The sequence below is a fragment of the Castor canadensis genome, chromosome 14 (genome assembly GCF_047511655.1).
Source record: "Castor canadensis chromosome 14, mCasCan1.hap1v2, whole genome shotgun sequence".
Taxonomy (NCBI): domain Eukaryota; kingdom Metazoa; phylum Chordata; class Mammalia; order Rodentia; family Castoridae; genus Castor; species Castor canadensis.
In genome coordinates, this window is record NC_133399.1 from 7,031,226 (window position 1) to 7,103,314 (window position 72,089).

At 35.7% G+C, this 72,089-nt stretch overlaps 2 protein-coding genes across 2 annotated transcripts; one reads left to right on the forward strand and one right to left on the reverse strand.

Moving 5' to 3' along the window:
- The first annotated feature begins 34,564 nt into the window (after positions 1-34,564).
- Positions 34,565-35,527, forward strand: LOC109676361 (olfactory receptor 7A17-like). Its single transcript, XM_020152796.2, has one exon. It carries the CDS (start codon positions 34,565-34,567, stop codon positions 35,525-35,527), a length of 963 nt encoding a protein of 320 aa, XP_020008385.1.
- Positions 35,528-66,456: 30,929 nt separating this feature from the next.
- LOC109676359 (olfactory receptor 7A17-like) lies at positions 66,457-67,419 on the reverse strand. The gene has a single exon (XM_020152791.1). The coding sequence runs from the start codon at positions 67,417-67,419 to the stop codon at positions 66,457-66,459; it is 963 nt and encodes a 320-aa protein (XP_020008380.1).
- Positions 67,420-72,089: the final 4,670 nt, after the last annotated feature.

A 72,089-nucleotide genomic window follows, 5' to 3' on the forward strand; every position in this document is an offset into this window, starting at 1 on the left:
TTGATTTTGGGAGAGTTGTTTTTTGAGTTCCCTGTATATTCTGGTTATCAGTCCTTTGACTGATGTGTAGCTGGCAAATATGTTCTCCCACTCAGTGGGTGGTCTCTTCAGTTTAGAGACCATTTCTTTTGTTGTGCAGAAGCATTTAAATTTTATGAAGTCCCATTTGTCCATCTTTTCTCTTAGTTGCTGGGCTGCTGGGGTTCTGTTGAGGAAATCTTTGCCTATACCTATTAGTTCCAGAGTGTTTCCTGCTCCTTCCTGTACTAACTTCAGAGTTTTGGGTCTCATATTAAGGTCCTTGATCAATTTTGAGTTTATACTAGTACAGGGTGATAGACATGGATCTAGTTTTAATTTCTTGCAGATGGATAACCACTTTTCTCAGCAACATTTGTTGAAGAGGCTGTCTTTTCTCCATCATATATTTTTGGCCCCTTTGTCAAAAATAAGGTGGGTATAGTTGTGTGGATTCTTATCTGGATCTTCTATTCTGTTCCACTGGTCTTCATGTCTGTTTTTGTGCCAGTACCATGCTGCTTTTATTGCTATTGCTTTGTAATATAGTTTGAAGTTGGGTTTTGTGATACCACCAGCATTGCTCTTTGTTATGAGTATTGCCTTGGCTATTTGTGGTCTCTTGTGTTTTCAAATGAACTTAACGGTAGATTTTTCAATCTCTGTGATGAAAGTAATTGGGATTTTGATGGGAATTGCATTAAACATTTAGATTGCTTTTGGTAGTATAGACATGTTTACTATGTTGATTCATCCAATCCATGAGCACAGGAGAACTTTCCATCTTCTGTAGACTTCCTCGATCTCTTTTTTCAGGGGTTTGTAGTTCTCCTTGTAGAGGTCATTCACATCTTTTGTTAAGTTTACTCCTAGGTATTTCTCTTTTTTTTGAGGCTATTGTAAATGGAATTTTTTCCATGTATTCCTTCTCAGTTTGTTCATTGTTGAGGTATACAAAAGCTAATAATTTTTGTAAGGTGATTTTATATCTTGCCACCTTGCTATACTGTTTATGATGTCTAAGAGTGTTTGGGTAGAGTTTTTTGGGTCTTTAAGGTATAGGATCATATCATCTGCAAATAAGGATATTTTGACAGTTTCTTTACCTATATGTATTCCTTTTATTTCTTCTTCTTGCTTAATTGCTCTGGCTAAATTCCAGTACTATGTTGAAAAGGAGTGGGGATAGTGAGCACCCTTTGTCTCATTCCTGATTTTAGGGGAAATGGTTTCAGTTTTTCACTGTTAGATATGATGTTGGATGTAGGTTTGTCATATACAGCCTTTACAATGTTGAGGTACATTCCTTCGATTCCTAGTTTTCTTAGAGCTTTTATCATGAAGTGGTGTTGGATCTTGCTGAAGGCTTTTTCTACATCTTTTGAGATAATAATCTCTTCTATTAATGTGCTGTATTACATTTATAGATTTGCATATGTTGAACAACCCCTGCATCCTGGGGTGAAGTTGACTTGAATTATTATGACATTTTAATCCCTAATTGGCTTTCATTTCTTCTGCATGATTGGACACCAGTGTTATATATGAATTAAGAAGCAAGGATTTTCTGTCTTAATGCTTGGACACACTTCATCATAGAATGATGCATCTCTTTTAGCTGCACAGCTTTCTAAAGAGCATCAAGTTTAACAATGCTACTTGAGACAAATGATTTTGGATGATGAAAAGAAAATTAGAGGCAGAGTATGCCATTCTGAGCTTTTTGAATTTTTCAGAAGTTCTTGGACTTAAGGTAAAAATAGGAGTTTCTCCATATGGTCCACATGGGCAACAATTTCCTTTATCTGAAGATATGGTAGAATAAACCACAGGATTTATAGAGGTTGATCATATTTATTCATAATTCCAGAACTCCTTATAAATAAACAAAATTTTATTATCATTTTATGCCTCTTATGCTCATTAAGGGCACACTTAGGAACTTCCAATTTGATGAATTTTCTTACTAACTTAGTGATGAATAGAAAAGGAGCACATTTTTTACTAGTATATCTTTGAAATGTTCACATATTGCATATCACACAATATAAATGACATTTGTGTTAGTTTAGTATCATTGTCACAAAATTTCTTAGAGAACCAAGTATAAGGTAGAAAGGTTTATTTTGTTCACAGTTTGGATGACTTTGTCCCTTGTCAGTAGAATTGTTGCTTTTGGATGTATGTTGGGACAGGGTCATGTGTAGGAGGCAGATGTTCACATAATGGCAAGTGGGAATTGGTCAAAAATATACAATGGGATTGCCATAGCAATGTCCCCTATCAAGTGGTATTTGTGCTTTAGAGCATGAGTTTAAATTTCAGTGATTGTTTTTCTTATCCTACTCTACACTATTTTTTAATACATGAGAAGGAGAGCCAAAATATGGTTACATAAATTCAAGACAGTGTCATATTATTTACCTCCTATTACCTAATTCCCTAACTCTTAAAGGTCCACAACCTCCCCATAGCACCATGCACTGGGAGTCAAGGCTTGAACATGGACCTTTAGAGTCATGTCATATTTGCACTACAATAGCATGCAGTCAAATGATTGCATTTGGGTGTGTAGAAATTATGATTCTTAATAATCCACTTCTCTAAAACAGAAAACTTTTGAAGTGTTAGATAAAAGTCTGAACAATTACCAACACATGTCTGATTTTGTTCAGACTCCTCACTCTTTTTGCAGTGAGAGTTGGGACCCTAAATTCAGGAAATCCCCTCAGGAGGGAAAGGCTGCCTGCTGCTTTGATTGCACCCCTTGCCCAGAAAGTGAGTTTTCTAATAGAACAGGTAAGTTTATAACCTCTGAACAAATTCTGTGTATATCCTTACTTTTTCCAAATCCATCCAAGACAATGTAAGAGATCCGTAATAGGACTGCAGGAACAAAAGAAATAATATTACTAACTTCAGAAAAACATACAATCACATTCAATACTCATTTATGACTTGCAAAGGAACAACAAAAATAAATGTTATCAAATTTGGAACTGTTATAAACTACCTTAATTCTTTAATAGGTATTTTCAGAACCTCAAAGCAAGAATTACATGTCTTGTTGAAGGCACAATTAAAGAAAAAATATTCCATATTTCTACTTCAAGTACATTATATTCCGACCAATACAATATTGTCAGCAAAACAAAAAAAAGGATGCATTTATTAGAAAGAAAAAAATAAAACCAATATGTTCACATGACATTGGGAAAGTATAGCACCTGGGTAATTGAATTAATCTTTCAGTTTACTGGTGAATAAATCAAGGTAAATTTGCAAAAACTGATTTATTTCTACATAAATGTCAAAAGGTATTCACTAATGAACTTTAAAAATTGGCACATTAATATTAAATTTAAAATTCCTGCAGGTAAGAGTAATGATTTTTTTTTCAAAAATTCTACAGAGACTGTACAATAAAACTAGTACAAAATTAAAAACAGACTCAAATGAGTGTAGGTTTAAAGCAGTTTTCTGACTAGAAGAACTCATATTGGAAAAATGTCCATATCCTACAAATACATGTAGTGATTCAGTGCAACTGCTGTCAAATTACAATAGGTTTGTGGTGAAATTTAAAACTTGTTATAGGATGGAAAAACTTATCCAGGTAAACCGTATTGTTCTTTCCTACTTACTGATAAGTTGTCAATTTATCACTTTCATAATACATGTGCTTTCCTATATAAGTATGCTATATTTTAGTTATAAGCACAGGCAATAGTGCATAGAGATTTAATGTAGTGATATAGGTATATCCTTTTGAATTTTTAAGAATGGAGAATTTTAACAGATAAATCAGGAGAAGAAACAATAGCTTAAATTATGACATTATAAAGAACAAAGGCAGTATTTATTTGGAATTTGTCACTATATAACTGTTTTATTAATCTGACAAAATGAATTGTTTTAGGATTGTACTGCAGAGGAAGGGAAATACTGAACAAGCTCTAATGATAGTTCACTCCCCTCAGCAGGTGTACAGATTATCAGTATGTCTCTTGAAAGCTGTGTGATTTCTGCTTTATGAAGATCTCTTGGGAATGATGCTGGCTTGTAAGGCTATGTGTTTTTTCTATGCTCACACCTGGTGTCCTTGGAATTAATGTGAAGTACCAAGGCACCCCATTGTCAAAGCCAACAGCCAGACTCTCAGCTTTGTCTTGCTCAGCTCCCTACCCTACTGTTTTCTCTGCTCCTTGCTGTTCATTGGACATCCCAATACAGCCACCTGCATCTTCCAGCACACCATATTTGGAGTTGTGTTACTGTGGCTGTTTCCTCTGTCTTTGCAAAAACTCTTGTGAGGCAGTTTCCGGTTTCAGGAGGACCTAACTTCATCATCCCCACATGCTCCCTGATACAAGTAACTCTCTGTGGAACCTGGCTGGGAACTTCTCCTCCCTTTATTGACACAGATGCACACTCTGAACATGGTCACATGATCATGTGTCCACACAAATTTTTGAGGCTACTTTCTTCAGCCAAAGAAAACATGACCTTAATTTCTAGCTTCCTTAATATGTTTATAAAGATGTTATCAAATTATTTCTTAGTTATTATTGGAGTTATTGCTATTTCTTCCTTCTTCACTTTAGAATATTCATTAATACTATTAAATTCTTATTATTGAGTAAAACACTGTTCATTTTGTGATGCTCTTTTATGAGACTATTGGAATTTTTCATTGTACTATGTGTTGATCTCAGAGCCTCATGCTTGCTAGACAAGTAATTTATCACTTTAATGATCTCTAGGCCCTCTTACTTTGGAAATTTTTGAGATAGAGTTTTACTTTATAACTATACCAAAGTGGACTGTGATGATCCTGTTTTTGCTTCCCTGCATAACTGGGATAACATGTGTGCACCACCATGCCCTGCTTTCATTGTTTGAGATGGGTTGTTGTGAACATTTTGCTGGGGCTGACCTTGACCTGAGATCCTCCTGATGTCTGCCTCCCAAGTATCTATGATTATGGATTGAGTCACCATGCCTGGCCATGAGGCTATTTGAATTTAGTACATATGCATCTATTGTTTGAAAACTGACAGAAAGTATTCCCTTGTACTTCCACCCTAATTAGATTTTAAGTGTAATTACACAACTTTTTTTCTTAAATGAAGACATGAAAAGAATGAGTGCATTGATAGATAGATGGGTGGAAGGGAGGATGCACAGAAAGGAGAGAGAGAGAAGGCTAATTACACAAAGCACAGGAGCATGTCATTGATCAGTGGATGGACATAGAGGGGAAGGAGAGGAAGGGATGAAACTAGAATAATGTAACATTCAGAAATTTTAAAATTCGGGGAGGTGGGATAAGAAAGAGTAATTGAGGAGTGAGTTTGATCAAGTATGTATTATGCGTATCTAGAGATATTATAATGAAACCCCTTTGTGCAACTAATGTATGCTAAGAGAAAGGGGAAACTAGAATAAACAATAGGCTTAAAAATTAATAAGCATAAAGATGGAAAAATAATACTTTACCTTTCCTCTCTCTAGCCCAAACCTACTTAAGTACTAGTGCCCTCCTTGTGCTTATATCATCTAGCAGTGCCCTCTCCCCAGCAGTATGTCCCAATGACTGCTAAGCTGAAATAAATTCTTCACCTTGAAAATGCACTTCCTCTCACTTACTTTTCTCTATTTTCTGTGTATGTGATCCCTTAACTCTATTTCAGTTACAAATTTGAATATTTAATTGATGTTCCCCTATAAATACTAAAAGGTAAAAGCCACCCATCATCCTGGTAAAGACAGTTTCATTAAGTCCTGGAGCTGATTATTATAAATATTGGGATGTTGAATGTTTCTGGAACATTTTGTAACAGATGAGGTACTAGAGAGTCTGGGGAAACTTATAAGGACCTCAGATTCATGGAAATATCTTATGTACACTAGGAGATTGAGGAAAAGAGGAGAAACTTAACATCTGATGACAACAGATGTGATTTTTAGAAGAAACATTAGGTAATTTCTTATCTGGGAATTGATGGTCAACAACTCCTCGTCCACATATATCTTCTGTGATCTCACTGAGAGGTATTGTGAGCATTAGGCAGGCAGAGCTCAGCGAGGAGAAAGAGTTCACAGCACCCAGCCTTCTCCACTATTTCCAGTTGTATTAGCGAGGACTCAATGAAACGTCTTCTATGAGTGACTCCTCAAGCCCAAGACATGTGCACTTCACAGTGCTCTATGAAGCAAGGGCAGTGCTTATCTATCCTAAGATCAAAATTCAGGCTTTGGCTATTGGTGCTCACAAAGAATATGTCCAGATGTACATTACGTATGTGAGCCCATGAAATTTATATGTTTAAAAATTTTGTACAGTCTTTTATATTTTGGTAGTACTGTTGCTTGAACTCAGCTTTTCCCTGGCTAGGAATGTCCTCTACCACTTAAGCAATGCCTCCAGTCCAAAGTTATAGTTTTATATGTCATTATCTTTGACAGTCATATGTATTATTCACTAAGCCTCCTGATGCAAAATTCTAGGGTGACTGAACATATTTCAAATACAGACACTTATCTCCAAGTTGAAGAATTAGTTCTCTATATTCCTTAGAACTTGTTACTCTGATTTAGCACCCATTCATTTCTTTTCCCATTAGAATCCATCCTAGAATTTTGTACCTTAACATACTCCCTGTGCTTTTCAGATTCATGACCTTTGGAGGACAATGTACTTAGATATTTGGTTCCTCAAGGAGAGGTAAATACACAGAAATATTTCCTCAGTCCTGACTTCTGCCTCTTTCCCTGTAGTCTGTATATGAAATTCTCTCCCAAATTCTGTAGAATCTATTTAGTGTAAGATAGAACATATTTGTGGATTCAGTAATTCCCTCAAGTCAAATATAGCTCTAAAATATCTTGTAAAAATGTCATAGATATACATGTATCACAATGCCAATATCTATCCCACAACCTTGAATGGTAGCAAGGATAAAAGATTATCCTTATAAATGATTTTCAGGGAATTTACTTGGCCACATAGGATATTCTGATGAAATAGTGGCTAAAATCCTTTCCCAATATAAATCATTGGGAGCAGTAATATTCTACATGACTTAATTCTGAATTGAGGAATTTTAAATTATACTTCTATATTGTATACTATTAATTATTTAATACACAATATGGGTAAATGATCTTGTGTCATAATAAGGAGTAATTTAACTCAACTGTTTTTATTCTAAAGTGCCAGAAAAAAAACAATAATCAGACTTAAGTTTGTGTTGATTGATGTTATGCTCATGGGCTTTCACTTGTATTGACTTATTTCCCTCAGTGTGAAGTTACTATTTAGGGATTAGTTACCCAACTCTGAATGAGGATGACTTCAGTTCCCAAAGTTTAATAATATACTACAATGTCATAAATATAATGATGTTAGCTATAATTTGAACTTAGGTCTACCTCATTAATTATCTTACATTATTAAACATGTTTATTTTCAGAGATACACTTTGACCTTAATTTTATGTGGAATGTTACCTTCTAGATAATTCACACAGTTACTGCACATGACTCATTAATCTTATGGTAATTAAACTCCTCATCTGTGTTGTTTCTTCCTGTCAACTATCAGCCCCAAATACTCCTCACTTGTATTTCAGTGTTCATTCCAGTTATTCATTTTATCAGATAATTAGAGATAGGAATGGTAGTGCACACATGTAACCTCAGCTACTTGAGAGGTAGAATTATGAAGTTCATCAGTTTGAGGCTAGCCTGGGTGAAATTGAGGATATTGTGTCTGAAAATCAAAGTAAACTACTAAAGGCAAGATGTGTAGCTGAAGTGGAAATCACTTGCCAAGCAAGTGTGATAATTTGGGGTTTAACCTGAGTGGAAAGAAAGAGAGGAAAGAAGAAAAGAAAGAGGGAGCAGGAGAAAGAGGGAGAGAGAGGGAGAGGGAGATGGAGAGGGAGGGGAGTGCAGGGGAGTGGAGGGGAGAAGAGAAAGAAAGAAAGAGAGAGGGAGAGAGAGAGGGGGAGAGAGAGAAGGAAGGAAGGAAGGAAGAAAGAAAGGAAGGAAGGAAGGAAGGAAGGAAGGAAGGAAGGAAGGAAAGAAAAGAGAGAATGAAAGAAAAGAATTAACAAAAGAAAGATATGAAAGAAAGAAGGAAAGAAAGGTATAAGGGAGGGTTGGGTGGGTAGGAAGAAAGAAAGGGAGGAAGAATTCTACCCAGTGGCTCCAAATGTGTAAATATCTTATGACCTCATATAGAAGAAAGCATGACTATGTCATTTAGCCAGTTTGAATTAGAGTCACTACTTACTAAGTGACTTTAAATGTATATGGAAATATTACCATTGTGAATTATAACACCGTACAGTGCTCCATTAATATATCAAACTTACTTCCATGAATGTAGAATTTATACATTTTCATGTTGCCATTCAGTTTCTGACACAGATGGAATCCATAATTTGACAACATATGTCTGCTCATCCATAAAACTTCCAGATTTTCTCAGGTTCATTCTCAGTTTTATATCTTTATAAAATCACATCTTTATTATATCACAATGTTCATACCAACCATAGATAACTATTTTATATATTTAAATCTTTGTTCTTTTTCCTGTAACTTCTCAGCACACATATTTCTAATTACAAATTAAGTTCCATTATCATGACCTTCATCATTCTCCAGATATTCTCTCCTAATTTAAATTCATATAAAAATCTTTGAACTTAAATATTAATCTGCTTTAGACTTAATTTTAAAGCTCCAGTATCATCTCTTTCTTTCCCATCATTATCCAATAAGGTTACCATTACCTAACCGCCCTAAAATTTTGACTTACAAGGATCACCAGTGGTTTCTTCATTAACATGAGTTATTTCCATATTAATGGTTACTAATAAATATAATACAACTAAAAAATAAAACCATTGAAAATTTCTATCTTCATCTTCCTCAGTATGAAAGAAAGATTGATCCATGTCTATTTTATGTGATCATTTAGGAATAATAATTTTTCTAAGCCATCATTGATATCTTAGGACCCTGTTGTTTCAAATTCATCTTTGCCAGATTCTCCTTAACTAATAGCATTGAAACAGCTCAAGATTCAATCTTACATGGTTCTGCACTGTCTTAGAATTTTCATGCATTTATTTAATTGCTTCAATTCTTTCTACTTTTATCTCTTTGATGGCAATGTCTGGAAACCCAAGTGTAATTTCCTTTCTGAAGAAATTAATTTCTGACAAAACTTCTGAGACTTACAAAAACATAATGAAAGCTTGTGTATTTTGCTACCCTGAGCTCTAGTACCACACTTATTTCCACCCTGATGTCCACACACATATTCCTACTCCAAAGTTACTTGCTTAAATCAGTTTAAACACCAACTATTCAGAGATCCCTGTCTTTAAACATCTACACAATAACTGTTCTTTACTCTCCTCCTTGATTTTTTAGGGTATCATTCCATTTCTCTACTGTCTCACTACACACTTATCTATCTGATTGCTCAACTTTATTGATCCTTTTATTACCAGGATCCCCCCTACATTAATTACATGAACCTTAAATCCTCAAATACAAGGATATTTTCCTTGTTAATGGAGTTGTGAATTACACCCACAACAACTCCATAAAAACAATAAAATAACCCATTATCAATAACCTGATACCAATACCAGAAATCAGATTATGCAATCACTGTCAGGTTAGAAAGTACTGGACATACAAAGGGAAATAATACCTTCCTGGGGAAATTTGTCTCCAGTACTCATGAGAACCCAAAGAGATGCAAAAGTTATGGGACTGAACTATTTTTTATTTTATTAGGGACACAATATAGGAGTTCAGAGATTCATTTCATTTCCAGAAGCAGATACTATGCACAGTTTTTGTTTTCCTTTAGTATGAAGTTTATAACCATGTCAAAATTATAATTGAAAGGATGGTCCCTGTCTAACATAGATATCAATGAAAATAAATGTAAGAAATTTATGGTATCTTTAACAGACATTTCCCTCAGTTTTTAAAATTGTCTAGATCATTTGAAGAAGCAGAGTGAATCCCTCAATCTTGTTAAATATCTAAAGGGCCATGATACTAAAAACCATCTGTTTACACAGATGCTACTCTGCTTTGTTGATTTCGGCTTTTTGTGCTAGGTACCGCAGACAACTTTTTCAGCTACCAGTATTCTCCCAGTCTGTATATTTCAATGTGACTCCATATAAAATGTGGGTATGATAGAGGGGATGAGTCTAATTAATGTATGTTGTAAACACATATGTAAATATCACAGTGTATCCCCCTGTACAACTACCATATGCTAGTAAAAAGAATTTTTTAAAAGAAGTAGTTATCACTTAATTTATCAACCAAATAATCTACAATATCCATTTGTCTTTAGTGTTCAATGTACTAGTGAAAAGAAACTTTGCTAACCACTACAGTTTCCTTTAAGTCTCAGGAATTCATAGAAAAGGCAAAGGCAAATCTTAGTGGAAAGACCTTCGCAAATTTCATTAATATTCTGGAACTAAAGAGACAAATAAGAAGTCAGATTACACTGACTGGAAATCACTTTACTTTAGAAGACATAATATAACACTGAGAAAAATGCTTTGGGTACATATTCCTGAAGATGGTGGAGATAGAAAGAGCTACACAGATAGAACAGATATTATAGCTGAAATCTTAAAGACTGACTATGAAATTTCATTGGTATGGACATTGGTTGCATGGACTGAGGAAGCACTGGTAAATGTCCCAAGACAAATAAGAGCCTTCTAGATTTGAGGACTAGAGAATGTGAGAGGCTGGAGAACTTTCAGTCTGAGTTGCCAGCACTAGAACCCTTAAACTAAAGCCAATGGGAAACCACCTACAGCATTGTATCAGAGAGTGGCATGATATTTGTTGGGGCAAATGTGCCCTCTATATGTTGGATGATTTGACTCACTGAAGAGCATATATGTAGAAAACTATCTTGACCTCTAAGTATCCAAAAGGATTTCTGAAAGCCAATTGTCCTCAGAAAGGGTGTTTCCATTATGGGAACGAGTCAGGAATAATTGGATCCTATCTTGTAGGATACATCTATTACAAGTGCAGAGACTTACTAAGACCTAAGTTAGTCATTTGGCAGGGCATCAAATTGTTCAAATCTAAAACAATTTGAGCAGCATATTGCATAATACCACATTACAACTTGTTAAAAAATAATAATCCACCAATTTATTATTATAAAATAAATAGATGAACAGATCAATGCTTTTTTATGATGCAAAGGCAAAATATACACAAAGGAGTGACAGGAAATCAACATTTGTTAGAAATAATGAAGAGGTAGCTGAATAAGATCAATTAATAGCAAGATTGTGAGTCAAGTTGTGATGGAAACTAGGAAGGATATTCACATTAGCATATAGAATAGCTCTTGATCAAAATCCACCATTGCAAAAGGGAAAAGGAAAATTTGTGGAGAAACCTGGCAGAAGTTGCAGTCAGACATGATGTCAGCAGTGAAAGTGCAGGTGGAGAACTGAGGAAAGTAAAGAATTGGGCTGGGTCTTCCTGCCTAAAATATAGGACCTGATTCTAGTCTGAAAGTGATAGTGGGCAGAATTACCTGGGACTAACTGCTTTTTCATTGTGTATGTTGGTTAAGGTTATAAAAAATAAGGTGAGTTGCTGAGAAATAAGAATAAACCATAATGAGAAAAAGAAAAGTTATTAGCCCATCTGTGGGAGGTTTGTAACTATGTAGTGGTTCTGTGAACAGGGCTATAGTGCTCAGTCCTTATTGGTTTCTTATTGGTGCTAATTTGCTCAAGTGAAGGACTGAGTTCCTGGCATACAGGAATACTTCAGAAAGGGAAAAATGGTAAAAGGATAACAAGGGAATCACAAATGAGGATGAATACAGGCACCCAGAATTTTTGTACTACTGTTGCAATTTTATTATGAGTTTTAAATTATTTCAAATACATTTCTGTTAAAAAATGTCCTAAGACGGCTGTCAGGTAGGCTCATCTTGATTAAAGCAAGGATGTATAGTGGGGTTGCTGCCTGATGTTCTAAAAGGAATGTATGACAAGTAAAATTCAAGAAAAGAAGCCACACTAGAGAAGTTTTGGCTTAATTTATAGAAAGACAAAGCAACTGGGCCACTGGTAAAACTGAAATCTTTGATTCCCCAAGAAATTGACTAAAAATCAAACCAGAGGCAAATGCAAAGGCATATTAAATTCTTTGTATGAAATTCACTTAAATACAAATGAAAATTTTCAAGAATTTCATAAAAACCTTCAGAACAGGAAACTCAACCTTGGGGAAATAGAGAAAAAAGAGAAATATCCATAAAAGTATTACTAAGAAACTTAAAATATTTAATTAATTAATTAATTAATTTTATTATTGTCATTATTGTTGTGCTGGGGGTACATTGTGACATTTTAAAAAATTCTTACAATATATCATAGCTGAATTCAACCCCTCCATCATTCTTCTTTATCCTCCCTACTTCCTTCTTGGAATAGCTTCAGTAGGTCTTATCATTCCATTTTCATATGTAAGTACATAATATTTCCATCATATAAAACCTGTGAAATACACACTTCATAGATTGTCCATCTCCAACATTATAAATCCCCAACTAGAGCCCACACTCACTGCATGGATTAAATTAACCTGTTGCATAGAATGTGGCCACTCTTCTTTACAGAGCCACAAAAGCTAATGTCAGAAGGGATCAGGAGACAGCACTGTGTGCATGTGTGTATGCTGAGCAACAGATGCAAAGATGATGCCAACGACTGCATTTTTTATTGGGTGTGGGGAAGCAGTTCTTTTGACTTGGATACATAACTTTTCACAATACATAGAATCTTTGAATTTTTCTCACATAGTTATGTATGACACAATGAGTTTGAGATATGCCGTGAATGCGTTTGAGAGTTATTGATGATTATATTTAATTTTATATGCCTTCTAGTGGCACGATGTGTTGTATGCTTTTCATTGCATATTCAGTGTCTTCCTGGGTTGTGGTGGAATGTGTTGTAATTTTTGTGGAGTTTGCGGCTATGTAAAGGAGGGATGTGGATAAAGCATGTAAAAATGGGCAGTGTTTGTGCATCACTGACTTTGGACAGATGTGTGTTTTAGTATTTAAAGAGAGATTGAGTTTTGTATAAAGGTATATATGAGGCATGTATACATTTTCTTCCCTGTGTGAGGTGAGGCATATTCAGATGCATACACATTGTAGTTATACATGAACACGAAATAGTTAATTTGAAGAATTTGGACATGGGTTCTTAGTGTTACTGGTGGAATATTTTTGTGGATATAGTAAAACATTTTAGATGAAATCTCCCTGTTATTTTGACTTCATGTTATCCATAATGTTCAAGTTTTTTGACTTCTACATCCATTATTAAAAGAAAATCTGTTCCACCACACTCATATAGAGATCACCACACACAATAATGTCCATTTCCCAATTAAAGCATTGCATAGCCTTCCATTAATATCAAGTGATTAAGTCAGACATCTATGAATGGGAGAACAGGAACCATTGCAAGTTGAGCTTTGAGCATGTATTGTAGTGCTCTAGTAGCCAGCAGGTGGTGATGGAGACAGCCTTGCAGTGTAGTGTGCAAGCATAAGTATTCCACCCAATGACAGGGAAGACTGGTACCTGTCTTCTTCTGACAGGTCTGAGGCAACTCTATGATGTGTTGAGAACAAGTCCACAAGCAGTACAAAGCTCCTGTTCTTCTTATAAAGGCCAACGAGGGACATTGCCATGACTCCTCCACTTTTATTTTTTTCAATAGCCAGTAGAGCAAGTCATTTTCTGGGATGTTCCCAGATGGTTTCTGATTAACTTATACACATAATAATTTAGAAATATTTATTTTTAAAGTGTCAATCATTGAGTAGATTAGTGGGTAGAAATCACATGCTGTAATGTTATCACAGTAATTTGCAGTGAGATATTCTGACACAGTTTCAGACAAGGGTGGACCCACATATAGCATGAAAGAATACACAGATGAAATGTAAATTGAGTTTGCAGCCAATCTTTGTGGAAAGACCAGTGCTTGCTGATCCATGTTGTAAACTGAGGCAAAAGGGAGGATGTGCACAAGGCATGGTAGTATACACATGTAATACCAGCATTTGAAGGCTGAGTCCAGAGGATCATGAGTTCCATCACAGCACTGGGTACACAGTGATACCCTGTCTCACATACAAAAATAAAATGGAAAATGTGTTACCTACGTACATGCTGATCTTATATTGTGCAACATAAATATAAATACCCAATATTTTAATTGTTAAAATACTTACACGTCTCCAAAATCAAGTATATCAATCAGGGTGTGGTAGTGCACACATGTAACCACAGTACTAGGAAAGTTGAGGTAGGAGTTTCATGTCTTTCTGTCCAACCGAGAGTACATAGTGAGTTTGAGGCCAGCTGTCTGCAGACACAGATAATGGTTCAAAAAAAGTGTAGCAAAACACCAAATGTTATTTCAGATTTAAATGTGTTATTTGTGCTCAACCACTTTATTTTTAGTATTCAAGATTTAATGGAAGAAAACTTTGTAAATTATTTTAACACTGCTTATATTATTTATATATGAGAGAATTGCTATACATAGCTTAGCATCTTGATCAAACATAGACAGTCTTCTGTGCACCTGGCAGAGGAAAAGATCCTGTTCTAAGAAGTGAACTTCAAAAAATCATGTAGCTACCAAAGCATCCCTTAATTATTCAGAACACAAAAGGAACTACAAATATTTACATAATAGTCCCAACATATCCTTGATAAAACTCAAAGTCTGAGTAGTTCCCTATATCTGAATAGGATTTAGTAGGGCTTAGTCAATATGATAAATCAAACAGATGGAAAGTAAAATAGATTTTACACCATAGATACTTTCAAATAAAATCCTATATCTTTCTACATGTATATCTAGATTTTTTACATTCTACAGAATGTTTCACTTCACTTACTTTAGGATTATGAATTTCTTAGAAAAAGTTTCCAAAGAGTTTGTAGTCATTTACCATGTGTGTGCTTATTTTTCTATTAGGTTTATGACATATTTGACAGTAGAAGGGACCAATGAACTTTTGTAAATGTCACAATGATACGCTTAAAAGAAACAAAAATTATGACTGATTATAATATGAGCAAAAAATCTTAAGTTGAATTTAGAAAATGCTCAGAAGGAAAGGAAATTAAATGGATAGAAGCAAATGAAAAACAGAAGAGATAGGGGAATGAAGAGAAATATCAAACTATTTGATACATTTGCACAAAAAAATTGGCTTACCTCCACAAATCTTTGGGATAAAGCCAACAGTAATATAAGTAATAACTTATTTAATTCCCCTTCTTCTTCACTGCAGCTCAGGCTGATTAGTCTGATTTCCATTATCTACACAGACCATAGTCTTTCTCACCAGAGTTCTGCATGAAGTAATAGTGCAAATATTGTTCCTTCCTTTGGGTCTTAACTCACTCTCATTTTTTTCTGATGAACTTAATTCTTCCAATGTTCCATATTCTGCAACAACTTGTTACACATTTTATGGCAGAGTGTAATTTTCCTTTAAAGTATTTATCTAAATTTGAAATTTTAGTCAATGTATATATTGGTACATTCATAATGCCTATCATAATTTATTATCTTTTTTAAAATCAATGTATTCATCAATGTATAAACAGATGCTAAATCTATGTCAGAGATAGAAAGGAATTTAGATGTCACTTGTTGAACAGCAAATAAGTGAATGTGTTCTATGATTTCTGGTAAATCTCAATTGGTGGGTATGCACAGACTGATGTACACTGCTCTGTATTCCAAACATGGCCATGATCACACCCCCAACCCAAAAGAATTTTAGAACTTGACCACACTCCCATAATATGGAGGAGTCAATTTCCCAAATGCTTGTATCTGGTTGTGCTTCTAACTCCATTCAACTGAGTAGAACATGATAGAATTGACTCCACAGGACTTTGAGGCTATTTTTGAACACACAGTATCTCTCTTCTGACATGTGGCTTTGATGCAATCCAGTTACAAAATCCCAAATGACTTGTGACAACAGTTTCATGACACAAGCTTTGGACCAAATCTAACAAAGAGGATTTCATCCAGGGGTTTTTACTATCTGGAGTTTTGGATGAAATTATAGGCCATAGGGTTATGGATGAGGATGTTATACAGAGGAGGATGATCAAACATGTTTTTCAACTTATATTTCTCACCTGGATTCAGGACCTCAGATGCAGACTCCCAGGACAGAGAGTGTTTCTCATTCCTCTAGAGGAGTGAAGGAGACAGGTCTGAAAGCAGTTGAGGGGTTCAAGTTGACATCAAACCAATAAAATGACACACACAAATATGTGCTATATGCATTTATGTGTCTGGCAATGCAGGCTCTAAAACTGCCAGAATTTTGGCTTTGCGCTCACATCTTTGATGTTCTCTTTCATTTTTATATTCTTTCTCTTTCAGCTTCTGTGTGGAGGTATGAAGGTTGCCTGATTTTTCCCCCTTTATACTTTGGGGAAAAGTCTCAATAATAGTGATCAGTCCAGGATGAAGACAGGATGCAGTAAGTGATTTTTCATTTTCTGTTTGATTATCAGGCTGGCAAATGCCTGGGATGCATACATCATTGTTCTCTGTGTCTTCTACTTTTCCTTCTCATCCCTTGCTTTTCAAGAAACATACCCATTTTAATTGTATTTTCTTTTGATTATTTTTATAACTTCAGAGTGGAAGAGAGTTTTCTGTTTTTCTTCCATTTAGCTTCCCTTTTTCAGGGCTGAAATCTCACCATTACTCCATTATCACTATAACTCCTTCAGCTTGAGAACTTATTGCCAAGGATCAATCGATATTACCTAGAAACACAATCCATTGGTATGCATTATGTATAAGAATCGACAGCAAAATTTCCTTCCTCATAGGTCAAGGGTCTGAGAAGATTTCTTTTCTTTTTTTAAAATTTTATTTATTTATTTATTTATTCATATGTGTATACAATTTTGGGTCATTTCTCCCCCCTTCTCCTCCACTCCCTGCCCCTCCCTTACACCCCCTTACCCCTTGCTACCCAGAACACACTATTTTGCCCTTATCTCTAATTTTGTAGAAGAAAGAGTATAAGCAATAATAGCAAGGACCGAGGGTTTTTGCTAGTTGAGATAAGACTAGCTATACAGGGAGTTGACCTGCATTGCTTTCCTGTACATATGTGTTACCTTCTAAGTTAATTCTTCTTGAAATAACCTTTTCTCTAGTTCCTGGTCCCCTTCTATTGGCCTCTGTCACTTTAAAGTATCTGCTTTAGTTTCTCTGCGTTGAGGGCAACAAATGCTGTCTAGTTTTTTAGGTGTCTTACTTACCCTCATACCTCCCTTGTGTGCTCTCGCTTTATCATGTGATCAAAGTCCAATCCCCTTGTTGTGTTTGTCCTCAATCTAATGTCCACATATGAGGGAGAACATACGAGTTTTGGTCTTTTGGGCCAGGCTAACCTCACTCAGAATGATGTTCTCCAATTCCATCCATTTACCAGCGAATGATAACATTTTGTTCTTCTTCATGGCTGCATAAATACCATTGTGTATAAATACCACATTTTCTTAATCCATTCGTCAGTGGTGGGGCATCTTGGCAGTTTCCATAACTTGGCTATTGTGAATAGTGCTGCAATAAACATGGGTGTGCAGGTGCCTCTGGAATAACCTGTGTCACAGTCTTTTGCATATATCGCCAAGAGTGGTATTGCTGGATCAAATGGTAGATCAATGTCTAGCTTTTTAAGTAGCCTCCAAATTTTTTTCCAGAGTGGTTGTACTAGTTTACATTCCCACCAGCAGTGTAAGAGGGTTCCTTTTTCCCTGCATCCTCATCAACACCTGTTGTTAGTGGTGTTGCTAATGATGGCTATTCTAACAGGGGTGAAGTGGAATCCTAGTATGGTTTTAATTTGCATTTCCTTTATGGCTAGAGATGGTGAGCATTTTTTCATGTGTTTTTTAGCTATTTGAATTTCTTCTTTTGAGAAAGTTCTGTTTCGTTTACTTGCTCATTTCTTTATTGGTTCATTAATTTTGGGAGAATTTAGTTTTTTAAGTTCCCTACATATTCTGTTTATCAGTCCTTTGTCTGATGTGTAGCTGGCAAATATTTTCTCCCACTCTGTGGGTGGTCTCTTCAGTTTAGAGACTATTTCTTTTGTTGAGCAGAGGCTTTTAGTTTTATGAGGTACCATTTACCTATGCTATCTCTTAGTTGCTGAGCTGCTGGGGTTCCAATGAGAAAGTTCTTGCCTATACTTATTAATTCCAGAGTATTTCCTACTCTTTCCTGTATCAGCTTTAGAGTTTGGAGTCCGATATTAAGATCCTTGATCCATTTTGAGTTAATATTGATATAGGGTGATAAACATGGATCTAGTTTCAGTTTTTTGCAGATTACTAACCAGTTTTCCCAGCAGTTTTTGTTGAAGAGGCTGCCAATTCTCCATCGTATATTTTTAGTTCCTTTGTCAAAGACAAGTTGGTTATAGTTGTGTGGCTTCATATCTGGGTCCTCTATTCTGTTCCACTGGTCTTCATGTCTGTTCTTATGGCAGTACCATGCTGTTTTTATTGTTATTGCTTTGTAATATAGTTTGAAGTCAGGTATTGTGATACCTCCTGCATTGTTCTTTTGACTGAGTATTGCCTTGGCTATTCGTGGCCTCTTGTGTTTCCATATAAATTTCACAGTAGATTTTTCAATCTCTTTAATGAATGTCATTGGAATTTTGATGGGAATTGCATTAAACATGTAGATTACTTTTGGGAGTATCGACATTTTTACTATGTTGATTCTACCAATCCATGAGCATGGGAGATCTCTCCACTTTCTATAGTCTTCCTCAATCTCTTTCTTCAGAAGTGTATAGTTTTCCTTGTAGAGGTCTTTCACATCTTTTGTTAGGTTTACACCTAGGTATTTGATTTTGTTTGAGGCTATTGTAAATGGAATTGTTTTCATACATTCTTTTTCCGTTTGCTCATTGTTAGTGCATAGAAATGCTAATGATTTTTCTATGTTGATTTTATATACTGCTACTTTGCTATAGCTATTGATGATGTCTAGAAGCTTCTGAGTAGAGTTTTTTGGGTCTTTAAGGTATAGGATCATGTCATCTGCAAATAGGGATATTTTGACAGTTTCTTTACCTATTTGTATTCCTTTTATTCCTTCTTCTTGCCTAATTGCTCTGGCTAGGAATTCAAGTACTATGTTGAATAGGAGTGGAGATAGTGGGCATCCTTGTCTGGTTCCTGATTTTAGAGGGAATGGTTTTAATTTTTCTCCATTAAGTATAATGCTGGCTGTAGGTTTGTCATATATAGCTATTATAATGTTGTGGTGCTTTCCTTCTATTCCTAGTTTTCGTAGAGCTTTTAGCATAAAATGGTGTTGGATCTTATCAAAGGCTTTTTCTGCATCTATTGAGATGATCAAGTGGTTTTTGTCTTTCTTTCTGTTAATGAAATTTATTACATTTATTGATTTTCGTATTTTGAACCAACCTTGCATCCCTGGGATGAAGCCTACTTGCTCGTGGTGAATAATCTTTTTGATGTGTTGTTGAATTCGGTTTGCCATTATTTTGTTGAGGATTTTTGCGTCAATGCTCATTAAGGAGATTGGCCTATAGTTCTCCTTTTTGGAGGTGTCTTTGCCTGGTTTTGGGATAAGTGTAATACTGGCTTCATAAAATGTGTTCAGCAGTTTTCCTTCCCTTTCTATTTCGTGGAACAGTTTAAGGAGGGTGGGTATCAGTTCTTCTTTAAAGGTCTGACAGAATTCAGCAGAGAATCCATCAGGTCCTGGACTTTTCTTTTTGGGGAGACTCTTGATTGCTGCTTCAATTTCATTTTGTGTTATACATTGATTCAGGTGATTAATTTCCTCTTGGCTCAGTTTTGGATGATCATATGTATCTAGAAATCTGTCCATTTCTTTTAGATTTTCAAATTTATTTGAGTATAGGTTCTCAAAGTAGTCTCTGAGGATTTCCTGGACTTCCATGGAGTTTGTTGTTATCTGCCTTTTGAATTCCTGATTCTACTAGTTTGGGTTTTTTCTCTCCTCATTTTAGTCAGATTTGCCATGGGTCTATCGATCTTGTTTATTTTTTCAAAGAACCAACTTTTTGTTTCATTAATTCTTTGTATGGTTTTTTTTGGTTTTTATTTCATTGATTTCAGCTCTTATTTGTATTATTTCTCTCCTTCTATTCGTTTTGGGATTTGCTTGTTCTTGTTTTTCTAGGAGTTTGAGATATATCATTAGGTCATTGATTTGGGATCTTTCAATCTTTTTAATACATGCACTCATGGCTATAAACTTTCCTCTCAGGACTGCCTTAGCTGTGTCCCATAGGTTCTGGTAGGTTGTGTTTTCATTTTCATTGTCTTCCAAGAACTTTTTAGTTTCCTCTTTTATTTCATTGATGATCCATTCTTCATTAAATAATGAGTTATTTAGTTTCCAGCTGTTTGCATGTTTTTTTCTTTACCTTTGTTGTTGAGTTCTACTTTTACTGCATTGTGATCAGATAGTATGCAACGTATTATTTCTATTTTCTTATAAATGCTGAGGCTTGCTTTGTGCCCTATGACATGGTCTATTTTGGAGAAGGTTCCATGGGCTGCTGAGAAGAATGTATATTGTGTAGAAGTTGGATGAAATGTTCTGTAGACATCAATTAGGTCCATTTGATCTATTGCATATTTTAGATCTTGAATTTCTTTATTGATTTCTTGTTTGGATGACCTATCTATTGATGATAATGGGGTCTTAAAGTCTCCCACAACCACTGTGTTTGCATTTATATATGCTTTTAGGTCTTTCAGGGTATGTTTGATGAAATTGGGTGCATTGACATTGGGTGCATACAGATTGATGATTATTATTTCCTTTTGGTCTATTTCCCATTTTATTAGTATGGAATGTCCTTCTTTATCTCGTTTGATCAATGTAGGTTTGAAGTCTACTTTGTCAGAGATAAGTATTGCTACTCCTGCCTGTTTTTGGGGGCCATTGGTTTGGTAAATCTGCTTCTAGCCTTTCATCCTAAGCATATGCTTATTTCTGTTGGTGAGATGGATCACCTGTAAGCAACAAATTGTTGGATCTTCCTTTTTAATCCATTTTGTCATGCGGTGCCATTTGATGGGGGAATTAAGTGCGTTAACATTAAGCGTTAGTACTGATAGGTATGTGTTGTTTCCTGCCATTAATGTCTTAGTTGTTTGAAGGTTTAATTGTGTGTACCTAAGTTGAGGTTACTCTCTACTGTCTTGCTTTTTCTTTTCCTGTGGTTTGGTGCTGCCTGTCTTTTCATGATTAAGTTGGGTTTCACTTTCTGTGTGCAGAATCCCTTGCAGAATCTTTTGTAGTGGTGGCTTTGTGGTCACATATTGTTTTAGTTTCTGCTTATCATGGAAGACTTTTACTGCTCCATCTATTTTGAGTGATAGTTTTGTTGGATAGAGTATCCTGGGGTTGCAGTTATTATCATTCAATGCCTGGAAGATCTCACCCCACGCTCTTCTTTCTTTTAATGTTTCTGTTGTGAAGTCTGTTGTGATTTTGATGGGTTTACCTTTGTATGTTACTTGTTTTTTCTCTCTTATAGCCTTCAATATTCTTTCCTTAGTTTCTGAACTTGTTGTTTTAATGATGATATGTCGTGGAGTAGTTCTATTTTGATCTGGTCTGTTTGGTGTCCTGGAGGTCTCTTGCATCTGTATGGGAGTATCTTTCTCTAGATTTGGGAAATTTTCCATTATTATTTTGTTGAATATATTACGCATTCCCTTCGCTTGCACCTCTTCTCCTTCTTCGATGCCCGTGATTCTCAAGTTTGGTCTATTGATGGAGACAGTGATTTCTTGCATTTTCTTTTCACAGGTCTTGAGTTGTTTAATTAATTGTTCTTCAGTTTTTCCTTTAATTACCATTTCATCTTCAAGTTCTGAGATTCTGTCTTCTGTTTGTTCTATTCTGCTGGATTGGCCTTCTGTTTTGTTTTGCAGTTCTGTTTCATTCTTTTTTCTGAGATTTTCCATATCCTGGGTGGTTTCCTTTTTAATGTTGTCTATTTTTGTCCTGAGTTCATTTATCCATTTATTCATTGTGTTCTCTCTTTCACTTTGGTGTTAATACAGTGCTTCTATGGTTTCCTTTATTTCTTCTTTTGCTTTTTCAAATTCTCTATTTTTGTTGTCTTGGAATTTCTTGAGTGTCTCCTGTACATTGTGGTTGACACTATCCAGTATCATCTCTATAAAATTCCTTGAGTACTTGTAGTATGTCTTCTTTTAAATTATTCTTGTGGGCTTCATTGGGTCCTTTGGCATAGTTTATCTTCATTTTGTTGGAGTCTGGATCTGAGTTTCTGTTCTCTTCATTCCCCTCTTGTTCCTGTACTAATTTTTTGCTGTGGGGAAACTGGTTTCCCTGTTTTTGCTGTCATCCCGTCATTGTCTTTGGTGTTGTTACTGTCCCCGTACTGTGTGCAATTAAGTATTTTCTAGCTTGTAATAATAATAATGGTAATATTTAGAATGGAAGAGTGAGCTGAGATGGAAAGCAAGAAGTTAATGAAAAAGGGAAAACAAATACACAGACAAGAGTGAGAAAGCAGAACAAGGTTTCAAACAAGAAAGTTTCAAAGGTATAAACAGGGAGCATTAGTGTTGGCTTGCAGGTGTAATTCGGTTGTGCTCTCATCAAAGGTTGGGAGAAAAAGAAAAAAAAGAATCTGGAGACAGTTCTGAGAATGGTATCTGCAACTGTGGCTTGCCTGCCTGCTGCTGTCAACCTGTTGTTGCTGGAGGCATTATTTATGCAGATCTCAGGGGTGAGCTTAGCACTCACCTGGCCCTGCAGGCTTTGTTTGTTCAGAGTTCTCCTGTGTGGGAGCCTCTTCTACAGGCTTTCCCTTTTCCAAGCACTGTGAAAAGTGACACTGTACCTGCGTTGTCAGGCCTGCGTGTTTATTTACAGTTCATGTGGGAGGTGGGTCTTCCCCCTCTCTGTACAGTTTTCCTCCCACTGCCACTTTCACAAGCTTTCCTGCTCCTGATTACTGGGCAGTGCTGCTGCTCCTGCTAGCCACCATGTTTGTTTACAGTTCACATGGGAAGTGGGTCTTCCCTCCTCTCCTGTGGAGTTTTCCTCCCTTTGCCACTCTCACAAGCTTTCCCGCTCCTGGTTGCTGGGCGCACACCCCACCTCTGCCACAGGTTCTCTGGCCCATCTGGCTTGTTTATTTACAGTCCCGGGAAGAATTTCCTTCCCCCAATCTTCAGTGCTCAGGGCACCCCAGCTTCTTTCCTGCGTGTCTTTATTGTTCTTATTGCTTATTACTCAGTTTCTCTTTTTCATCCAGGTATATGTTGGTCTGTCCAGGGGGCTTTGCTGCTCTGGCCCAGGCTTTGTCTGTAGGAGTACCGTGGTACCGCAAAGCTCACCTGGTCCCCTTCTTCCCATGCCATCTTGGAGCTGGCCACTGGCTGCCCAGGGACCCTCCTCGTTTCTCTGTTTAATGTGAGGTGGAGATTCTCTGCTCCATCTGGAGGTGTGGAGGGGTCAAAGTTATGCCTTTTCTCAGTGATTATGCCTGCAAAATGTGTCTCCAGCGTCTCTCCAAGATTTCACTATTGGAGGCTCGCTTTCTGCTTCCTCTCTCTATCTGCCATCTTGGAATCCCATCCACCATGTTTGCTTTATCCCTTCATCCTATGATGGCACTTGGGTGGACTATAGATCTCAGATATTGTGAAAATTGCCACAGTGAGCATTGCTGGGCAGGTGTTTCATGGTCATGTGAATTCATTTCATTGTTTCCTGTGTTATCATCCAAGGTGTGACTTTGCTGGGTTGTTTTTTTTTTTTTCCTTGTAGATGATGGATAAAGGGCACATAAGTCACTCTCTGTCATTCTTACTCCTCTGTATTAATCTACTTTTTCTCAAGCTAAAAAATGTACAATTAAAAGTTCTAAAAATATTCATTTGAAACTATTAGAGCAAGGTGTTTTTGTGCTGTTTTGATTTGGATATTTTAACTTTTCTTGGCCTCAGAGTTCGTTTTCTCTTTGTCCAACATGAGTTTTTGCTCTATTGTATATAGTTTGCTTAAAATTACCACGAAATGTTTTTGTCCTTATAAGAACCAGTATATAAAAACAGCAAATTCTAGAAATCAATAAAAAATGAGTTAAAAGGCATCATGAGGTCAGGAGCAAGATGGCAGAAGGGTAGATGCTGTCTCCATCTTACCTGGTGAATTAGCGTTTGAATAATGAAAAGAGACTACTTATAGAAATGCCAAAAAAAGAAAGTACACAGAGAAACACAAAACAGTAACAGGATATCTGAAAAACACAGCAAATCAAAAAGGAAACAGACTGAATCAAGAAACAATTTGCACCTTCAGTCCAAGTTCCAAACCCAGCTTCCCCAGGTGGAGAAGCAGAAGCCTCCACCTCAAGGAAAGTAAGTCAACAGCTCTCACAGACTGGCAGACTTAGATCTGGAACATAGCTACACACCTACAATCTCCTTCCCCAATGCAGAGATATGACAGGACAGGCATGTCCCCTGTGTGACTGAGCAGCTTCATACAAGGCAAACCCTCATTGCTCATACCACCCAGAGCACTGGTAAGACATCATCTGAACAGAGGATATCTTGATCATTCCTGAGGTACTTGTGGATCCTGAAAATGATGAGCAATTAATCCTCAGGACATCTTCAGAACCTTGAGAAAGAGAGGCTTTGACTTGCAGCAAGCTGAGAAGTTAAAGGGAGCTGGGTTAGGGAAATGACCACTCAGTCCAACTGCTTGCATAAAACTTGCTAAACAAGGCACCTCTGCTGGCAAAGCACTTAGGTATCTGAAGCTCCTTGTAAGTAGGTGAGTTTTGACACCGAGAAAATCAGGAGACTTGAAAAAAATCAGAACCTATAGAGTTCTTGGACACCCCGCCACAGTGTCAATGAGGGAATCTGTTACCAGAAGCAAACTTAGTGATAGAGATGGTGTGACAGAGAAATCTCAGGGCTCCTGGAAAGAAAACAGCAAAAACATCCCAAGAAAGACAGACCTATCCAGTACTTCCACAATGGTTTCATCAAATACGGTCAGTTAAAAAACAAAACAAAACACCAAGCCCCCACTTCTGAGAGCTCAGGTTAGACCAGCTACTCGACAGCAAACAAGTAGAAGAAATGAGCTTCTAATTCAGTCAACTCATAGATTTTAAAGGTCACAGACTGGGGAGTTCCAGGACTTGGAACCACTGTGTCTTTGTGGGGTACTACCACCAGAAGGAGACAGAGAGAGAAAGTGATATTTTGACTGGGGCAATTTGAGAAACAGGAAAATCACAGAGGTTGGTGGTCCTGTCTTTTCAAACTACCTGTACCTAACTCGTAAAATGAGCAGCGCTGCCTGCTCAGATCTATCCACATTTCAACAAGAATTCTCACCACCTCCTATCTTCAGAGGCTACATAGAACAAAAGCAAGTCAGAAGGCAAAGCTCTTTAAGAGAATTGGTCTGGAATATGTCAATCACTCCATCTCAACTGCTCTACCGTAAGACCCCTGCTACACCCTATGCTACATGTGCAACTCCAACCTCCTGGAGCTTTTCCGATTAACAATCAAAGCAAGAAAGACTAACGTTGACAAATGCTAGGGATTACAACAACACTTCTCTCCAACAAGAACCAAAAGAAGTTTTTGATTGTTGTTTGTTTTTGTGTGTGTGTGGCAGGAGGTGGGCAGATGTTTCCTTGTCTTCTTTTTCCTATTATCTGATTTGTTTTCATTTGTCTTTTTCTCTCCTCTTTCTTTCCTTTTCCTTTTACACATTCTATCTTTTCTTTTGTTAATTTGCTTTCTAATTGTTGAAATTTTTTATTCCTTTTTCTTGTTTTTCTCCTTATTCCCCAAACAACTGTCTATATATATATATATATATATATAGAGAGAGAGAGAGAGAGAGAGAGAGAGAGAGAGAGAGACCTCTCATAGTATTATCTCCTACCTCACTTTTTTTCCATTGGTCCCAATCCCTTCTCTTCCCTGTGTCCAAACCCTGTAATACTCCATTTCCAGTCTTTCTCCTTTTCAACTTGGGTTAAGCCTCAAATCATCACCCTACAAACAACAGTTTTGCTCTCATGCAACCTTAGTGGTAAGAAAGATAAGGGTTCCAACTGTTTCTTACTCATATAAACACTTCATTTATTGCTGAATTTTTAACCTTGATTTTTGCAGTAAGTTATCTGCATAAACAAGGAAGCAAAAGGAAACTTAGACCAACAGGTGAGTAAACCACAGCAGAGAAATTTAAGTCTGAAATACTAAGGCAATTTCTCACCTCTAAACTACCACCACAACAACTCAACTTCAGAATCCTAGGGTAAAGAAAGGACCAAACAATGTCTGAGAGAGAATTCATAAACCTACTGCTAAAATGTTGAGTGATCTTGTCCATAAGGATTCTAATAGAAAAATGAAAATAGGAAATTAGCTTTCAGAGTGGCTCAAGTGGTAAAGAGTCTGCATAGCAAACACTGGACCCCAAAATCAAATCCCAGTGCCACCAAAAAAAGAAGCTAAAAAATCAATTCAAGACCTAGATAAGAATGTCAGAAACATGTAAGGGAAATTCAGCAAGTAAATGGAAATAACTAAGTAGAAATTTACAAATGAATACTGCAGTAAATCAATACAAAACACAGTACATAATATTATCAGCAGACAAAATCAAGTAGAATTGAAAATATCAGAGATAGAAGACAAGATTAAGGTGTTATTGCATGCACAGGAATAATCACAAAAAATGAATGTGCAGAAATATAACATACACCAAATCTGGTAAATAATCCAAAGGCCATACATAAAAAAATCACAGGATGGAAGAATTAGCCAAAATACAAACTACAGACATAGAAAAAGTATTCAATGAAATCACAGCAGAAACTTGTACTTATCTATGTAACAATGCAGATGTGAGTGAACAGGAGGCATTTTGAACAACAAATAGACCTGACCAGAAAAGAACACTATATCATGTAATAATTAAAATGCCAAAATTTCAGAACAAAGGAAGGATACTGAAGACTACAAGAGACTAATGCCAGCTTACATACAAAGGTAAAAACATAAAAATCACCCCAGATCTTTCTGCACAAACCCTAAAGAAAGGAAAAATGTCACAATATAATTCAAGCTTTGAAAGAGAATAACGCTGAACAAGAGTAAAATATCCAGCAAAGAAGTCCTTTAATCTTGATGGAAAAATAAGGAATTTCCAAGGTAAGGATAATCTAATGTGCTTCATGTCCACCAAACCTGCATTAAAAAAAGTTATTGGAATAATTCACATATAAGATGGTCAAAAGTAATCACAAACACAAAAGGGTAGGAAAGAATAAAATTCAAAAAGGGAATTAATGAACCTATGAGAGTTAGGAAAGTAACAAGTATGATCACCTCAGGAGACCAGTTAAACCCAAAGATGAGCAAAGCCAAAAGTAAAGAATAAACAACTCAAAACTCAATGGGAAAAAAAAGCAACAGAAACACAGGAATCAGTAAACACCTCTCAATCATAGCCATAAATATAAATGGACTTAACTCTCCAATCACAAGACACAGTTTGTCTAATTGATCAAAGATCAAGATCCAACAGCCTGTTGTCTACAAGAAACACACCTCACAGCCAAAACACACACAAACTAAACGTTAAAGGTTGGGAAAAAATTACCAGACATGTAGAAACCAAAACCATGCAGAAGTACAATGCAGATTTTTCTCAAAATCAGTCAGAAGAGATAAAGACAGTCACTACATATAAAGGGTACAATTCAGAAAGAAGATATTACAATTTTAAAGATACATGCACTAAACACCAGTGCTCGCACATTCATAAAACAAACAGTTCTGAGCTTAAAGGAACAGATAGGTCCAGACAGAAAAATAGTGAGTGATCTTAACACCTCACTCTCATCAACAGACAGAATATTCAGACACAAAATTAAGAAACATATCTTAGAATTGAACAATAACATGAATGAACAGGGATTTCTAGAATATTCCATCCAACAGCAGAGTATTACACACATTTTTCTCAGAAGCCCCTGGAACCTTCCCCAAAATAGATCACAAGCATCCAAGGTCATAAAGAAAATCTCAAAAAATACAAAATAATCAAAATAATCCCCTATATTCTAACAGACAAGAATGGAATAAAATTAGAAATTAATAGAAGGAAAATCATGAAAACCATTCATATTAATGGAGATTGAACAGCACTCTTTGGAACAATCAATGGGAAATTTCAGAAATTAGGAAAGAAATCCCAATATTCAAAGGGAAATGAAAACACAAACTACCAGAACCTATGTGATGCAGCAAAGGTAGTGCTAAGGGGAAAGTTTATATTTATGAGTGCCTGCACTGAAATCACAAAGAAATCTCAGATAAGTGACCTGATACTACATTCTCAAGGTCCTATTTAAAAAAACCAAAAACAAGCTAAATGCAAACTAGCATAAGCAGAAGATACGATAATAATTGGGGTAAAAATTAATGAAATAGAGAACCAAAAAAGAAAAAAAGAGACAAAAAATCGGTTCTTTGAAAAATAAATAAAATTAATAAATCCGTAGCCATTCTACTAAAAGGACGGAATAGTCCTGAATTAATAATATAGAGATGCAAAGGTGTATATAAATATATGCCAATGAAATCCAGAAAACCACTCACTAGAGAATATCTTGAAAACTTACACTCAACTGGAAATTCATAAAGAAATGGATAAATTTCTGCATGCATTGGACCAACCAAAACTTAACCAAGAGGCTATAAAACACCTAAGATACCTGCATCAAACAATGAATTTAAAGCAGTAATAAAGACTCTCCCAACAAATAAAAGTTCAGAACCTTATGGATTCATTGCTGAAATCACAAAGAAATCTCAGATTGTTAAAGAAGCACTAACACTAAGATTCTTCAATCTGTCCCACAAAATACAAAAGGAAGAAATACTACTAAAATCATTCTATGAAGACAGTATTATGTTAACACTAAAAGCAAGAAAAGACCCCTCAAAAATAGTTATTGGCCAATATCTCTGATGAACATAGATGCAAAAATCCTCAATAAAATACTTTCTAACAGAATCTGACAGTGCATCAGAAAGATCAAACACCACTATCAAATGAGTTTCATTATAGGGAAGCAAGGATGGTAAAACATATGCAAATATATAAACATTATGATACATAAAATGAAAATCAAAAGCCAAACCATATAACCATGTCAATATATCAGGAAAAGCCTTGGGCAAAATTCAACATGCTTTTGTGATAAAAGGATAATGAGGAATAGAAGGCACATTCCTTAATTTTGTAAAAGCTATATAAAACAAGCTTATAGACAGCATCACACTAAATGGGGAAAAATGAAACTATTTCCTCTAAAATCAGGAATGAGAAAAAGGTGTCCACTCTTACAACTCTTATTCAATATAGTACTGGAATTTCTAGCCAGAGCAATAAGACAGGAGAAAGAAATAAAGCGCATTCATATAGGAAAGGAAATCTCAAATTTTCCCTATTTTCAGAAGACATAAACTTATACCTAAACACTCTAACAAACCTTCTTGAATCTCATAAACACATTTAGCAAAGAGGCAGGATCCTAAATCAATACACAAATATCAGTTGCATTTCTATACTCAATCTACAGCCTGAGAAAGAAACCAGGAAAACAATACCATTCATTATAGCTTCAAAAAATATGAATATAATGAATTCATTATAGCTTCAAAAAATATGAATAACCAAGAACAAATTTAACAAAGGAAATGAATGACGTATACAATAAAAATTATAAATCACTAAATAAAGAAATTAATGGGATATTCCATGTTCATGGATCAACAGAATCATTAATGTGACAATGACAATCCTCCCTAAGCAATTTATATGTTCAAAGCAATCAGCATCAAAATTCTAACGATGTTTTTCACTGAGTGAGAAAAATCAACCTTAAAGTTCATATGGATGCAAAATGGACCTTGACTAGACAAAGTAATTGTGAACAAAAAGAGTCACACTGGAGGTATCACAATTCTAGGCTTCAAACTATGCTACAGAGCAATAGCAATAAAAACAGTGTATTGCTGGCATGAAAACAGACATGAAGAACAATAGAAAACAGTAGAAGATCCAAAGACAAATCCACACAGCTAACACCATCTCGTTTTCAACAAAGGAACCCAAAATATGGGTTGGAGAAAAGATAAACTCAAATGGTGCTAGGAAAACCTGGAGAAGATTGAAACTAGTTCCCAGTCTCTCACCTTGTAGTAGTTTCTTCACAGTGAGAGAGAGAGAGAGAGAGAGAGAGAGAGAGAGAGAGAGAGAGAGAGAGAGAGGGCATGATTGTATTAGTGGAGGCAAGAGACGAAAAAGATGATAAAGAATGAATAACATTAAAAATACTGCATGAGTGTTTGAAGAAAGTACAATGAGATGCATAGTGAGGTTTTGTTTAATGGGGGAGCAAGGCAACAGAGAAACAGTAAGTAACAGTGGGGGTTAATCAGAGTAAAGTGTAATATGTGTGAGAAATGCCAAGGCAAAACCTCCTTGAGCAATCAATATACAATGTAAAAAAACTGAAGAACAAAAAAATGAAACAGGTTTTACAGGTTTGGTAGCCAGAGGCAGGGCAGAGAGTGAAGAGAAAATGAAGGAGTATTCATATGGTGGATGTATTTCTATATGTGTATCAAATTAGAACAAGGAAAAATGTTCTAGGAATTGGGGATGTGGTGAATGATGGAAGGGGTAAATCTAATTAAGATAGGGGTAATGCTAAATAAGACACATAGTAAGCCTGGCACTGGTGGCTCACAACTGAATCATAACTACTTAGGAGGGAGACATCAGGAGGATGGCAGTTTAAAGCCCACCCAGGGCAAATAGTAAATGAAAACCCACCATAAAAAGTGCTGGTGGCCCTGAGATCAAACTCTACCATTGAAAATAAATATATGATATATTTTAATCACAGATGCAAATAACACAATGAATCATCTTGTACAACTATTATATACTAATAAAATTTAATAAAAGCACTAGGAAAAGTGCCAAAGAAAAAGAAAAATATGTGTTAAAAACATTAGTTGCTGTAAGGCAGAGACGTCAGGGAGAAAATGTAATAAAGACTTCATTCCCCTAATTCCTACTAGGTCTCTTGGGAATACAGAATAAGCAGGAAATTTTTCTTTTCTTCTCAGACCAATGTCCTTCAGGGAAATCAGGTGCTGAGTGATTGGAGTCATGAGAGGAAATGTACCTAATGAGAAGAGAGGGAGCTAGAAATACATCCTGACATTTTCCCTCAAGGTTCAGGATCAGCTAGAACAAGACACAGTTGTCCCTTTTGAAGTCCTAAGATCCCTAAGTTTGGGTAGAGGACTAATGTTTCACTCCTTCCTGCTGTCTTGTTTGGGACAGAGCTTCAGTCTCCATCATCCACCATCCAGGGATGATCCCTGTCATCCACAAGGGTGACCCCCTTCTGAGAGACCCCATCCAGGTGAGTCTGAGCCCACCCTCCCAGTGTGTCCTGAGGGAAAGGTACAACCTGGATGGACCTTACAAAATTTACCTGGTGTCACCTGAGAACCAAGTCAGCCTAGCCCAGAACTTAGAGATCACTTCATGTGTTACCTCACTTGATATTCTTAATATCTTAAGATGTTTAAAAGAGAAGTGGTTTTTAGACTCTGCAATGCACAAATCATAGACATTATCTGATCGGACTGGGAGCCCAGCTGGACACTGAATGAAGAAGTGGTGTAAAGTATTTCTAATGAAGATAGAATATATCAAAGGATGTTTGAATGAGCACAAAGGAAAATTAGTTTTAGGTGTGGAGGGATGTGCAATGAATTGAGGGTATATTTTGCTTAATCTTTAACATGTAGCATATTTGAGCATAATCATAAATGTAATAACACATGTATTGCCTTAGCTCAAGTCATGACGAGAACGCAGGAAGGGAGCTGTGGACATTGTAATCGAGATTTCACTTAATTTCATTTCTGTTACCTGGAACTGTGTCCAGTGTCAGAAGCATATGTGAGTCACTTTGTGTTTATACAGAGTGAAATTATAACTTAGAGAATGCTTCATCCACTGTCGCTAAGAAGAGTATTTTTTCAAATTTTATTTCCAAGTTTTGTCAATTAAGTCTTAAATTAAGAACACATCTTCTTTCATTAAACTGATTTACTTCAGATTTTTCATTGAGATATTATTTGCATTTTTAAATGTAATTGCTTTGAAGCCATTTACTTGCCTGATCATTTTCTTTACATCACAAACTAAATTTCCTAATTGTTTTAGTTATTTTAATCTTTGGGAAAACATAAAAGAAGCAGAGCACTTAAGATCTCTGCTCAAGTTGATCCCATGTTATCTTGGCAAATGCAATACAATGATGTAAATGAGTGCATGGTGCAGTAACCCCACAGTTAATCACATGAAGACAGAAGGCAGATTGTCCTGACAGGCACAGAATCTTACAGAGCCATGCTCAGAGTACTGGGGCCTCAGATCACCTGTTCTAAAATGGCAATAATACTTCAAATGTGCTGTTGATTTCATCTTGCTAGTATTTTGTTGAACACTGTTCCAGCTGTATTCATCAAGGATGTTTGCCTGTAATTTTTATTGTTGAATTATTCTCTAGCCCAGTTGTTACTCTTACAGTACAGACACCTGAAGGCTAAACCACAGGGGGAAATAAGGATGGATCATCTGTGATCCACAGGACACATCTGACATCAAAATTTTGCCTGAAGCTTTGTACATGAGTTTTCTCCTCCAATCTGAAATATATATGCATAGAATAGAATGATGGTGTTGGTGGAGAATTAGAGGGAAATGTGGAGTTATTTCTCAATGGATATAAAGTTATAGTTGTAACGTAGATTAATTTTTGGAACTGTGCTATACAGCGTAGCACCTAGTTCCAACACTAGGATATTGTTCACTTTAAATTGTTTGCCAAGTTAGGAGTGGCGAGGCACATCTGTAAAGCTAACACTCAGGTGGCTGAGCCAGAAGCAAAGTGAGTTCAAGGTTAGCCTGCATTACCTGCAAGACTCTGTCAAAAACCAAATCAAAAGCAAAGCAAATTGAAAGTAATATAAGTAGAAAGAAAAAATTTTATGGGGATTGATATCATCTTAAGTGTGTTATTGCAGAAAAACAGTAAGACAAAAACAAAAAATAACAGGGCACCAGTCCTCTCTTACTTGTGATTGTCATGTCTGTCACATGGATTGTGTGACCAGAGTGTGCATATGAACTCATTAATGTCATTGTACACATTACACATGTGCAGTTCTTGGTACGTGGGTCACATCTCAATATAGCTGCTTAAAACAAGTCATAAAGGACAACATGGAAATGAATGGCTCCCTACATCTGGAAATCTTAAAATTTCAGCATCTTCATGGAGGTCACTTCCTTCCTCAACATTCCTGGATGGGATGTCTTCATCATCTCCCTCATGCTCATGGTGGTTGCCACAGTGCCTTATTTTGAAATTTGTTATTTCATAAACGTGCTGACCTCAGGATCTTTACATTGCTCATGCCTCCTGCCAGCCACAGGCATCTGCAGGTAACTGTGTGGCTCCATCTCAATTCCTTAAAGCCTCTTCAATGTTATCTTGCTTACCTGGCTGTCCTGGAGCCTGTCAAAGCACATCCATCATCTCTTCCTTCTCTTGCCCACTCTTTATTCATACTAATTATTACCATCTCATAGATTGATAATTTCTCTTCATTTTTAACTGATATATAAAAATGATATGTATTAGATGTAATGTGATAATTTGGCTAACTCTAAACATTATATAATGTTCAAATCTAGCTATTCCCTCAAACATGTATCATTTATTTAAACTGAATACATTCAAATCCTCTTCTATGTCTTTTTTTTAACTAATTCTTTTATTTACTTGAATTCTTTTTCCATGAAAGGTCCATAAAGACTTTTATTTCTCAGTAACCTTTACTTATTCTCTGGGAAATGCTAAAAATATGTTTGTAATTCAATTTACATTTCTCAAGTGCATAAAATAATTGCTTATTATAAACTGAATCCAATAGATTTAAGAAAGGATAATGATATAGGGGGTGAATTCAAGTATATATTTTATATATTGTAAGAACTTTCATAAATGTCACAATTTTACCACCAGCACAACAATTAAAAAAAGAAAAAATGCAGAGATGGAGAGGAATTTGTAATCAGAAATGTCAAAAGCTGTCTTACAGGGACAGGTACAAAACATAGTCATGTTATTTTCCTCTTTTCTGGTAGTCACACGGTTCATGGAACCACAAAACTATACCCAAATTTCAGAATTTCTTCTTCTGGGATTTTCAGAACAACAAGATCTTCAGTGTCTCATATATGGGATCTTCCTTTCCATGTACCTGGTCACTGTGTTTGGGAACCTGCTCATCATCCTGGCCATAATCTCAAACTCCCCTCTGCACACACCAATGTACTTCTTCCTCTGTAACTTGTCTTTTGTCGACATTTGCTTCACATCTACCACTGTCCCAAAGATGTTGGTGAATATCCAGACACAGAGCAAGGTCATAACTTACGAAGGTTGCATCATGCAGATTTATTTTTTTGCAACTTTTGCAGGGTTGGATGACTTCCTCCTGGCTGTGATGGCCTATGACCGTTTTGTGGCCATCTGTCATCCCCTGTACTACATGGTCATCATGAAACGCCAGCTTTGTGTGTTGCTGGTTATTGTGTCCTGGGTCACAAGTACTCTGAATGCCCTATTACAAAGCTTTGTGGCATTGCGGCTGTCCTTCTGTACGGAGGTGGAAATCCCTCACTTTTTCTGTGAACCTTATCAGTTGGCTCACCTTGCCTGTTCTGACATATTTCTTAATGACATGGTGATATATATGACAGCTATGCTCTTTGCTCTTGGTCCCCTCAGTGGCATCCTTTACACTTACTCCAAGATAATTTCCTCTATCCATGCAATCTCATCAGCTCAAGGGAAGCACAAAGCATTTTCTACCTGTGTATCTCACCTCTCAGTTGTCTCCTTATTTTATTGCACAGGCCTAGGAGTGTACATCAGTTCTGCTGTGACCAAAAGCTCACATTCAATTGCAATAGCCTCAGTGATGTACGCTGTGGTCACCCCCATGCTGAACCCCTTCATCTACAGCCTGAGGAGTAAGGACATCAAGAGGGCTCTGAAAAGACACTTTGAGAGAGAAACTAGCAAAGTGCTCATTGTCTGGGGACTGAAAGAGTGAGCACAGAGCCAAAAGTTTTAGAATTAAAAATACAATACCTGATCCAATGTGGAAATACTTCTTGATCCTTTGATTTTCAGAATTTTCTATTTATTTGATTTCAACTTGTGTATTCAATTTATGTTACCCAGTTTATCAAGGCTCTGCTTCCACTGATGTTGAACCAGTGTTTACTTTATCAATTTGATGTTTCCTCAAAGCTTTTTTCTACCAAGAACTGGAAATATTGGAAATTCCCATTTGTCTCATGGTCAACATGGAATTCTTCTGAATAATCTCTTCTGCAATACCATAGACCAAAGTGGTGGTTTTCTTTTCTTGATTCTAAAAATCATAATCTTGTGATGTGGTGTATTCCTCCTATGGGAAAAATTATACTTGATAACTAAGACTGTTCACATAATTTTGCCCTAAAGAAAATCATAAGAGCACAGCACTGCTCTAGAATACTCATTGTTCCTCAGACATCACTATGCTAACTGCTTTTCCTGATTATGCAGGTTTAACAGACTATTGTGTATCATAGCTGATCATTAGCCATTCTTCTCATCATTAGGAATCCATTTTCTTATTCATTTGGTATACACAGTAGCTACAGTTGTCACTTTGGAATGCAGACTATTATATAGACATCTCCAGTTGAAATCTACATGGAAAGATTGGCTTCTTTTCTCTTTTTTTCAACATTTTATTAGTATATAATATTTCTATAGGGAGGTTTTGTTGTGACATTTACCTATAGGCATACAATGTAATTCAGTTCGGTTCCTTCTCTATATTATTACTCTCTTCTCCCTCCCCCTTCTTAAAATAAATTTGACAGGTTTCAATATTCTATATTCTCACATTAATAAAAAATACATCAACTATTTTCACCCCCTTCACCCTATTATTTACACTCCCCCTTCTGATACTTCCCTCCCCTGAACATGACTTGTTTTATATTCCTTTCCTTTATTGTTTAAGTGTCTGCTTATTTTTGACTAGGGTTTTGCCTTGGTATTTTACCTGTAAATATATTGTACTTTAATCACTCTAACCACCCTCTCTTTACTTTTCCATACCCTTTTTTCTCATACCCTGTATTAGCCAACAGTTTTTGGTGCATTTCATTGTATGGAAAGATATTTTGAAGTAACATATTGATTAATTTCACCTCACAATGAGAAAGCATTTTAAATGGGAAGACATAAGGTCTATGTTAAACACTGTATTGCGATGACAGGCATTTCTATTTTGTACAATTGTTAAAGTCACTGATGTCCAGTGTAAGGAAAGGAGTTTACTCATTGAAATTCAGTTGCATGTTTTTTTTTCCATTTTGTGTCATGTATTTACTGTACCTAAATTCATTGTGACAATTCTGAATAGCCTTACATTGTACATTGTTTAAATTGACCTCATCATCTCCCTCCTGCAACCCCATAACAACTCCACTTAAAGCAATTGCAAGAGGTTTTATCATTCTATTCCATATATGCAAATAAATGCCTTCAGCATTTTTAATCACCTTCATCTCCTTCTTTCACCCTGCCCCTCCCAAAAGTACAAACCCACACATTGTATTTATTTTCATTCCTGCCTTCCATTATTAATTTCAAAGACGTTATTCAACAAGGTTTCTCTATTTATCACTGATGTGAATATACTTTACTTGGGTCAGTTCAATCCCATCTATTACTCTCCCTTACTGCTCCCTCCAATCCTCCATTATTCAACAGTTTTCAATACATAGTGTTATATCCTCCATCTGCACAGGTATAATGTGTCTTGATATTTTTGACTTTCTATCATTCTCTTTTACTTTCCTTCTTACCCCAGGTTCCATAGAGTGGTTCCACTATTATAAACATGTTATTCATGTGAATGGGAACATGACCACTCTTGTTTCATGTATGTATTTATCTGTTGGATATATTTTTCAAGCATGAGAGAAAACATGAGGTCCTCCAATTGCATCCATTTACATTCAAACCACATAGTTCCATTCTTCCTTATTGCTGAATAAAACTCCACTGTATATATGGAATGGCTGTACTAGTTTACATTCCCCTCAACAGTGTATAAGGGCTCCTGTTTCCCTGAATCCTCACTGGCTTTTGTTGGTGTTTCTGTTCATTAAGATCGCCATTCTATCCTGGGTGAGATGAAATCTTAGTGTACTTTTAATTTGAATTTCTTTAATGGCCAGGGAAGTTCAACACTTCTTCATGTACCTATTGGCCATTATTACCTCTTTTGAGATTTCCCTATTTAACGCATGTGCCCACTTCTTCATTGGGATGTTGATTCACTCAGGGTTAAGTTTCTTGAGCTTCCTGTAGATTACGGATATTAGTCTCTTATTGGATGAATACCAGGCAAAGATTTTCTCCCATTCTATGAGCTGTCTTTTGAGTCTAGTGACTGTATTTTTACTGTGCAGAAGAGTTTTATCTTGATGCAGTGCCATTTGTTCATCCTTTCTCTTAATTGCTGAGCCATTCACATTCTATTTAGGAAGCCATTGCCTATGCCTATATGCTCCAGTGTATTTCCTACTAATTTCAGTAGTTGTACTGAGGTCTTTGATGCACTTTACTTTGATATTTGTACAAGGTGAAAGACAGCGTTCTAGTTTCAGTCTTTTACATGTAGATATCCAGTTTTCTCAGAAACATTTATTGAAGAGGCTCTGTTTTCTCCATCATGTATTTTGGGCTGCTTTGTCAAAAATCACTTGGTGGTAGCTGTGTGATTTTTTTTGTCTGAGTCTTCTCTTCTGTTCCATTGGTCTTCCTCTCTGTTTTTATTGCTATGGAACTGTACTACAGATTGAGATCAGTTATTGTGATATCTCCAGCACTGGACTTTTTGCTCAGAATTTCTTTGGCTATTTGTGATCTTTGGGAATGATTTTTGTATCTCTGTGAAGTATGCCCTTGGAATTTTTATAGGGCTTGAATTGAATATGTAGATTGACATTGAACATGTAGGTGACTTAGCAGTACAGCAATCATCACAATATTGATATTGTTGATTCACAAATGTGGGAGATATTTCAATCTTGTGAAACTGATGGAATTTCTGATCAGATGCTGATCAATTTTCTGATGTCTCTTCAACTTCTTTCATCAGTGAATTACAGCTTTCATTGAAAAGGTGTTTTATCACAACAATAGGATTGGACTTTGGGCACATAATAAAAGCGAGAGCACACAAGGGAGGGGTGAGGATAGGTAAGACACCTAAAAAGTCAGCTAGCATTTGTTGCCCTTAATGCAGAGAAACTAAAGCAGATACCTTAAAAGCAACTGAGGCCAATAGGAAAAGGGGACCAGGAACTAGAGAAAAGGTGAGATCAAAAAGAATTAACCTAGAAGGTAACACACACGCACAGGAAATTAATGTGAGTCAACTCCCTGTATAGCTATCCTTATCTCAACCAGCAAAAACCCTTGTTCCTTCCTATTATTGCTTATACTTTCTCTACAACAAAATTAGAAATAAGGGCAAAATAGTTTCTGCTGGGTATCGAGGGGGTGGGGGGAGAGGAAGGGGGCGGAGTGGGTGGTAAGGGAGGGGGTGGGGGCAGGGGGGAGAAATGACCCAATCCTTATATGCACATATGAATAATAAAATTTTAAAAAAGGTGTTTTATTATCTTCATTAAATTTCTTCCCAGGTATTTTGAGGCATTTTTTAAATGGGAATGTTTCCCTGATTTCTTTCTCAGTCTCATCATGTTTGTATACAGAAAATCTATTAGCGTCTGTATATTAATTTTGGATCCTGTTACTTTAGCAAAAGAGTTTATGATTTCTAAGAGCTTTTTGATGGAGTATAAGGGTCTTTTAGATATAAGATCATATCATTTTAAATTGGGATAGTTTGACTTCTTCCACCCTTATTTGCATTCCTTTATTTCTTGTTCCTGTCTTACTGCTCTGGCTATGAATTCCAAAAATATATTGGAAGGGAGTGGGGAAAGTGAAGGTCCTTGTGTCTTTCCTAACTTTAGCAAAAATGGTTTCATTTGGTCTCCAATTAGTATAATGTTTACTATAGGTTGGTCGTATATTATATTGAGGAACGCCCTTTCTCTTCCTAGTTTCTTCAAAACTTTTATCATGAAAGCATGCTGAATTTTGTCCAGCACTTTTTCTGCATTAATTAAGATATCATGAGATTTTTGTCTTTGCTTCTGTTTATATGCTGAATTACATTTATTGATTTCCTTGTGTTGAACCATCCCTGCATCTCTGAAATGGTCATGGTGTATGATCTTTTTGATATGTTGTTAAATTTGGTTGCCCAGTATTTTGTTGAGAATATTTGCATCAATATTTATTAAGATATTGATCTGTATTTCTCTTTTTTATTTAATCTTTCTTGGGTTTTGGAATGAGTATAATACTGACTTTGTGGAATGAGTTTGGTAGTGTTCTTTCCCTTTTTAGTTTCTGGAAAAGTTTGAGGAGCTCTGGTGTTAGTTCTTTAAAGATCTGGTAGAATAAAATCATTAATCCACTGGGTTATGGGCTATACTTTCTTAGGACTAAAGAGAAAATTAGGGGACAAAAAATGCAAAACTGCTGTTGGAGTGTACAGAAAAGGAAGATACAGATAAACAAATAATAACTCTTCATGAAATGAAGACAAAAAAACCCAACTTACCAGAACTTTAGAGATGCAGCAAAGGTAGTTATAAAATGGAAGTTTATAGCTATGAGTGCCTACACAAAAAATAAGAGAAATCCTAAACAAACAAATGAAATAGCTCAAGGTTTTAATAAAGCAAGAACTAGTGAAACCCAAAGTTAGTACAAAGGACTAAATAATAAATACCAATGCAGAAAATAATGTAATTAATTCTAACAAAGTAGTGCAAAGAATTAATGAAACAAAGAGTTGGTTCTTGGACAAGATAAAGAAGATTGGCAAACCCTTAGCCAAACTGACCAAATGATAAAACAGAAGGCCCAAATAAATAAATTTAGAGAAGAAAAAGAGAACCACAAAAGATACCAATGAAATTTAGAGATTCATTAGAGAACATTTTGAAATCATATTCCAATCAATTGGAAAAACCTACAAGTAATAGATAATTTTTCAGATAAACATGACTTACCAAAATTGAACCAAGAGAATATAAACAACATAGATAGATACCAAGCTATGAAATTGAAGCATGAAGAAACAGTCTCCAAAAAAGAAAAGTGTACATGGATACATTTAGTGCTAAATTCCAACAGATTTTTAGGGAAAAAGTAATGCCAATGATCCTCAAACTATTTCATAAAAGGGAAAGAAAAGAACACTCCCAAACGCTTTTTATAAAATGGGTATTACCCTGATATGAAAACCTGTTAAAGAAAAAGCATGAAGAAATCTATAAACCAATTTCCATTTGGAATTTTTAATAAAATAGTTGCAATCCAAATTCAAAAAAATCTTTAAAAGATCATACAACATGATCAAGTTAGTTTCACTTGAGGAATGAAAGGATAGCTCAAAATACACAAATAAATAAATGATAAGGCACAGAAATAGAACCAAAAGGGAAAAATACATGACCATGTGCATAGATGGAAAAGAAGAGTTTGAAAATGTTAAACCTCCTTTCAAAATAAAACACATGAAAGAAGTAGGAAGAGCAACATTGCAAAGGCTGTGTACAATAAACTTGAAGCCAAAATTATACAATAAATGGAGAAAATTGCAACCATTTCCTCATAAGTCAGAAATGGTACAAGAATGTCCACTGTCTTCACTCTTACTCATTACAGTTCTTGAATTCCTAGCCATAGCAATAATATATGTGAAATAAAAGGGACACAGATAGGAAGGGAAAAAGTCCAATGTTACCTATTTATAGATGACATGATCCTATACATTTTTAGTGTAAATTAAAATTATATAGATTTCATCCCAACAGGTCTGTATACAATTATAATATGCTTTATTCAGTATAACTCCCAACTATTACTTTTTATGACACTAAACACTTCCCTCTCTATTTCCCCCTACATTTCAACCTCTATAGTCCTCACTGATTTACTTTCATGTCCCTGATTGCTGGCGGGATGGGGGTTGTTATGTTTGGTTTTCTCCTAGTTGCATGTAAAAGACCATAAAGTTCTATGAAAAAACCTTAGATCTTATAAACAGTTTCAGCAAAGTAGCAGGACAGAAAATCAACACATTGACCCCATGAATTAGAAGAGTTGGTGTAACAAAGGAGTTTCATTGTCTGAGGATTATTTTGTTAAAAGAGCAGTCAGCCCAGGGCTAGTGGACTCCTCTGGTTCCAGGAGATCTTGATGGGTTTTTGGGCTTTGCTTACAGGAAGGATTTTAGACTGAGAACAAAAAAGATGAAACATGAAAAGAACCTCACCAACATATATTACAGTTAAAACATTACATACAATGAATAAGGAAAAATATGTCACATATAAAGGAAAAGCAGTCAGAATAACGGGATTTCTAAACAGAAACTAAAATCACAGATGTCATGGATTGATGTATTAATGTGCCAAAAGCAGTAACTTTCAACCTAGACCCAATAGAGCAGAAAACACCTTGGTGAAGCTCAAGCTTACTCAGATCACAATTCCAGGCTGATCAATTAACTTCTCTGAGTTACATTTTTTTTCAAATGTAAAATGAGTTCCTAATAATATTGACCATATCTAATATACATGTATAAATATTAAATGAGGAAATTCTTGTGAGATTCTGACTTCGACAATTGTGCATAAGAACTCTAAACGCAGCTCTCCAAATTTCCCCATGTTTTACAAATTAAGAAGGAAATGATATTTCCTGATGTGTTCCAAGCACAATTCTTCTCAGTGCTTTGTAAAAATCATAATAAATTCAAAGATTGTTGTAACTTATCAGGGTTTTATAACAAACAACCAGTTTTATTGTCATTCCTTTTTTATCAAGATAAAAGGAATATCAATTTTCTTATGATTTCAGGAACTGCATGCCATCCACAAGTCAATGCTTTGGCACTCCAAGGAACCTAACAAAATCAGGATTCTCAACACTAGACAAAATTGGAACTAAGAATTAGGCAAACATAGTGAAGAGGTTATATTTCTGGAAAACAAGAGATTTCATGGAAAAGACACAACAAATAATTGAGCTACTTAAGTTCTTACCTGGTCTCTTGGAAACATACAAGAAAAAGAAAAATTTCCTTTATTGTCAGACCAGTGTTCCTCAGGGAAATCAGGTTGGTGTCAGGGGATTGTAGGAACAAAGTAAAATATAACTAACGAAGAGTTGTAAATACGTTCTTGGATGCTGTCCCTCAGAGGGTAGAAATCTTTCCAGAAGTGAACTCAGTTCCTTTTGAAGTCCTAAGAGCCCTAAATCTTTTTGGTGATGAAAACTTCATTCCCTCTTGCTATTTTGTTTGGAGCACAGATTCAGGCCCTGCATTAACCATCCAGTGGGGAATCCTGACTTCCATTCAGAGACCATCTCCTAAGAGACACCATCCAGATGAGTGTCTCATCCAGATGAGAGCCCAGTGTGTTCTTCAGGAAAGCTGAAAGAAGAATGGAAAGTGACAAGATTTACCTGGTGTTACCTGATGACCAACTAAGCCTAGTTTAGAGTTGGTAATGAATGTTTGCCTTGGCTTGTATGAATAATTAATTGGCAACAAATTTATTACATTAAAAAGAGAAAAGGGGTTTAGATTCTGCAATGCATAGATCACTGACAATTGTGTGATAAGAAAGGAAGTCCAGTTGTAGATTAATGAAGAAGGACTAGAAAGTATTTCTCATGAAAATAGAATGTGTCCTCATTAGACCCAAGGGATATTGAATATTGGAATGTTGGTTGCTTATCATACTTTAATGTTATGTGTTTTCACTTTTATTTGTTACAGAGAAACCACATGTATTTGGTCTGTTAATATATGTGTTCGTTTATTGCCGTGGAGGGGTTGTACTATAAAGATATATGTAAGCTATAAAATATTATGAAAGACTTATACAATAAGCACTTTATCTGTCATGGTCAAAGCTGAGATTTGATGATTTATTCATCACATGTTAAGAAAGAGCTTAATTATCAAATGTTTATGGTCATGAAAGTCTTATTTAGTTTTCTCAGTTAAAGTTACTTTTTCTTTTAGATCATTGGCTTCCTCGCAGTAAGCAATAATAAAATATTTATTTCTTTAAAATAGTAGAACATATCCATATCCATGAATGTTTCAAGTAGCCAGTAGGAAATCAGTTTTAGGTATAGAGGGATATAAAATGAAATGAAAGGCATTTTTCTTTAATTTTTAACATTTACATATATGAAACTGTTTCTATATTCATTATAAATGTCAGAAAAATGGAATCCTTGTAAACACTACCTGAAAACAACAGCTTTGGGGACATACACTTCACAGTGTCTACTCCCATGTTGACATTCACACAAAAATCAGTTTTTGTTCTTACTGGATCTGAACATTTTAACTTTTGATTTCAAAAGTGAACTGGAAGTTATTTCACTACATTTGCTATTTTCTATTTATCTGTTTTAAATATGTGTGGACATGTTTTGTAGAAGGGTGTGTGAAATTTTACACATTTTGTATGATCAGATCTGTCAGTCATGGTACATTCTCATTCTGCTGCTGTATATATTATTTTGGAAGTTTCTCAAAAAAATTAAAAGTAGAGCACTTTTGATACAGCTAGATCACTTCTAGTTATATACCCCAAGGTATCAAACTCTATTTCTATAGAGATACCTGTGTATGTGTGATTATCACTGCACATTTGCAATTGTGTTTGACATCACAATGACCTGGCCAAGGCCAAATGCAAGTCTCTGGCCTAGGGAAGATGCATGTCAGTTACCAGACTGTTTATTGTATTTGATTCCTACATTCATTGAGATTTTGATTAGTGAGTCATCTCCCTTGAAGATAACTACAAGTAAAAGCAGGTATTTTCTTCTTTATTGTTGTGCTGGGTGGGGGTAAACTGTAGCATTTACAAAAGTTCATACAATGTATCAAATATAACATACTTGAATTTATCCCCTCCACCACTCACCTTTATCATTCCCTCCCCACTTTCCTGGAATAGTTTCCATAGCATCATTTTTACTATATGGAGGCTCATAAAAAATTAAAAATAGAACTGCCATACGATCCAGCAATACCACACCTAGGGATATACTGAAGGAATGTGAGCCAAGTTACATCAAAGTCACCTGCATACCCATGTTTATTTTAGCATTATTTGCAATAGCTAATCTATGGAAACAGCCAACATACCCCACTACTAAAGAATGGATTAAGAATATGTGGTATTTGCAGACAATGAAATCTTACTTAGCTACAAAGTAGAATGAAGTTTTGTCATTTGCAGGTAAATAGATGTAACTGGAGAACATCATAAAATTAAGTAAAGTTAGCCAGGCTCAGAAGGCAAAAAGCCACATGTTCTCTCTCATATGTGGGATATAGACCTAATACCAATACAGCAATATTTTGAGTAACTGGTCACATGAAAGGAAGGTCAGGTATGAAATGGGTAGTGTAAAAGAAGGAAACTAAGAGGATGAATATGGTTAATATACTCTCTATGCAAGATTGAATATACAATTTTTAAACTGACTGAAACCACCATAAGAAAGGGACTAAGAGTGAAGAGAATTAAAGGAGATCAACCAAGTGCGTTGTATTACATATATACATTGAACTATCACAAGGAAACTCCCTGTGTAGCCACTTTATTTCAAATAAGCAAAACTATCATCTTTTTCTTTTATCTTTTCTCTTGTACAAAATCAGAGAACAGGGGGTCAGAACAAGTCTTCCGGTGGGTGGGGGGATATTGATACAAGTGGGAGGGGTGAGACGGCAGGGAAAGTGGGTTAGGAGTGTGAATATGGTACAAAAGTTTGTACACCTGTTTTAAATGCTAAAATCTTACCTGCTGAAACCATTACAGAAATGGGGGGAGTGTGGAAAAAAGGAGAGTGTTGGATGGGGTGAATTCAGGTACATTTGATACATTGCAAGAACTTTTGCAAATGCCACAAATGTACCCTCACCTACTATGCTATATATGCTATAAATATAGCATTTATAATGTAGAGAAATGTGTCTTTTTTCCCTAGTTTTTATAGAGCTTTTATCATGAAAGGATGTTCAATTTTGTCAAAGGCTTTTTCTACACCTGTTGATATGATGATGTGGGTTTTGTCCTTGATTCTGTTTATGTGTTGTAGTATGTTTATTGTTTTGTGTATGTAGTAACTTCCTTGCATTCCTGGAAGGAAACCTACTTGATCATTGTGTAGGGTCTATTTAATATGCTACTGGATTCTGTTAGCAAGTATTTCATTGAGGATTTTTGGATCTATGTTCATCAAGGATATTGGTCTATAATATTCTTTATTTTATGCATCTATACCTGGCTTTGATATCAGGTTAATGCTAGCTTTGTAGAATGAGTTTGGGAATATTCCTTCTTTTTGTCCTTGGTGAAATAATTTGAAGAGTATTGGTTTTACTTCTTTAGTTTCTAATTTTATTTTATTGTTTTTACATTTACTTACATGTGTATACATTGTTTGGTCCACACCCCCATTGTTTGGTCCACAAGAGGGTTTGCCCCTCTTGTTCTCCAAATTTATTGAAGAGAAAACATAAGAGACAATAAGAAAAGCATAGCATTTTTGCTATTTTGAGATGAAGGAAGCTATACAGAGAGGTCCTACTGTTATTACCATGCATATGTGTACTACAACTCATATTGATTCATCTCTACCAGGCCTCTTCACTACTTCCTAGTCCCCTTCCTATAGTGACCTCTGCCGGTTTAAGATTACTGTATTTGCTTCTATACAGACAGCATATCAACCACATTGAAGTTTTAGGTTTCCTTACTTTTCCCTACTCCTCCCATATGTGGCTTTTCCTTAGTGTGTGACCTATGTCCAATAATATTTCTTCATTTGTTTTAGGTCTGTAATCTGCATATGAGGGAGAAGATGTGATTTTTGTTATTCTGAGCCTGACTAACTTCACATAAGATGATCTCCAGTTCCATCCATTGACTTGCAAATGACAAAATTTCATTCTTTTATTCTTTGTAGCTGAATAAAATTCCATTGTGTATAAATGCCACATTTTCTTAATCCATTCATCAGTAGTGGGGCATCTTGGCTATTTCCATAACTTGGCTCTTGTGACTAGTACTGCAATAAATATGAGTATGCAGATGTCTTTGGAATAACCTGAGTCGCATTCCTTTGGGTATAGCCCTAGGAGTGGTATGGCTGGATCATATGTTAGATATATGTTTAGTTTTTTTAGAAGCCTCTCTATTGTTTGCCAAAGTGGTTGTACTAGCTTACCTTCCCACCACCAGTGTGTGAGGGTTCCTTTTCTCTCCACATCCTTCCAACATTTGCTGTTGGTGGTGTTTTTGATGATAGCTATTCCAATAGGGGTGATGTGGAATATTAGTGTGGTTTTGATTTGCATTTCATTAAGGCCAGGGATGGTGAGCATTTTTTCATGTGTTTTGGGACATTTGTGTTCTTCCCTAGAAAAAGTTCTGTTTAGGTCAGTTGCCCACTTCTTTATTGGTTCATTGATTTGGGGGGGAATTTTATTATTTGAACTCCTTATATATTCTGTTTATCAGTTCTTTGACTGATATGTAGCCAGCAAAGATTTTCTCTCACTCTGTGCGTGGTCTTGTCAGTTTAGAGATCATTTCTTTTGTTGTGCAGAAGCTTTTTAATTTCATGTAGTCCCATTTTTCCATCCTTTCTCTTAGTTGCTGGGCTGCTGGGGTTATACTGAGGAATTCTTTGCCTATACCTATTGTTTCCACAGTATTCCCTGCTCTTTCCTGTACTAACTTGGGAGTTTTGGGTCTGATATTAAGGTCCTTAATCCACTTTGAGTTGATACTAGTACAGGGTGATAGGCATGGATCTAGTTTCAGTTTTCTGCAGGCAGATAACCACTTTTCCCAGCATTTGTTGAGGAAGCTGTGGTTTCTCCATCATATGTTTTTGGTGCCTTTGTCAAAAATAAGGTGGGCTTAGCTGTGTGGATTCTTATCTTAGTCCTCTATTCTGTTCCACTGGTCTTCATATCTGTTTTTGTGCCAGTGCCGTGCTGTTTTTTATTGCTGTGGCTCTGTAATATGGTTTGAAGTCAGAATTGTGATACCTCCAGCATTGCTCTTTTTGCTGAGTATTGCCTTGGTTATTCACAATATCTTGTGTTTCCAAATGAACTTTAGGGTAGATTTCTCAATCTCTGAGATGAATGTCATTGGGATTTTGATGGGAATTGCATTGAACATGTAGATTGCTTTTGGTAGGATAGTCATTTTTACTGTGTTGATTCTACCAGTCCATGAGCATAGGAGATCTCTCCACCTTTTTTCAGGGGTTTGTGGTTCTCCTTGCAGAGATCATTTACATCCTTTGTTAAGTTTACTCCGAGGTATTTGAATTTTTTAGGCTATTGTATGTGGAATTGTTTTCCTATATTCTTTCTCAATTTATTCATTGTTGGTGTATAAACAGGATACTGATTTTTGTAAGTTGATTTTGTATCCTGCTACATTGCTGAAACTGTTTATTGTGTCTAGGAGTTTTTGGGTAGAATGTTTTGGGACTTTGAAGTATAGGATCGTGTAGTCTGCAAATAAGGATGTTTTGAGAGTTTCTTTACCTATTTGAATTCCTTTTATTACTTCATCTTGCCTTATTGTTCTGGCTAGGAATTCCAGGACTATGTTGAATAGGAGTGGGGAGAGTGGGCACCTTTGTTTCATTCCTGATTTTAGGGGAAATTATTTCAGTTTTTCCCCAATAAGTATGATGTTGGCTGTAGGTTTGTCATACAGAGTCTTTATAATGTTGACATACATTTTTTCTATTCCTATTTTTCTTAAAGCTTTTATTATGTAGTGATGTTGAATCATATCAAAGTCTTTTTCGGCATTTATAGAGATGATCAAGTGGTTTTTGTCTTTGTTTCTATTAATGTGCTGGACTACATTCATTGATTTATGTATGTTAAACCACCCCTGCATCCCTGGGATGAAGATGACTTGGTTATGGTGAATGATCTTTCTGATATGTTGTTGGATTCAATGTACCATTATTTTGTTGAGGATTTTTGCAGTGATGTTTACTACGGGGATTGACCCATAGTTCTCCTTTTTGGATGTGTCTTTGTCTGGTTTTTGGATGAGTGTAATACTGGCTTCATAGAATGAGTTAGCTAGTGTTCCATTGTTCCTTCTCTTTCTATTTCATGGAAAAGTTTAAGGAGAGTTCGTATTAGTTCTTCTTTAAATGTCTGACAGAATTCAGCAGAGAATCTGTCAGGTCCTGGACTTTTCTTTTTTGGGGAGACTATTGCTGCTTCAATTTCATTTAGTGTTATAGATCTGCTTAAGTGGTTAATATCCTCTTGGTTCAATTTTGGACGGTCATAGTTGTCTAGAGATTTGTCCATGTCTTCAAAATTTTCAAATTTATTGGAATATAGGTTCTCAAAGTAGTCTCTGATAGTTCCCTGGTTCATTTCTAAGGAAAGGCTCTGCATATAGGGATTGATATGCAATATTTATCTTTGTCAGTCTGGCTAATTTGACTTAATATGATGATTTCTAGCTGCACTCATTTTCCTGCAAATGACATAAGTTCATTTTCCTCATGTCTCAAAGACCACCAGTGTGTATATATGCCACAATTTCTTTATCTATTAATAACTTGTTTGGCTTTAGTGCTAATTCCATATTTTTGAAAACATAAGGTGTACAAGTATCTTGATTCAATGTTGACTTACATTCCTTCATATATTTGTCCAGGGGTGCTATAACAAAAGCATATGGTAGTTTATTTTTAGATTTTAAGGGACCTCCATACTGATTTCCATAGTGGCTGCACTAATTTATATTCCCACCAACAGTGCATAAGGGTCTCTTTTCCCCCCACATCTTCACGAATATTTGTTGTTTATTTTGTTTGGTCCAAGCTATTCTGACTGGGGTGAAATGGAAATGAAATTTCAATGAAGTTTTGAGATGCATTTCATTTAAGGCTTAGAAGGTTGAAGATTTCCTCATATATTTATTAGCCAATATATTCTTCTTCTTTTGAAACCTATTTGCTGAATTAATCTGCACATTTGTTGATTGGATAACTTGTTTTTTTAGTGCTTAATTTTTGGAGCTCTTTGTATGTTCTGGAGGTTAATACTTTACCAGATGAATACCTGGTAAAGATTACTCCCATTTTGTAGTTTTTCTTTTGATTCTGGTAATTGTTTCATTATCAGTGCAGAACTCTTTTTGTTTATTATATAATTATTTTTTCATTCAACTTAGAAAAGTTTTATTGAGCCTCACAGTCTGGGCAAGGAGGATAAAAATACCAGAACAATGTCATAATTTAGAGAATGGGAGAGAAAAACTGAATTTTTAAGAAGCATGGATATGATTATAAATTGTATCCATTTTAATGTGTGAAAGGAAAGCAGAATTACTGTGAATTACTCCTTATTGGTCTTATCCTCTGAGTACTTGGAGTTCTATTCAGAAAAATGTTACCTATGACTATAAAAGGTTTTCCTTACTATTTTCTGTAGTAGTTTCAAAGTTGCTGATTTTACAAAATGATCTTTGATCCTTTTTCAATTAGTTTTTGTATGGCTGAGATAGAGATGTGGTTTCAGTCTTCTACATGTGAATATGCAGTTTTCTCAGCACCATTTGTTGAAGAGGCTGTATTTTCATTAACATAGATTTTTCAGCTGCTTTGTCAAAAATCAGATGACTGTCACTATAAGGGCTTTTTCCCTGAATCTTCCATTCTATTTCATTCATCTTTGCATATGTTCTTGTGCCAGCACCATACTGTTTTTGTTAATATGGCCTTGAATTATAATTTGAAGCTAGGTGTTGTGACATCCCCAGCATTGCTCTTTTTGCTCAAGATTGGTTTTAGTTGCTAGGGGTCTTTTATTTTTCCATAGGAGGTGTAGGATTGATTTTCCTGTTACTGTGAAGAATGACATTGGGATTTTGTTGGTCATTGCATTGAATATGTAGATTGTTTTTATTAACACAGACATTACACAGTATTAATTCTGCTGATCCATAATATGGCCAGTCTTTTAATTTCCTAGTGTTTTCAATTTCATTCTTGAATTTTTATAGTATTAATTATAGAGGTCTTTCACTCCCTTTGTTAGGTTTATTTTATTCCTAGATACTTAACTTTTTTAGGCAATTGTGAAAGGGATTGTTTTTTGGATTTCTTTCTCAGCCTTTTCATTATTGGTATATAAAAACAGCTATGGATATTTATACTGATTTTATGTCTTGTTACTTTGCTGAAAATGTTTATTAGACCTAACAATTTTCTGGTGAGATCTCTTTGAACTTTTAAGTACAGGATCATATCATCTTCAAATTGAGATAATTCCATTTATTACTTTCCTGTTTGTATACCTTTTATTTCTCTAATCAGTCTAATGCCCCCTATTACTTTTCTTTACAATTTTCCCCTATCCAGTATAGTCCAACAATTTTCAGTGAGTTTCATTGAATCTTGTTCTTTTAGAGTTGTGATGATTTTCAATATTATTCACTCTCTTCTTCATTACTTCTTCTTTCCCTCTTCTCTTAGCTTTCTCTAAAAGTTCCCATTTTGGAAATACATTCTGCATATATATGAATACATAATAATGCTTGAGTTTTTATTTGGATCTATATTCCACATATGAAAGAAAGCATGCAACCTTTTTCTTCATGAATCTGACTAACTTTACTTAACAGGATATTCTTCAGTTCCATCCACTTACCTGTATGAGACAAAATTTCATTCTTGTTTATGGCTAACTAAAATTTCATTGTATATCTATCTATTTCTCTATTATCTATCCATCTTCTATCTATCTATCTATCTATGTATCTATCTGTCTATCATCTATGTATCTATCTATCATATTTTCTTAATCCATTAACCAGTAGTAGGACATCTGGGTTGATTTCATTGCATAGCTATTGTGAACAGTGCTGCAATAAATATGGGCATGCAAGTGTCTTTATAGAATCTTGACTTACATTCTATTGGATGTATACCCACAAATTGTATTGCTGGATGATAGGGTAGTTCTATTTTTAGTTTTTTGAGGAGTCTTCATACTGTTTTCCATAATGCTTGTACTAATTCAAATTCTCACAAGCAGTGTATGAGGGTTCCTTTTTCACTGCATCCTCATCACCATTTGTTGTTGTTTGTCTTCTTGGTGGTAGCTATTCTACCAGGAGTGTGGCAGAATCTTAATGTGGCTTTGATTTACATTTCTTTCTTGAACAGGGACATTGAGCATTTCTTCATGTTATTTTTGGCACTTTAGACTACTTCCTTTGCAAAAGTTCTGCTCAGTTCATTTGCTCACTTCTTCATTGAGTTGTTGATTTTTGGGGGGTTTAGTTTTTAGAGCTTCCTATAAATTCTTTGGTCAGGGAGATTTAAATAATCTCTAAGCATAAAGGAGATATCTAATGTATGACAATTGTGCTGTTCATTCACTGCCACAAATTGTGGCAATGAAGGAAGTCATACTTGTAGGCAGCATTAGAAGTTTTCAACTAGAACCAGATAGATTATTCTATAATAAAATACGTGTGAACAAATCTTCATTGAGTAAACCCCCTTACACTGAATGGTAATCTTACATACCGCAGTATGAAAAAAATCTTCCACAGTTATTCAATGTTAATGTAGACATTGATTTTATCATATTTAAGTTTTACATTCTAAGGCCAAATGAATCCATCTCTTATTTCAAAATGTCTTCACATCTAGACTTCACTTGGAGTTACCTACCTGATAATGAGCTTTTCTAGTGACTATGGCACACAATGTGGACATCAACCTGAAAAAGAGAATATAATCTTGCTGATGAGAAGAAAAGTCATTGATCAGTTATGAAACACACTGGTCTGTTAAAACTTATAGTATTAGGAGGATCAATTAAAGTAACAGTGCTTGAAGGAATGATGGACTCACAAAGCAACTGTGGTCTAAGAATTTACTCTAGTATAAACTTACATAAACAGCCTTAGCAGCCAAGTGTGTGTGTGGTTTTTTTACATAGGAGGAGAGCCACACATGACTATGAACTTGAGAATCAGCAAAAGAAACATATGTCAGTATGATCTAAGGAATTTGAGAAGAAACTGTTAAGACATTGGATTTGTCCATGAGGTAAATGGGAAATTCTTATATTCCACCCCATGATCACATGTACATGGGATAACTAAAGTAGACTCACAGATGCATTGAATACAATGTTTATATGGGAAGAATGGAAAACATGCAGTTATCTTTCAAAAGATATAGAGACACGGTTATATAAGACTAATTTTTAGAAATGTGCAATACAACATAATGCAGAGAGCTAACAATATTGTACTGCACACTTCAAAATTTGTTACAAAGGTGAATATAGTAGCACACACCCATAATCCCAGCACATAGGAGACTGATGCTAGAGACATAATGAGTTCAAGGTCATCCTGGGTTATATAGCAAGACTCTGTCTCAAAAAAATAGAAAAGGTGAAAAGAACTAGAAATAGAAAGAAATTTAGTGAAAAGGATAAATAACTGTTTCTGAAAGTGGAAGCCAGTATTACACTCATCCAAAAACCAGACAAAGACACATCCAAAAAGGAGAACTATGGGTCAATCCCCGTAGTAAACATCACTGCAAAAATCCTCAACAAAATAATGGTACATTGAATCCAACAACATATCAGAAAGATCATTCACCATAACCAAGTCATCTTCATCCCAGGGATGCAGGGGTGGTTTAACATACATAAATCAATGAATGTAGTCCAGCACATTAATAGAAACAAAGACAAAAACCACTTGATCATCTCTATAAATGCCAAAAAAGACTTTGATATGATTCAACATCACTACATAATAAAAGCTTTAAGAAAAATAGGAATAGAAAAAATGTATGTCAACATTATAAAGACTCTGTATGACAAACCTACAGCCAACATCATACTTATTGGGGAAAAACTGAAATAATTTCCCCTAAAATCAGGAATGAAACAAAGGTGCCCACTCTCCCCACTCCTATTCAACATAGTCCTGGAATTCCTAGCCAGAACAATAAGGCAAGATGAAGTAATAAAAGGAATTCAAATAGGTAAAGAAACTCTCAAAACATCCTTATTTGCAGACTACACGATCCTATACTTCAAAGTCCCAAAACATTCTACCCAAAAACTCCTAGACACAATAAACAGTTTCAGCAATGTAGCAGGATACAAAATCAACTTACAAAAATCAGTATCCTGTTTATACACCAACAATGAATAAATTGAGAAAGAATATAGGAAAACAATTCCACATACAATAGCCTAAAAAATTCAAATACCTCGGAGTAAACTTAACAAAGGATGTAAATGATCTCTGCAAGGAGAACCACAAACCCCTGAAAAAAGGTGGAGAGATCTCCTATGCTCATGGACTGGTAGAATCAACACAGTAAAAATGACTATCCTACCAAAAGCAATCTACATGTTCAATGCAATTCCCATCAAAATCCCAATGACATTCATCTCAGAGATTGAGAAATCTACCCTAAAGTTCATTTGGAAACACAAGATATTGTGAATAACCAAGGCAATACTCAGCAAAAAGAGCAATGCTGGAGGTATCACAATTCTGACTTCAAACCATATTACAGAGCCACAGCAATAAAAAACAGCACGGCACTGGCACAAAAACAGATATGAAGACCAGTGGAACAGAATAGAGGACTAAGATAAGAATCCACACAGCTAAGCCCACCTTATTTTTGACAAAGGCACCAAAAACATATGATGGAGAAACCACAGCTTCCTCAACAAATGCTGGGAAAAGTGGTTATCTGCCTGCAGAAAACTGAAACTAGATCCATGCCTATCACCCTGTACTAGTATCAACTCAAAGTGGATTAAGGACCTTAATATCAGACCCAAAACTCCCAAGTTAGTACAGGAAAGAGCAGGGAATACTGTGGAAACAATAGGTATAGGCAAAGAATTCCTCAGTATAACCCCAGCAGCCCAGCAACTAAGAGAAAGGATGGAAAAATGGGACTACATGAAATTAAAAAGCTTCTGCACAACAAAAGAAATGATCTCTAAACTGACAAGACCACGCACAGAGTGAGAGAAAATCTTTGCTGGCTACATATCAGTCAAAGAACTGATAAACAGAATATATAAGGAGTTCAAATAATAAAATTCCCCCCCAAATCAATGAACCAATAAAGAAGTGGGCAACTGACCTAAACAGAACTTTTTCTAGGGAAGAACACAAATGTCCCAAAACACATGAAAAAATGCTCACCATCCCTGGCCTTAATGAAATGCAAATCAAAACCACACTAATATTCCACATCACCCCTATTGGAATAGCTATCATCAAAAACACCACCAACAGCAAATGTTGGAAGGATGTGGAGAGAAAAGGAACCCTCACACACTGGTGGTGGGAAGGTAAGCTAGTACAACCACTTTGGCAAACAATAGAGAGGCTTCTAAAAAAACTAAACATATATCTAACATATGATCCAGCCATACCACTCCTAGGGCTATACCCAAAGGAATGCGACTCAGGTTATTCCAAAGACATCTGCATACTCATATTTATTGCAGTACTAGTCACAAGAGCCAAGTTATGGAAATAGCCAAGATGCCCCACTACTGATGAATGGATTAAGAAAATGTGGCATTTATACACAATGGAATTTTATTCAGCTACAAAGAATAAAAGAATGAAATTTTGTCATTTGCAAGTCAATGGATGGAACTGGAGATCATCTTATGTGAAGTTAGTCAGGCTCAGAATAACAAAAATCACATCTTCTCCCTCATATGCAGATTACAGACCTAAAACAAATGAAGAAATATTATTGGACATAGGTCACACACTAAGGAAAAGCCACATATGGGAGGAGTAGGGAAAAGTAAGGAAACCTAAAACTTCAATGTGGTTGATATGCTGTCTGTATAGAAGCAAATACAGTAATCTTAAACCGGCAGAGGTCACTATAGGAAGGGGACTAGGAAGTAGTGAAGAGGCCTGGTAGAGATGAATCAATATGAGTTGTAGTACACATATGCATGGTAATAACAGTAGGACCTCTCTGTATAGCTTCCTTCATCTCAAAATAGCAAAAATGCTATGCTTTTCTTATTGTCTCTTATGTTTTCTCTTCAATAAATTTGGAGAACAAGAGGGGCAAACCCTCTTGTGGACCAAACAATGGGGGTGTGGACCAAACAATGTATACACATGTAAGTAAATGTAAAAACAATAAAATAAAATTAGAAACTAAAGAAGTAAAACCAATACTCTTCAAATTATTTCACCAAGGACAAAAAGAAGGAATATTCCCAAACTCATTCTACAAAGCTAGCATTAACCTGATATCAAAGCCAGGTATAGATGCATAAAATAAAGAATATTATAGACCAATATCCTTGATGAACATAGATCCAAAAATCCTCAATGAAATACTTGCTAACAGAATCCAGTAGCATATTAAATAGACCCTACACAATGATCAAGTAGGTTTCCTTCCAGGAATGCAAGGAAGTTACTACATACACAAAACAATAAACATACTACAACACATAAACAGAATCAAGGACAAAACCCACATCATCATATCAACAGGTGTAGAAAAAGCCTTTGACAAAATTGAACATCCTTTCATGATAAAAGCTCTATAAAAACTAGGGAAAAAAGACACATTTCTCTACATTATAAATGCTATATTTATAGCATATATAGCATAGTAGGTGAGGGTACATTTGTGGCATTTGCAAAAGTTCTTGCAATGTATCAAATGTACCTGAATTCACCCCATCCAACACTCTCCTTTTTTCCACACTCCCCCCATTTCTGTAATGGTTTCAGCAGGTAAGATTTTAGCATTTAAAACAGGTGTACAAACTTTTGTACCATATTCACACTCCTAACCCACTTTCCCTGCCGTCTCACCCCTCCCACTTGTATCAATATCCCCCCACCCACCGGAAGACTTGTTCTGACCCCCTGTTCTCTGATTTTGTACAAGAGAAAAGATAAAAGAAAAAGATGATAGTTTTGCTTATTTGAAATAAAGTGGCTACACAGGGAGTTTCCTTGTGATAGTTCAATGTATATATGTAATACAACGCACTTGGTTGATCTCCTTTAATTCTCTTCACTCTTAGTCCCTTTCTTATGGTGGTTTCAGTCAGTTTAAAAATTGTATATTCAATCTTGCATAGAGAGTATATTAACCATATTCATCCTCTTAGTTTCCTTCTTTTACACTACCCATTTCATACCTGACCTTCCTTTCATGTGACCAGTTACTCAAAATATTGCTGTATTGGTATTAGGTCTATATCCCACATATGAGAGAGAACATGTGGCTTTTTGCCTTCTGAGCCTGGCTAACTTTACTTAATTTTATGATGTTCTCCAGTTACATCTATTTACCTGCAAATGACAAAACTTCATTCTACTTTGTAGCTAAGTAAGATTTCATTGTCTGCAAATACCACATATTCTTAATCCATTCTTTAGTAGTGGGGTATGTTGGCTGTTTCCATAGATTAGCTATTGCAAATAATGCTAAAATAAACATGGGTATGCAGGTGACTTTGATGTAACTTGGCTCACATTCCTTCAGTATATCCCTAGGTGTGGTATTGCTGGATCGTATGGCAGTTCTATTTTTAATTTTTTATGAGCCTCCATATAGTAAAAATGATGCTATGGAAACTATTCCAGGAAAGTGGGGAGGGAATGATAAAGGTGAGTGGTGGAGGGGATAAATTCAAGTATGTTATATTTGATACATTGTATGAACTTTTGTAAATGCTACAGTTTACCCCCACCCAGCACAACAATAAAGAAGAAAATACCTGCTTTTACTTGTAGTTATCTTCAAGGGAGATGACTCACTAATCAAAATCTCAATGAATGTAGGAATCAAATACAATAAACAGTCTGGTAACTGACATGCATCTTCCCTAGGCCAGAGACTTGCATTTGGCCTTGGCCAGGTCATTGTGATGTCAAACACAATTGCAAATGTGCAGTGATAATCACACATACACAGGTATCTCTATAGAAATAGAGTTTGATACTTTGGGGTATATAACTAGAAGTGATCTAGCTGTATCAAAAGTGCTCTACTTTTAATTTTTTTGAGAAACTTCCAAAATAATATATACAGCAGCAGAATGAGAATGTACCATGACTGACAGATCTGATCATACAAAATGTGTAAAATTTCACACACCCTTCTACAAAACATGTCCACACATATTTAAAACAGATAAATAGAAAATAGCAAATGTAGTGAAATAACTTCCAGTTCACTTTTGAAATCAAAAGTTAAAATGTTCAGATCCAGTAAGAACAAAAACTGATTTTTGTGTGAATGTCAACATGGGAGTAGACACTGTGAAGTGTATGTCCCCAAAGCTGTTGTTTTCAGGTAGTGTTTACAAGGATTCCATTTTTCTGACATTTATAATGAATATAGAAACAGTTTCATATATGTAAATGTTAAAAATTAAAGAAAAATGCCTTTCATTTCATTTTATATCCCTCTATACCTAAAACTGATTTCCTACTGGCTACTTGAAACATTCATGGATATGGATATGTTCTACTATTTTAAAGAAATAAATATTTTATTATTGCTTACTGCGAGGAAGCCAATGATCTAAAAGAAAAAGTAACTTTAACTGAGAAAACTAAATAAGACTTTCATGACCATAAACATTTGATAATTAAGCTCTTTCTTAACATGTGATGAATAAATCATCAAATCTCAGCTTTGACCATGACAGATAAAGTGCTTATTGTATAAGTCTTTCATAATATTTTATAGCTTACATATATCTTTATAGTACAACCCCTCCACGGCAATAAACGAACACATATATTAACAGACCAAATACATGTGGTTTCTCTGTAACAAATAAAAGTGAAAACACATAACATTAAAGTATGATAAGCAACCAACATTCCAATATTCAATATCCCTTGGGTCTAATGAGGACACATTCTATTTTCATGAGAAATACTTTCTAGTCCTTCTTCATTAATCTACAACTGGACTTCCTTTCTTATCACACAATTGTCAGTGATCTATGCATTGCAGAATCTAAACCCCTTTTCTCTTTTTAATGTAATAAATTTGTTGCCAATTAATTATTCATACAAGCCAAGGCAAACATTCATTACCAACTCTAAACTAGGCTTAGTTGGTCATCAGGTAACACCAGGTAAATCTTGTCACTTTCCATTCTTCTTTCAGCTTTCCTGAAGAACACACTGGGCTCTCATCTGGATGAGACACTCATCTGGATGGTGTCTCTTAGGAGATGGTCTCTGAATGGAAGTCAGGATTCCCCACTGGATGGTTAATGCAGGGCCTGAATCTGTGCTCCAAACAAAACAGCAAGAGGGAATGAAGTTTTCATCACCAAAAAGATTTAGGGCTCTTAGGACTTCAAAAGGAACTGAGTTCACTTCTGGAAAGATTTCTACCCTCTGAGGGACAGCATCCAAGAACGTATTTACAACTCTTCGTTAGTTATATTTTACTTTGTTCCTACAATCCCCTGACACCAACCTGATTTCCCTGAGGAACACTGGTCTGACAATAAAGGAAATTTTTCTTTTTCTTGTATGTTTCCAAGAGACCAGGTAAGAACTTAAGTAGCTCAATTATTTGTTGTGTCTTTTCCATGAAATCTCTTGTTTTCCAGAAATATAACCTCTTCACTATGTTTGCCTAATTCTTAGTTCCAATTTTGTCTAGTGTTGAGAATCCTGATTTTGTTAGGTTCCTTGGAGTGCCAAAGCATTGACTTGTGGATGGCATGCAGTTCCTGAAATCATAAGAAAATTGATATTCCTTTTATCTTGATAAAAAAGGAATGACAATAAAACTGGTTGTTTGTTATAAAACCCTGATAAGTTACAACAATCTTTGAATTTATTATGATTTTTACAAAGCACTGAGAAGAATTGTGCTTGGAACACATCAGGAAATATCATTTCCTTCTTAATTTGTAAAACATGGGGAAATTTGGAGAGCTGCGTTTAGAGTTCTTATGCACAATTGTCGAAGTCAGAATCTCACAAGAATTTCCTCATTTAATATTTATACATGTATATTAGATATGGTCAATATTATTAGGAACTCATTTTACATTTGAAAAAAAATGTAACTCAGAGAAGTTAATTGATCAGCCTGGAATTGTGATCTGAGTAAGCTTGAGCTTCACCAAGGTGTTTTCTGCTCTATTGGGTCTAGGTTGAAAGTTACTGCTTTTGGCACATTAATACATCAATCCATGACATCTGTGATTTTAGTTTCTGTTTAGAAATCCCGTTATTCTGACTGCTTTTCCTTTATATGTGACATATTTTTCCTTATTCATTGTATGTAATGTTTTAACTGTAATATACGTTGGTGAGGTTCTTTTCATGTTTCATCTTTTTTGTTCTCAGTCTAAAATCCTTCCTGTAAGCAAAGCCCAAAAACCCATCAAGATCTCCTGGAACCAGAGGAGTCCACTAGCCCTGGGCTGACTGCTCTTTTAACAAAATAATCCTCAGACAATGAAACTCCTTTGTTACACCAACTCTTCTAATTCATGGGGTCAATGTGTTGATTTTCTGTCCTGCTACTTTGCTGAAACTGTTTATAAGATCTAAGGTTTTTTCATAGAACTTTATGGTCTTTTACATGCAACTAGGAGAAAACCAAACATAACAACCCCCATCCCGCCAGCAATCAGGGACATGAAAGTAAATCAGTGAGGACTATAGAGGTTGAAATGTAGGGGGAAATAGAGAGGGAAGTGTTTAGTGTCATAAAAAGTAATAGTTGGGAGTTATACTGAATAAAGCATATTATAATTGTATACAGACCTGTTGGGATGAAATCTATATAATTTTAATTTACACTAAAAATGTATAGGATCATGTCATCTATAAATAGGTAACATTGGACTTTTTCCCTTCCTATCTGTGTCCCTTTTATTTCACATATATTATTGCTATGGCTAGGAATTCAAGAACTGTAATGAGTAAGAGTGAAGACAGTGGACATTCTTGTACCATTTCTGACTTATGAGGAAATGGTTGCAATTTTCTCCATTTATTGTATAATTTTGGCTTCAAGTTTATTGTACACAGCCTTTGCAATGTTGCTCTTCCTACTTCTTTCATGTGTTTTATTTTGAAAGGAGGTTTAACATTTTCAAACTCTTCTTTTCCATCTATGCACATGGTCATGTATTTTTCCCTTTTGGTTCTATTTCTGTGCCTTATCATTTATTTATTTGTGTATTTTGAGCTATCCTTTCATTCCTCAAGTGAAACTAACTTGATCATGTTGTATGATCTTTTAAAGATTTTTTTGAATTTGGATTGCAACTATTTTATTAAAAATTCCAAATGGAAATTGGTTTATAGATTTCTTCATGCTTTTTCTTTAACAGGTTTTCATATCAGGGTAATACCCATTTTATAAAAAGCGTTTGGGAGTGTTCTTTTCTTTCCCTTTTATGAAATAGTTTGAGGATCATTGGCATTACTTTTTCCCTAAAAATCTGTTGGAATTTAGCACTAAATGTATCCATGTACACTTTTCTTTTTTGGAGACTGTTTCTTCATGCTTCAATTTCATAGCTTGGTATCTATCTATGTTGTTTATATTCTCTTGGTTCAATTTTGGTAAGTCATGTTTATCTGAAAAATTATCTATTACTTGTAGGTTTTTCCAATTGATTGGAATATGATTTCAAAATGTTCTCTAATGAATCTCTAAATTTCATTGGTATCTTTTGTGGTTCTCTTTTTCTTCTCTAAATTTATTTATTTGGGCCTTCTGTTTTATCATTTGGTCAGTTTGGCTAAGGGTTTGCCAATCTTCTTTATCTTGTCCAAGAACCAACTCTTTGTTTCATTAATTCTTTGCACTACTTTGTTAGAATTAATTACATTATTTTCTGCATTGGTATTTATTATTTAGTCCTTTGTACTAACTTTGGGTTTCACTAGTTCTTGCTTTATTAAAACCTTGAGCTATTTCATTTGTTTGTTTAGGATTTCTCTTATTTTTTGTGTAGGCACTCATAGCTATAAACTTCCATTTTATAACTACCTTTGCTGCATCTCTAAAGTTCTGGTAAGTTGGGTTTTTTTGTCTTCATTTCATGAAGAGTTATTATTTGTTTATCTGTATCTTCCTTTTCTGTACACTCCAACAGCAGTTTTGCATTTTTTGTCCCCTAATTTTCTCTTTAGTCCTAAGAAAGTATAGCCCATAACCCAGTGGATTAATGATTTTATTCTACCAGATCTTTAAAGAACTAACACCAGAGCTCCTCAAACTTTTCCAGAAACTAAAAAGGGAAAGAACACTACCAAACTCATTCCACAAAGTCAGTATTATACTCATTCCAAAACCCAAGAAAGATTAAATAAAAAAGAGAAATACAGATCAATATCTTAATAAATATTGATGCAAATATTCTCAACAAAATACTGGGCAACCAAATTTAACAACATATCAAAAAGATCATACACCATGACCATTTCAGAGATGCAGGGATGGTTCAACACAAGGAAATCAATAAATGTAATTCAGCATATAAACAGAAGCAAAGACAAAAATCTCATGATATCTTAATTAATGCAGAAAAAGTGCTGGACAAAATTCAGCATGCTTTCATGATAAAAGTTTTGAAGAAACTAGGAAGAGAAAGGGCGTTCCTCAATATAATATACGACCAACCTATAGTAAACATTATACTAATTGGAGACCAAATGAAACCATTTTTGCTAAAGTTAGGAAAGACACAAGGACCTTCACTTTCCCCACTCCCTTCCAATATATTTTTGGAATTCATAGCCAGAGCAGTAAGACAGGAACAAGAAATAAAGGAATGCAAATAAGGGTGGAAGAAGTCAAACTATCCCAATTTAAAATGATATGATCTTATATCTAAAAGACCCTTATACTCCATCAAAAAGCTCTTAGAAATCATAAACTCTTTTGCTAAAGTAACAGGATCCAAAATTAATATACAGACGCTAATAGATTTTCTGTATACAAACATGATGAGACTGAGAAAGAAATCAGGGAAACATTCCCATTTAAAAAATGCCTCAAAATACCTGGGAAGAAATTTAATGAAGATAATAAAACACCTTTTTTAAAATTTTATTATTCATATGTGCATATAAGGATTGGGTCATTTCTCCCCCCTGCCCCCACCCCCTCCCTTACCACCCACTCCACCCCCTTCCTCTCCCCCCACCCCCTCGATACCCAGCAGAAACTATTTTGCCCTTATTTCTAATTTTGTTGTAGAGAAAGTATAAGCAATAATAGGAAGGAACAAGGGTTTTTGCTGGTTGAGATAAGGATACAGGGAGTTGACTCACATTAATTTCCTGTGCGTGTGTGTTACCTTCTAGGTTAATTCTTTTTGATCTCACCTTTTCTCTAGTTCCTGGTCCCCTTTTCCTATTGGCCTCAGTTGCTTTTAAGGTATCTGCTTTAGTTTCTCTGCATTAAGGGCAACAAATGCTAGCTGATTTTTTAGGTGTCTTACCTATCCTCACCCCTCCCTTGTGTGCTCTCGCTTTTATTATGTGCTCAAAGTCCAATCCTATTGTTGTGATAAAACACCTTTTCAATGAAAGCTGTAATTCACTGATGAAAGAAGTTGAAGAGACATCAGAAAATTGATCAGCATCTGATCAGAAATTCCATCAGTTTCACAAGATTGAAATATCTCCCACACTTGTGAATCAACAATATCAATATTGTGATGATTGCTGTACTGCTAAGTCACCTACATGTTCAATGTCAATCTACATATTCAATTCAAGCCCTATAAAAATTCCAAGGGCATACTTCACAGAGATACAAAAATCATTCCCAAAGATCACAAATAGCCAAAGAAATTCTGAGCAAAAAGTCCAGTGCTGGAGATATCACAATAACTGATCTCAATCTGTAGTACAGTTCCATAGCAATAAAAACAGAGAGGAAGACCAATGGAACAGAAGAGAAGACTCAGACAAAAAAAATCACACAGCTACCACCAAGTGATTTTTGACAAAGCAGCCCAAAATACATGATGGAGAAAACAGAGCCTCTTCAATAAATGTTTCTGAGAAAACTGGATATCTACATGTAAAAGACTGAAACTAGAACGCTGTCTTTCACCTTGTACAAATATCAAAGTAAAGTGCATCAAAGACCTCAGTACAACTACTGGAATTAGTAGGAAATACACTGGAGCATATAGGCATAGGCAATGGCTTCCTAAATAGAATGTGAATGGCTCAGCAATTAAGAGAAAGGATGAACAAATGGCACTGCATCAAGATAAAACTCTTCTGCACAGTAAAAATACAGTCACTAGACTCAAAAGACAGCTCATAGAATGGGAGAAAATCTTTGCCTGGTATTCATCCAATAAGAGACTAATATCCGTAATCTACAGGAAGCTCAAGAAACTTAACCCTGAGTGAATCAACATCCCAATGAAGAAGTGGGCACATGCGTTAAATAGGGAAATCTCAAAAGAGGTAATAATGGCCAATAGGTACATGAAGAAGTGTTGAACTTCCCTGGCCATTAAAGAAATTCAAATTAAAAGTACACTAAGATTTCATCTCACCCAGGATAGAATGGCGATCTTAATGAACAGAAACACCAACAAAAGCCAGTGAGGATTCAGGGAAACAGGAGCCCTTATACACTGTTGAGGGGAATGTAAACTAGTACAGCCATTCCATATATACAGTGGAGTTTTATTCAGCAATAAGGAAGAATGGAACTATGTGGTTTGAATGTAAATGGATGCAATTGGAGGACCTCATGTTTTCTCTCATGCTTGAAAAATATATCCAACAGATAAATACATACATGAAACAAGAGTGGTCATGTTCCCATTCACATGAATAACATGTTTATAATAGTGGAACCACTCTATGGAACCTGGGGTAAGAAGGAAAGTAAAAGAGAATGATAGAAAGTCAAAAATATCAAGACACATTATACCTGTGCAGATGGAGGATATAACACTATGTATTGAAAACTGTTGAATAATGGAGGATTGGAGGGAGCAGTAAGGGAGAGTAATAGATGGGATTGAACTGACCCAAGTAAAGTATATTCACATCAGTGATAAATAGAGAAACCTTGTTGAATAACGTCTTTGAAATTAATAATGGAAGGCAGGAATGAAAATAAATACAATGTGTGGGTTTGTACTTTTGGGAGGGGCAGGGTGAAAGAAGGAGATGAAGGTGATTAAAAATGCTGAAGGCATTTATTTGCATATATGGAATAGAATGATAAAACCTCTTGCAATTGCTTTAAGTGGAGTTGTTATGGGGTTGCAGGAGGGAGATGATGAGGTCAATTTAAACAATGTACAATGTAAGGCTATTCAGAATTGTCACAATGAATTTAGGTACAGTAAATACATGACACAAAATGGAAAAAAAAACATGCAACTGAATTTCAATGAGTAAACTCCTTTCCTTACACTGGACATCAGTGACTTTAACAATTGTACAAAATAGAAATGCCTGTCATCGCAATACAGTGTTTAACATAGACCTTATGTCTTCCCATTTAAAATGCTTTCTCATTGTGAGGTGAAATTAATCAATATGTTACTTCAAAATATCTTTCCATACAATGAAATGCACCAAAAACTGTTGGCTAATACAGGGTATGAGAAAAAAGGGTATGGAAAAGTAAAGAGAGGGTGGTTAGAGTGATTAAAGTACAATATATTTACAGGTAAAATACCAAGGCAAAACCCTAGTCAAAAATAAGCAGACACTTAAACAATAAAGGAAAGGAATATAAAACAAGTCATGTTCAGGGGAGGGAAGTATCAGAAGGGGGAGTGTAAATAATAGGGTGAAGGGGGTGAAAATAGTTGATGTATTTTTTATTAATGTGAGAATATAGAATATTGAAACCTGTCAAATTTATTTTAAGAAGGGGGAGGGAGAAGAGAGTAATAATATAGAGAAGGAACCGAACTGAATTACATTGTATGCCTATAGGTAAATGTCACAACAAAACCTCCCTATAGAAATATTATATACTAATAAAATGTTGAAAAAAAGAGAAAAGAAGCCAATCTTTCCATGTAGATTTCAACTGGAGATGTCTATATAATAGTCTGCATTCCAAAGTGACAACTGTAGCTACTGTGTATACCAAATGAATAAGAAAATGGATTCCTAATGATGAGAAGAATGGCTAATGATCAGCTATGATACACAATAGTCTGTTAAACCTGCATAATCAGGAAAAGCAGTTAGCATAGTGATGTCTGAGGAACAATGAGTATTCTAGAGCAGTGCTGTGCTCTTATGATTTTCTTTAGGGCAAAATTATGTGAACAGTCTTAGTTATCAAGTATAATTTTTCCCATAGGAGGAATACACCACATCACAAGATTATGATTTTTAGAATCAAGAAAAGAAAACCACCACTTTGGTCTATGGTATTGCAGAAGAGATTATTCAGAAGAATTCCATGTTGACCATGAGACAAATGGGAATTTCCAATATTTCCAGTTCTTGGTAGAAAAAAGCTTTGAGGAAACATCAAATTGATAAAGTAAACACTGGTTCAACATCAGTGGAAGCAGAGCCTTGATAAACTGGGTAACATAAATTGAATACACAAGTTGAAATCAAATAAATAGAAAATTCTGAAAATCGAAGGATCAAGAAGTATTTCCACATTGGATCAGGTATTGTATTTTTAATTCTAAAACTTTTGGCTCTGTGCTCACTCTTTCAGTCCCCAGACAATGAGCACTTTGCTAGTTTCTCTCTCAAAGTGTCTTTTCAGAGCCCTCTTGATGTCCTTACTCCTCAGGCTGTAGATGAAGGGGTTCAGCATGGGGGTGACCACAGCGTACATCACTGAGGCTATTGCAATTGAATGTGAGCTTTTGGTCACAGCAGAACTGATGTACACTCCTAGGCCTGTGCAATAAAATAAGGAGACAACTGAGAGGTGAGATACACAGGTGGAAAATGCTTTGTGCTTCCCTTGAGCTGATGAGATTGCATGGATAGAGGAAATTATCTTGGAGTAAGTGTAAAGGATGCCACTGAGGGGACCAAGAGCAAAGAGCATAGCTGTCATATATATCACCATGTCATTAAGAAATATGTCAGAACAGGCAAGGTGAGCCAACTGATAAGGTTCACAGAAAAAGTGAGGGATTTCCACCTCCGTACAGAAGGACAGCCGCAATGCCACAAAGCTTTGTAATAGGGCATTCAGAGTACTTGTGACCCAGGACACAATAACCAGCAACACACAAAGCTGGCGTTTCATGATGACCATGTAGTACAGGGGATGACAGATGGCCACAAAACGGTCATAGGCCATCACAGCCAGGAGGAAGTCATCCAACCCTGCAAAAGTTGCAAAAAAATAAATCTGCATGATGCAACCTTCGTAAGTTATGACCTTGCTCTGTGTCTGGATATTCACCAACATCTTTGGGACAGTGGTAGATGTGAAGCAAATGTCGACAAAAGACAAGTTACAGAGGAAGAAGTACATTGGTGTGTGCAGAGGGGAGTTTGAGATTATGGCCAGGATGATGAGCAGGTTCCCAAACACAGTGACCAGGTACATGGAAAGGAAGATCCCATATATGAGACACTGAAGATCTTGTTGTTCTGAAAATCCCAGAAGAAGAAATTCTGAAATTTGGGTATAGTTTTGTGGTTCCATGAACCGTGTGACTACCAGAAAAGAGGAAAATAACATGACTATGTTTTGTACCTGTCCCTGTAAGACAGCTTTTGACATTTCTGATTACAAATTCCTCTCCATCTCTGCATTTTTTCTTTTTTTAATTGTTGTGCTGGTGGTAAAATTGTGACATTTATGAAAGTTCTTACAATATATAAAATATATACTTGAATTCACCCCCTATATCATTATCCTTTCTTAAATCTATTGGATTCAGTTTATAATAAGCAATTATTTTATGCACTTGAGAAATGTAAATTGAATTACAAACATATTTTTAGCATTTCCCAGAGAATAAGTAAAGGTTACTGAGAAATAAAAGTCTTTATGGACCTTTCATGGAAAAAGAATTCAAGTAAATAAAAGAATTAGTTAAAAAAAAGACATAGAAGAGGATTTGAATGTATTCAGTTTAAATAAATGATACATGTTTGAGGGAATAGCTAGATTTGAACATTATATAATGTTTAGAGTTAGCCAAATTATCACATTACATCTAATACATATCATTTTTATATATCAGTTAAAAATGAAGAGAAATTATCAATCTATGAGATGGTAATAATTAGTATGAATAAAGAGTGGGCAAGAGAAGGAAGAGATGATGGATGTGCTTTGACAGGCTCCAGGACAGCCAGGTAAGCAAGATAACATTGAAGAGGCTTTAAGGAATTGAGATGGAGCCACACAGTTACCTGCAGATGCCTGTGGCTGGCAGGAGGCATGAGCAATGTAAAGATCCTGAGGTCAGCACGTTTATGAAATAACAAATTTCAAAATAAGGCACTGTGGCAACCACCATGAGCATGAGGGAGATGATGAAGACATCCCATCCAGGAATGTTGAGGAAGGAAGTGACCTCCATGAAGATGCTGAAATTTTAAGATTTCCAGATGTAGGGAGCCATTCATTTCCATGTTGTCCTTTATGACTTGTTTTAAGCAGCTATATTGAGATGTGACCCACGTACCAAGAACTGCACATGTGTAATGTGTACAATGACATTAATGAGTTCATATGCACACTCTGGTCACACAATCCATGTGACAGACATGACAATCACAAGTAAGAGAGGACTGGTGCCCTGTTATTTTTTGTTTTTGTCTTACTGTTTTTCTGCAATAACACACTTAAGATGATATCAATCCCCATAAAATTTTTTCTTTCTACTTATATTACTTTCAATTTGCTTTGCTTTTGATTTGGTTTTTGACAGAGTCTTGCAGGTAATGCAGGCTAACCTTGAACTCACTTTGCTTCTGGCTCAGCCACCTGAGTGTTAGCTTTACAGATGTGCCTCGCCACTCCTAACTTGGCAAACAATTTAAAGTGAACAATATCCTAGTGTTGGAACTAGGTGCTACGCTGTATAGCACAGTTCCAAAAATTAATCTACGTTACAACTATAACTTTATATCCATTGAGAAATAACTCCACATTTCCCTCTAATTCTCCACCAACACCATCATTCTATTCTATGCATATATATTTCAGATTGGAGGAGAAAACTCATGTACAAAGCTTCAGGCAAAATTTTGATGTCAGATGTGTCCTGTGGATCACAGATGATCCATCCTTATTTCCCCCTGTGGTTTAGCCTTCAGGTGTCTGTACTGTAAGAGTAACAACTGGGCTAGAGAATAATTCAACAATAAAAATTACAGGCAAACATCCTTGATGAATACAGCTGGAACAGTGTTCAACAAAATACTAGCAAGATGAAATCAACAGCACATTTGAAGTATTATTGCCATTTTAGAACAGGTGATCTGAGGCCCCAGTACTCTGAGCATGGCTCTGTAAGATTCTGTGCCTGTCAGGACAATCTGCCTTCTGTCTTCATGTGATTAACTGTGGGGTTACTGCACCATGCACTCATTTACATCATTGTATTGCATTTGCCAAGATAACATGGGATCAACTTGAGCAGAGATCTTAAGTGCTCTGCTTCTTTTATGTTTTCCCAAAGATTAAAATAACTAAAACAATTAGGAAATTTAGTTTGTGATGTAAAGAAAATGATCAGGCAAGTAAATGGCTTCAAAGCAATTACATTTAAAAATGCAAATAATATCTCAATGAAAAATCTGAAGTAAATCAGTTTAATGAAAGAAGATGTGTTCTTAATTTAAGACTTAATTGACAAAACTTGGAAATAAAATTTGAAAAAATACTCTTCTTAGCGACAGTGGATGAAGCATTCTCTAAGTTATAATTTCACTCTGTATAAACACAAAGTGACTCACATATGCTTCTGACACTGGACACAGTTCCAGGTAACAGAAATGAAATTAAGTGAAATCTCGATTACAATGTCCACAGCTCCCTTCCTGCGTTCTCGTCATGACTTGAGCTAAGGCAATACATGTGTTATTACATTTATGATTATGCTCAAATATGCTACATGTTAAAGATTAAGCAAAATATACCCTCAATTCATTGCACATCCCTCCACACCTAAAACTAATTTTCCTTTGTGCTCATTCAAACATCCTTTGATATATTCTATCTTCATTAGAAATACTTTACACCACTTCTTCATTCAGTGTCCAGCTGGGCTCCCAGTCCGATCAGATAATGTCTATGATTTGTGCATTGCAGAGTCTAAAAACCACTTCTCTTTTAAACATCTTAAGATATTAAGAATATCAAGTGAGGTAACACATGAAGTGATCTCTAAGTTCTGGGCTAGGCTGACTTGGTTCTCAGGTGACACCAGGTAAATTTTGTAAGGTCCATCCAGGTTGTACCTTTCCCTCAGGACACACTGGGAGGGTGGGCTCAGACTCACCTGGATGGGGTCTCTCAGAAGGGGGTCACCCTTGTGGATGACAGGGATCATCCCTGGATGGTGGATGATGGAGACTGAAGCTCTGTCCCAAACAAGACAGCAGGAAGGAGTGAAACATTAGTCCTCTACCCAAACTTAGGGATCTTAGGACTTCAAAAGGGACAACTGTGTCTTGTTCTAGCTGATCCTGAACCTTGAGGGAAAATGTCAGGATGTATTTCTAGCTCCCTCTCTTCTCATTAGGTACATTTCCTCTCATGACTCCAATCACTCAGCACCTGATTTCCCTGAAGGACATTGGTCTGAGAAGAAAAGAAAAATTTCCTGCTTATTCTGTATTCCCAAGAGACCTAGTAGGAATTAGGGGAATGAAGTCTTCATTACATTTTCTCCCTGACATCTCTGCCTTACAGCAACTAATGTTTTTAACACATATTTTTCTTTTTCTTTGGCACTTTTCCTAGTGCTTTTATTAAATTTTATTAGTATATAATAGTTGTACAAGATGATTCATTGTGTTATTTGCATCTGTGATTAAAATATATCATATATTTATTTTCAGTGGTAGAGTTTGATCTCAGGGCCACCAGCACTTTTTATGGTGGGTTTTCATTTACTATTTGCCCTGGGTGGGCTTTAAACTGCCATCCTCCTGATGTCTCCCTCCTAAGTAGTTATGATTCAGTTGTGAGCCACCAGTGCCAGGCTTACCATGTGTCTTATTTAGCATTACCCCTATCTTAATTAGATTTACCCCTTCCATCATTCACCACATCCCCAATTCCTAGAACATTTTTCCTTGTTCTAATTTGATACACATATAGAAATACATCCACCATATGAATACTCCTTCATTTTCTCTTCACTCTCTGCCCTGCCTCTGGCTACCACCCCTGTAGAACCTGTTTCATTTTTTTGTTCTTCAGTTTTTACATTGTATATTGATTGTTCAAGGAGGTTTTGCCTTGGCATTTCTCACACATATTACACTTTACTCTGATTAACCCCCACTGTTACTTACTGTTTCTCTGTTGCCTTGCTCACCCATTAAACAAAACCTCACTATGCATCTCATTGTACTTTCTTCAAACACTCATGCAGTATTTTTAATGTTATTCATTCTTTATCATCTTTTTCCTCTCTTGCCTCCACTAATACAATCATGCCTTCTCTCTCTCTCTCTCTCTCTCTCTCTCTCTCTCTCTCTCTCTCTCTCTCTCTCACTGTGAAGAAACTACTACAAGGTGAGAGACTGGGAACTAGTTTCAATCTTCTCCAGGTTTTCCTAGCACCATTTGAGTTTATCTTTTCTCCAACCCATATTTTGGGTTCCTTTGTTGAAAACGAGATGGTGTTAGCTGTGTGGATTTGTCTTTGGATCTTCTACTGTTTTCTGTTGTTCTTCATGTCTGTTTTCATGCCAGCAATACACTGTTTTTATTGCTATTGCTCTGTAGCATAGTTTGAAGCCTAGAATTGTGATACCTCCAGTGTGACTCTTTTTGTTCACAATTACTTTGTCTAGTCAAGGTCCATTTTGCATCCATATGAACTTTAAGGTTGATTTTTCTCACTCAGTGAAAAACATCGTTAGAATTTTGATGCTGATTGCTTTGAACATATAAATTGCTTAGGGAGGATAGTCATTGTCACATTAATGATTCTGTTGATCCATGAACATGGAATATCCCATTAATTTCTTTATTTAGTGATTTATAATTTTTATTGTATAGGTCATTCATTTCCTTTGTTAAATTTGTTCTTGGTTATTCATATTTTTTGAAGCTATAATGAATGGTATTGTTTTCCTGGTTTCTTTCTCAGGCTGTAGATTGAGTATAGAAATGCAACTGATATT

What these genes read in the sequence shown, in the direction of transcription:
- LOC109676361 (XM_020152796.2), top strand. Translation starts at nt 34,565, where the DNA reads ATGGAACCACAAAACTATACCCAAATTTCAGAATTTCTTCTTCTGGGA.
- LOC109676359 (XM_020152791.1), bottom strand. Translation starts at nt 67,419, where the DNA reads ATGGAACCACAAAACTATACCCAAATTTCAGAATTTCTTCTTCTGGGA.